The sequence below is a fragment of the Dryobates pubescens genome, chromosome 5 (genome assembly GCF_014839835.1).
Source record: "Dryobates pubescens isolate bDryPub1 chromosome 5, bDryPub1.pri, whole genome shotgun sequence".
Classification (NCBI taxonomy): Eukaryota; Metazoa; Chordata; class Aves; order Piciformes; family Picidae; genus Dryobates; species Dryobates pubescens.
In genome coordinates, this window is record NC_071616.1 from 31,379,570 (window position 1) to 31,451,658 (window position 72,089).

The 72,089-nt window shown below is 39.0% G+C and overlaps 2 protein-coding genes across 2 annotated transcripts; one reads left to right on the forward strand and one right to left on the reverse strand.

The window, feature by feature from the left end:
- Positions 1 to 258: 258 nt before the first annotated feature.
- GPR65 (G protein-coupled receptor 65) lies at positions 259 to 4,318 on the reverse strand. The gene is made up of 2 exons (XM_009904844.2): positions 4,266 to 4,318; positions 259 to 1,408 (listed from the first exon to the last, which is right to left on the reverse strand). The coding sequence occupies exon 2, from the start codon at positions 1,309 to 1,311 to the stop codon at positions 259 to 261; it is 1,053 nt and encodes a 350-aa protein (XP_009903146.2). The 5' UTR covers positions 1,312 to 1,408; positions 4,266 to 4,318.
- Positions 4,319 to 10,650: 6,332 nt separating this feature from the next.
- On the forward strand, positions 10,651 to 42,496 carry GALC (galactosylceramidase). Its single transcript, XM_054161941.1, has 17 exons — positions 10,651 to 10,883; positions 11,811 to 11,879; positions 13,320 to 13,383; positions 16,200 to 16,313; positions 17,652 to 17,791; positions 18,955 to 18,993; positions 26,430 to 26,560; positions 29,632 to 29,787; positions 31,502 to 31,626; positions 32,831 to 32,958; positions 33,415 to 33,504; positions 34,807 to 34,896; positions 35,236 to 35,380; positions 35,866 to 36,046; positions 38,775 to 38,938; positions 40,697 to 40,773; positions 41,332 to 42,496. Exons 1-17 carry the CDS (start codon positions 10,716 to 10,718, stop codon positions 41,473 to 41,475), a joined length of 2,025 nt encoding a protein of 674 aa, XP_054017916.1. The 5' UTR covers positions 10,651 to 10,715; the 3' UTR covers positions 41,476 to 42,496.
- Positions 42,497 to 72,089: the final 29,593 nt, after the last annotated feature.

The following is a 72,089-nucleotide window of genomic DNA, read 5'->3' on the forward strand; positions in this document are numbered from 1 at the left end:
AGTTCTGTGGTGAAACCTGTGTGTCATGGTCATCTTTCTTGACTGTGTGTGTGTTTGTTGACATTCATTTATTATGTACCATGCCTGATTTAAAGATATGTGTTGATGCTCCATTGATTTTGTTAACCCTCTAATAACTTCTTAGATCCAGCTACTGGTTTCACTTCAAGTAGTGTCTGTGACTTGCCAGGTATTTCCTAGGTGCAGGTTGGGAAAGAATTTTTCCCTTTCTTTCTCTCCCCTTTAGGATACCCAATTTTATTGTACTGCTTGCTCAGGCCTTTTGACAGTTACCACTTCACAGGAAGTTCTGTAGGTGATTAGTGCACTGCTCTTTGTAGCAGAACTGTACAGACAAAGGTCTTTTGTTTGGTCTCCCTCATACTTTTGTAGGCACAAGCAACACCTGAGTAAATTCAGTATGTCTGTTCGTGTAGTTTCACTCACAAAGCAGTAAAGAATGGGATCAGCAATGCAATTCAAACTTGTTAAGGCCTGTGTGATTCTGTAAACCTTATACATCAGCAGCAAAATCTGTGGGTCTTTGGTGTAAGGTTCTTTGATGCTGCGAATAAGCAATACAATGTGATAAGGAGTGAAGCAAACAATGAAAGTAACTATGATATTCAGAATAAGTTTCTTCACTTTTTTCTTTTCTTCATCTACTGTGGCTTGATTACATCTCACTACTTGGTAGATTTTATGGTAGCAAAACACAATGATTATCAAAGGAAGCAGGTACCCTGAGCATATGCGCAATAAATTCATCTGTGACTGCCACTGTTCCAGGGGGTATTTATCATAGCATAATGTATGATTAGTGAAATTGCAAGGATCATTGAACACTTCGTTGTTCACCAGTATGGCTGAATTTAAGACACTTTCCAAAAGCCAGACAAGTATGCTGACAAACAATGAAATTCTTCTTGTGCGCAAGTGCTGGAGCTTCAGGGGGTGAACTAATGCCAAGTACCTGTCAACAGAGATGCAAGCAAGGAACGCGGTGCTGGTGTAGAAATTCATATACATAAGGAATGCAGAAATCTGACAAAGCAAGGCAGAGAACCTCCAGTTGTCACCGTTCCAGGCATAGTCTATCCACAGAGGCAGAATCAGAGAGTACAGAAGGTCAGCCAGGGATAGGCTGAAGATGTAGACTGCTAACTCATTCTTTTTTCTCACCTGAATGCAAGATGCATAGAGGGATATGCAGTTGATGGGAATACTGATGATCATCACAGTGCTGTACACAAATGGAAACAAATACTTATCCAAGGTGTGATCATCATGGCACTTAGCAGTGTTGTTCATTGTCCACCCCGAGTATTATCTTTGGGCTAATTCCAGTCTGGATGCAATGAAAACCCTCTGTAGTCTGATGAATGGTCATCTGTTAGTTCTTCAGGACCTGGTTGGTAAAATTCCAGCCTTCTGTTACCAAAAGGAAAAACATCAGCTATAATAACATTTTGAGTTTGAAGTTATTTTGTTGGTGGTTTTGTTGGGGTTTTTTTTTGTGTCTTCTTGACTTTTAAATTTTTTTTTTAGAAGAAAGAAACTCTGTTTGTAGGAGGTCAAAGGTTTTAAACACTCCTGAAATTAGCAGTGCATGGGAAAATGAACCCAAATGTCTAAGGTGGCCAAGGTCAGTTACATGCAAGCTTTTGGAGCAGAATTAGGATAAGTAGTCAAGACACTTCCAGAGAGGTAAGGTCCTGCAATCCCAGGTCTCTCTTGTGGGAGAGTTGAAGGAGATCAGAAAGTGCACCACAAATAACAAGTGCACCTTTCATTATTCTGGTGGGCAGAATACCCTTTGGCCATAAGAATACAGCAGATTTCTTACCCCAACCAACCTCCTCTCCTCTAATGCAGAGACAAGGATAGAAAGACAAGGATTCAGGTACCACTAGATACTGGAATCTGCTCAGGAGAGGAGGATGTGTGGCTGGTATATCTCCTTATTGTGAAGCACTCTCTTCTCCTCACATCCTCGTGTTTCCCCACTTCCCCTCCCTTCCTTATATGTGATCCCCCAGGAATTTGTCATCAACTGTGCTATGCTACCAAAGTTTACTGCATGGTAAACTTTTACACTCATGTGAAATCTAGCAGGCTGTGGGGTTCCTGCATGTATAGGAGAATCTGCCAGGGTGTCACTCTAGACTCATATGAGGTAAAGAGTCTCTCAGCATAACTTTTAATTTACACTTCTTTCCTCTAAGAATTGCAGTTGCCGTGCATGAGTTTATAAACCCATTAGCAATTAAGCTTATATTAGATATTGCCAGGGCTGTCAGTGTCAACAGCTTCAACATGAAAATACCAGTAAAATGGCAGCCCTGACTAAAGCAGTATGACTGAAGGACTTGCATGCATGAACCTTAGAAGCATTTAGGAAAGATAACCTTTAAGTAACAAAGGGTGTACAACCATAGCTATGAGACAGCTTGTACTCACTGATTAAATCACAGCTCTGACACTGAGTAATTCTTCAAAGATCTAATTGTTAAAGTCAGGAAATACGAGAATGAGGAATATTTGTTGTAGTCCAATCTACTGCCAAATATACTGCCTCAGAGACTGCCTGTGATAACTCATCTGTGGTTTAAGTGCAGACTGCCAGCAGAGGTGAAGAGGTTGTAGAACAAGTAGGACAGAAATGTCTACAACTGTTCCCATGTAGGAAATAGCTCAAACTGAGGACAACTTGGGTGCAGGGATTTTCCCATCTGGTAGTCAAATTCATTCTGCCTTTATGGGTTTCATGTGTGTACACATGTAAGTTTGTGGGTTTATCAGAGAAGTTCAAGTAGGTTTATTGGCCTAACCCATAATAAACCCCAAACACTTTCGTTTTACCAGACACTGTTTTATTTGATCAAGTTGGTTAACTTCTCACAGTTAGGGCTACATTCATCCACAAGCTTAAAAGACAAGGAAGATACTTGAGAAGGACTTGCCAGTTTGGTTCATTGAGCAGCTTTACTTACTTGATGACTAATTACAATAACCACAGTGTCTCTAAGACACATGTAAGATGTTTGCTTTTCAGCATTGTTTAATAAAACCACATAGTAAATAGGGCATCACAAGCTTATTAGTGTAAGTAAGTACCACAAACTAAAAATCTAGCTCTAGAAATTTGATCGCGGGGTTTTGCTGACCCAGTTCTCACCAAACTCGAAGCGAGCGTAACTGATCAAATAAGTTAAAAGATAAAATACATACCTCCTTTGTCTAATCACATTTTAGCATCTTTTTTCTTATGACAGGTCTTTTCATGTCTAACAGGGAAACTGTGCCCTTTGAGCAGCATGTGTGTAATGTAGCAAGTGTACGAGGCAGTGTTTACTAGTCCTGTGACTGAGAAACTGGAATTCCTTCTCCCTCCCCCGCAAACTCCTTCTCCATTGTTAAGTCAACTTGTTATATTACAGACTTATCATCCTTACAAGGTCACGACTTGTCTCTATGTTACTCACAACAGTTCCTCTCTCAGTTACCTTTATCAACACCTTCATATCTACTCACAGGCAAACATGCCTATTTCTTTATACCACCCACCTTCCTTTTTTCAGCTTTCTCTTTTTAGCTTATTGTTTCTAAAAGCTTTGTTCTGTTAATTGCATTAATCATAGGGTTAAACACTTGTCTTTACATTGCACTTACCTGATGTAATTATGCCTTCTTTGGGGAAGACCTTGCCTTTCTACCACCTGCCTTAAGGAACTAATAATATATTACTGGCTAATGGCAGGCTGGGGCACTGAAGATGGGATTCAAAGCAGGGTTGACATCACATGAAATTTGCCACCTTGGCAATTTATTTCTGTCCTTCATGTTCACAGGTCACCACACCCCATGGTTTTATTTTCAACCAATACCATCAATATATTCTATGAACAAAGCCCTGGAGGCTGTATAAAATTCCCCAGGGAATCCATGTCCCAGTTTTGATGACACATTAATGCTACATACATGAGGACATGCTTTCAATGAGACTAAGAAGTGTGTCATTCTGGCATGTAATGATGGCCTTTAATGAAGTTTGTCAAAGAGCCAGCAAATGAAGCATATCACAATGCATGGTGCAGTTTCTTGCACGGAAACATGGAAGCAGAAAGCACTGTTTTGCCCTGATTACAACACATTTCATTAGATATATTGGGGCCTTATCTCAGGGGAAATGGTCCATATCATACTTCCTTGCTTAGTTATTTTCTGATAATTAAGACTATGCAGTGAAAAATTATTTGCCTTACCTGAATGCATGATCTGAAGCATTCCCAGATTTTCTCTTGGCTATTGAGTGAACCTCTTGGTTTTGCCCAGGAAGATGGTAGTGGAGTACAGCTATCCTAAAACACAGTGTTTGATAATTTTTCTAACTGATTGTTATTTTTTTTCTTTATTGAGAATTTTCTGTTTAGCTGTATAGCCTAATGCTTTGACTTTCATAGTCCAAACCCACTGTGACTAATTCTGTGCACTTGTGACTTATTTTATAGACTCCTTTTGGGATTGGATGTGTTTTGTGTGAAAAAAATAATAATTCTACAGTTTTGGGGTTGTTTTGGCCACGTTATTCAGTGATTACTATTGTCATCATCTCTGCTTGCTACTGAGAATCTGCTGCAGAACAACTCTAAAAGGTCAGTCAGACGTAAAATTAATAGACAAACGGATGAGTAAATGCTATGCTTCAAGTAAAGTATGCAAACAACCCCATAAAGAAAACTTGTGAAATTACTGGAGAAAAGTACTTCTTACACATTGTGCAATCTTGCAGATCTTTTTTAGTTCTTTTTCAGATTCAAAGAGCTTTAAGCAGTCTCTCAATTTACGACATTCTGAAATTAACAAAGTATAACAAAGTTAGTTATACTTTCATAAGTACAAATACTCTAAGCTGTAAATGACTCTCTAAGGGAAGAATGGAAGAATATTTTTCAGATAAATTAATTCTACTATAGTTAGGGAAATTAGGAAAGATTACTAGGACTGTAAGGATTTTGTGTTATTAACAGAACATTTTAGTCATCAATTAAAATGAATCCATTAGCTAATAAACACCAGTTTAATTTTGGAAGTACCTGCAACTGATACATATCACCTTTTATTTCAAATTCAAGCTCATAAAAGGGCAAGTTGCTGTAAGTAACATTCAATATAAATTGGGAAGTTTTTGAAAGTACTTTGCTTTTTAGCTAAGTTTCATGTAATAAAAACAATGTTGTATGAGCTAGTGTAGTAGCTTCTGTACTTGTGCTGTAGATCAGCCCTAAGATGGAAGGACAGAGAATTTTCTTGATTGCTTTTTTTCTCTCGGAGCAATTTCAACAAAGTAGGTTGCTTTGTGTTCTCAAAATAAGTTAAAGTGCCAAGCTGATTTCCTCAGTACAAGGATCTTTTACAGGTAGATTTTTTCCCCCTCATAAGCAGATCTCAAAACTTCTGAAAAACTTCACCATTTAGGAGAGTTGAAATATGCCTTTCAGTATCATTTTTACTTAAAATGAGCAGCATTTTCCCTTGTGCAACACTAAATTTCACTTGCAGGACTCAGTGAGTTGCTCTAGAGACAAATTGGTTTAAAAGACCTCAGGCTTTTTGTGATACATTTTATGGACTGTTTAACAGCACATAAAAATTCTGCTAACATGAGCGAACAGAAAGAAAAGCTTTAGTTTTTCAGGATGTAGGCCATGCAGGCAAGTAGTATTTTGCTATACTGTTACATGCATCGTATTTCCTTCTATGCATACGGAAAGATTCTGTACAAAACAATTTTAATGTACATGATACTTGGTATTCTAGGAAGCTATTTTTAGCACAGCTTCTTTTTCTGCCAAGTTTTAAGCATTGTTCATATTGATTTAAATAGTTAGTGCCTCGTTAGTGCCAAAAGATACTAAAGAACAGTAACAGAGAGGCTTCTGGGACCCCCTGTGATGACTGAGGCATTTGTTGCAGTGAAGATAAGACAGTTCAGAATCCTGAAAACTCGATCCCAAATACTGTTTCTCTCCATCCGTCCCCCCTCTCCTAAACAACAGGTATTTTCATCATGGAAACATCACCACAACAGTAAATCAAGCTGGCATGTCTTTCCTAATTTTATCTTTTGATGCAATTTGTCCTTTTGTCTCATGTTTCACTTGTGCTGGTTGTGAAATACTCCCTTCTCCCAAGCAATCTTTTCCATCCCCTTTTGTGTCCTTTCTTTTTGTTGTATGATGTCAGCATCACACTAAGGCTGCCTGGTTGCAATCTGTACCAGAACGTAAATTGTGCATCTGACTTTGATTTAGAACACTTACCTAGGCAGCATGTGTCCCCATGTAGCAGTTTTGCAGTGATACCATTGGTAGTGTAACCAGTGTCTGCTTCTGAGAAAAGCTTCTTCATCAGATAAAGCAACAGGAAGCTGCTCTGCAGCAGCAATGAGGCAACAGCTCATAAGTTTCATTTCTTCTTCTTTTTTTTTTTCTTCTCCCCACCCACCCTCTTTTAAAAAAAAAAAAAAAAAAAAAATCTAAACTTACTCACTGGAAAAAAGGCAACATAGTTGCCCACCTGGAGTACTGTGTCCAGTTCTGGAGCCCCTATTACAAGAGGGATATGGACATGCTGGAACGTGTCCAGAGAAGGGCCACGAGGATGATCAGAAGGCTGGAGCACCTCTCCTGTGAGGACAGACTGAAAGAGTTGGGGCTGTTCAGTCTGGAGAAGAGAAGGCTCCGAGGTGACCTTATTGTGGCCTTCCAGTATCTGAAGGGGGCCTACAAGAAGGCTGGGGAGGGACTTCTCAGGATATAAGGTAGTGATAGGACTAGGGGGAATGGAATGAAGCTGGAGGTGTGGAGATTCGGGCTGGAAGTGAGGAGGAAGTTCTTCCCCATGAGAGTGGTGAAGCCCTGGAATGGGCTGTCCAGGGAGGTGGTTGAGGCCCCATCCTTGGAGGTGTTTAAGACCAGGCTGGATGAGGCTCTGGCCAGCCTGATCTAGTGTGGGGTGTCCCTGCCCATGGCAGGGGGGTTGGAACTAGATGATCCTTGTGGTCCCTTCCAACCCTGACTGATACTATGGTACTATGATAGTTACCTAGAAATATGTACAAAGGATGGTACTAGCATTGGTCCAGGCATACTTTCAGTAAGTTTATAAAAGTTGTATTGAAAATATTGCCTAATTGCACCTGTGGAGTACACGCCAAACCTCATATCTCGGACACAATACATTCTCCAGAGGAATCCACTGACAGAAATAAAATACTGTGGTGTGTATATGTAATTGTTTGTTTACTCATATACGTTCAGAACATATGGTCTTGTTTTGACTGAAGGACTTGTCACTTGCCTTTCAGAACAAATTTATCACAGAATCAAATAAGAATCTACCTAAGGAGAGCCCATAGAACAAAAATTTAACACAATGACTTTAGGAATTTGTGCAAAAAGGATTATTATCAGAATTTGTATTACTGTTTTTTTCCCCCATTTGCCTACTCATGGAAGGAAGTTTGTGACCAGTTTTAATTAACAAATAATAGCAGAATTTTGTAACAGGTTGTATATGTATATATTTTATATAAATGGAATCTAATGCTGGATGTGGCTTTTGCAGGAGTGATTCTTTTAACAGATAATTCAGTTCCTTTTTCCTTTCATTTCTCTTTTTTCTCCAGTCAGAGCATGACTTTCTCATCCACTGTTTTTCTACAGATGTGCTGATTATATGAAGCCTAAATTAATCATGCCATAAATGTAGTCATTCCTTAACTTGCATCATATCTCCCTCCAGTCTGGTGAAAGGGAGGTTTTCTAGCTACTTGGTCAGGACGAATTTATAAAATAAGTTCCAGTCAAATCTTTATTTTCACTGAGAGAAAAGTCACTAGAAAACAAAGACATCATCACTTTTCACCTGACTTTTCACAGTGAGATGGTTCTGCTTTTCTATTGAGGGTTCCTGTTCTTCACTGAAGAAAAAGTGATTCTTATCATTAGAAATGTATCAACTATATTTTCAAAGTTCTCCATTGCAACAATTCAGAATGGGACTGAGAGATGCAAGGAAGCAAAGAGCAGAGGTGATGCATTTTATACATTCTGGAAGTAAAGCTATATGCAAAAAACAACTCTTGTCTGGGCCCATGTGGAATAATTTAATTTCTGACACATAGTTTTCCAGTGTTCTTTCGTTTATTTATTCATTTATTTAAGATCTGGACATACATGATATCTCAATCAGTCATCTGAGAATAACAAATGTTTGAGTCACCTGAAGTTGAAGTACTATCAAAGAAGAACCACTGAAATAGAAAAGCATTAACAATGGAAAAGTTGCTTCTCTATAAAAGAACCAATTAATAAGTGCTCAATAATTTTATTGGCTATATTTGGGCTTACAAATGATCATGTGTCCTTCAGTCATGGACAAAGGTGGAAAGAAAACAAAACCGGTAAAAAGCAGTTTCCTAATGGAAAATAAATGTCTTTAGAGTCTCACCAAAATATCCTTGCCATCAAAACAGACTCTAAGAATGTTTCTCTATATGAACAGAAAAGGAGAGGCAATCAGCATACAACAAGATGGAAATAGGAGTTTTAAAAGCTGACACTTTTTGGCTCCCATGAATGATTATGAAACTTTATTCCACATCTGAAACTTTCTATCTGGGATAAATTTATGCATTAATTTAAGAAATTATTAAACTTAACTGATTAATAATTCATTAAGGTTTTGCAAAGCTTTCAGGTGTGCAAAGTTGTGCAGTCTGTTGGAACAAATGTGATTTAGGACTATGAGCATAATTCTACCTCTGCTACTGACTCATTGTAGCCTTGAGGAAGTCACTGTCCCTCTGCATGTAATAATGACATCTTATAGCTCACTTGGGTGTGAGCAGGTTCATTAATTAATGCTTGATATTGCTGTAAAGTGCAAAATGTTTTGTGAGTGTTTGGTATTGTTATTAAAATAAACAGGAAACGACAGTCAGCTAATGTCATCACTGAGACATTATATCCCTCAATGACATTGACAAGGGAGGCAGTGGCTCGAATAACAGCATTCTTTATGGACAGAAACACCCAAACCCTAGGCTTTTCCAAAGCTCTAACACACTGCCCACATGACATCAGCCACTTGCTGGAGCGTGTCCAGAGAAGGGCAACAAAGTTGGTGAGGGGCTTGGAACACAAGCCCTATGAGGAGAGACTGAGGGAGCTGGGGTGGCTTAGCCTGGAGGAGACTCAGGGGTGACCTTATTGCTTTCTACAACTACCTTAAGGGAGGTTGTAGACAGGCGGAGGTTGGTCTCTTCTCTCAGGCAACCAGCACCAGAACAAGAGGACAGAGTCTAAAGCTGTGCCAGGGGAGGTTTAGGCTGGAGGTTAGGAAGAAGTTCTACACAGAGAGAGTGATTGCCCATTGGAATGGGCTGCCCGAGGAGGTGGTGGAGTCACCATCACTGGAGGTGTTCAGGAAGAGACTTGATAATGTGCTTGGTTGCATGGTTTAGTTGATTAGGTGATGTTGGATGATAGATTGGTCTATTCTATTCTATTCTATTCTACATCTCCCATGTCTTATTCTTCCTTTAAGTGCATGTTGAGGTCAGCAGCCAGCCAGTTCTCCTGTAAGCATTTTTATAGGACAATCAAGCTGATTGACAATCTCCTGATTACTTTTCCTCTGAGCCCAGTGCTTTCATGAGCTGGTGTTTGAGTAACACCAGGGCTATCCTGACGGAAACTTTCAACATTTGGCACAACTCCCACCTCAGCTGGTTGTATTCTTGTGCAGCTGCCGTACTGTGTGCCGTGATGGCTCTAAAGAGAAAGGCTGGTTCTATCCTGCTAGTGCCACAAGTCAAAACCAATGTTCACGCTCTCTCTCCAGGGGCTTGCTGAGACAGCTGTGGCTCTAACTGGGGCAAACTAAAAGTCCCAAGGAAACCCCTGAAGCTACCAGCATTCAGCTCCTGAGTAAGGCCTCTTGGTGCCTGGCCCTGTACCCCAGAACACACCCTGCTTTTCCTGTGCAAGAATTCAAAGGTCTTTCTGACAAGGTGCTGGAATTTTCTACTTCAAAGTGCCGCTATTTGCGTAGTTTAAGAAGGATTTGGTAGAATCCCGAGAGCGCAGCAAACCCAGGAAACTGGCTGCTGTGTCCTGGTGAGAGCCTGGAAATGCGCATCCCTCTCAGGAAAATGCCGTGCCTTGCCAGAGGCCCCGAAAAGAAGACCAGTGTGATTCAGCTCTCACCGCCTGGCTACCCTGGAGGCTCTCAGCGCAATTTCCTTGTGCCTCCTCGCAGAAACCCTGTACCGTAGTGACGCCCACACCCCGCCTCGCCCCACAACCCGTCAGCTTTCCCACAACTAAGATGGCTCCACGATAGCGTCTCTCGCTTCAGTGCCCACTTCCAGCATGGCGGTACCGCTCCTACTAGCCGGAACTTGCCTCACCCGTTCTCAAAATAGCAACTGCTAGCTGCAGCGTAAGCAGGGGTTGGCCGTAAAGGCTGAAAGCCTCCCTCTCCTGTCGCCTTTCCCTTTAGCAAAATGGCGGCGAAGGGCGCTCCTGCCCCGCCTCCAAGGTGACTGCCAGGTTGTGCGGTCATGTACTAGGCGGAGCCGGGTAGGGGTGAGTCGCGGTAGGGACGGGGCTGCGCGCGGGTGCTTGCGGCAGCGCGGAGCTGGTGGGATGGGGTGCGCGGCTCTGCTGTGGGGCTGGCTTCTGCTTGGCTGCAGCTGGGGCCCCGGGCCCCTTGGGGTTGGTGCCGCTGCAATCTCAACGGCCACCTATGTGCTTGACGATGCCGGTGGGCTGAGCAGACAGTTCGACGGGATTGGGGCTGTCAGCGGCGGCGGGGTGAGCGGCGCCGGCGAGCGTGGGGGCTCCTTCGATGCTATGATACTAATGCGCTCTTCGGGGTGGCGGTTCAAACGGACACTTGGCTGGGGGATTCCGTCAGTGGGAGTGTTTGGTGGGTTCAGTGCAGGCCCTTGAGGCTTTGGCGGGGCCTGGGCCGGAGGGTGTCCCTGAGGGAGGTCGGAAGGGCTGTGTGGTGTCGCTGAGACGAGCCATGAGAGGTGGGAGAGAGAACTTCTGAGGGCAGCCGTGTGAGCAGGTGGGCGAGCAGGCGGGAATGAAGTTCTGCTGGGGAGTCCTGGAAGCTCTCAGGAGAGTAGAGCAGGCAGGGGGGCCGGCTTCGAGAGTTGGCTGTGCAGTGGCTTTTTCCTTAGGGTACCCGCCGCATCCTCGGTGCTGTTGGAGAAGGGCAATGCCAGGGTGGTTTGTTTTTTTTCCCCTTGTAGCAGATCATTCTAATGCTGGACAAGGCAACAGCCAGTCGTATGCTTTCCTGTGGTTCAGCAAGCAGAGCTGTGAGATTCAGAGAGTTGTTAGCCACGCGTGGACCTGCTGAGTTGCCACCCGCCTGTGTCTCGTGAGCTCCCGTTAGTGTACGGCGAGCCAGAGCAATAGTGGGAAGTAGAGAGCTGTGAGGGAGCTGTGTTTTGCTTGTGCTACATCTGAAAAATGCCTTTGTTTTTCTGTTCTCTGGACTCGGTGGTAAATTACAGCTAACCAGAGTACAGATCAATTGCAAACTGCAAAACCAGAAATGCACGATTGAAACGTCAGAAAAGAGTTTTTGTTGGGGCTTAGCTGAGTTTCTGGTGCTGTAAATATTTTTGTAGGTTTGTGAGCTGTGTGAGTCCTAGGCTAATGAACTGCAAGGTACTTAAATGTTTGAAAGTTAGTTTTTAATATTTGGGTGTTTTCTTTCCATTTTAGGCCACATCTAGACTCCTGGTGAACTACCAAGAACCTTATCGCTCGCAGATTTTAGATTATCTCTTCAAGGTAAAGTCAGTTTCACTAATACAAAGAATACATAGAATACAATAACGTCTAGTTTCATGCAGAGTTCCTTAACCATATAGTGTTGGAACTCCTATGCTATATTCAGTACTACTTTAAATTAGAAAATACCCATCTTGGAAAGCACCGAGTTCAATGCTGATTTTTATCAGAACCTTATGTTTTAGCTGTTGTTTTTGACAATCAGTATGTTGCTAAGTACCCTTCTCTTCAGTATATTATGAAAATTCCTTACATGTTTTCAACATATTTCAATCATCCACGTGGACTTAATGAAGGTTAAATTGTTTTTGTGTTTAAAATGAGGGGTTTAGTTGTCTGTAGTGATTGCAGGAAGTGGGGTTTTGAAACTTTTCTTGTTTTGTTTCTTTGTTATTTGGAGTACAGACAGATTGACATAATGTGAAAATGGCTATACAGACTACATCATTTCTATAGCTTATGTGTTCCAAACTAGTCTCAAATACAGGTGCAATTACTCTAGAAGGCATGTGCACATTATTGGTTCGTAAGCTGCTTTGGCTGGCAAGTGTTACCTGTGTAGTTATCCAACTTAATATATGGTAAGATTATTTCACCAAATAGTCATACCTTATTTTGCTTTTGGCACTGTACATTACACTGCTGGAAGAGGATGTCATGTCCCTTTCAAGTAGTGCAATCCAGATGCCTGGAGGGGAATAATTTACTGTGTAGTTTAATGAATTGGTTTTAAAGGGTCGAGTAAGAAATGTATGTGACTGGGGTCCCAAACACTTTGTTTTTGGGAGACTGAAGCCATGTGTTAGGAATATGAGTTTTCTGAAGGAGTCAGTAGACATGCAAGACATGCAGTGGACATGTGGGTCTGGGAGATCATGATTTTCCAATAATTTTTATGCATTTTTTCATTAAAACCTCTTAAGCTGTTATGAGGCACCCGGATATACTTTGCCTCATTCACCTTGTCTTCTAATGTCATTCAGTTTGTGTGATGGGATGGGAAAACCAATGCATTAAATGTCTAAAAGCAGAAATGACAAGAAGAGAAATGGTAAACTTGCAATATTTTCTTATTTAAAAAAATGCAAAGCTTGTAAGCCAAGAAAGCTACTGTCTATGCAGCATTTTTTTCTGTTTTCTTTAAATCATACTGCATTCTCTTATCTCAAAACTTTTTTTTTTAAGATGCCAAAATTATAATTGAGTAGTTCCATGGAGAAATATCCTTAAGGGTGTAAGGGTCAGCAAAACTGACTAAAGATAAGCGTGCAATTTATCTTGCTCAGTTTGGTTTTGAAGCAGAATTTTGCATTGGATCTATAATTTGCATATAACAAAAAAACAAAGTGTTGAATTTTCAGTATCCTCAAAATTGTACACTTACTGCATTCTTCTTAACAGCAGAATCCTGTTTGTTTTTCTGTCTGTCTTTATTTCTAGCCAAATTTTGGTGCATCTTTACATATCCTCAAAGTAGAGATTGGAGGTGATGGACAATCAACAGGTATGGATTTTGCCTGAGCAGCGTTTAACTTTTCATTGCAGTGATGCTGTAAGTAGCGTGTCCTGCATGTGTCACTGTAGCTGAAGCATGGAGATGCATTCTGTAGTTGTACTGAAGTTGCAGAAAAACATAAAAAATGTCAGCTAAGTGGTAGAGGAGAAATCTATATTAACACTATGGAGACAGTTTGTGCTATCATATGGTTAATAAGCTGCATTCTAGAGCAAATGAGTTTTATCCCCCTCTAAGATTAAAGTGGGAAGATTAGTATCATAGGATTGTTTTGGTTGAAAAAGACGTTTATGATCATTGACTAAAACCATTATCTAACTACCATGTCACCACTAAAACATATCCCTTAGCACTACATCTCTGCCTCTCTTAAAATGCTCTGGGGATGAGGATTCAGCCACCTTTCTGGGAAGCCTATTCCAGTGTTTGGTAACCCTTTCAGTAAAACGTTTCTTTCAATATCCAATCTAAACCTCTCTTGCTGGAACTTGAGGCCAATTCCTTCTATTCTGTCAGTTGTTACTAGGGGGAAAAGATCAACATGTGCCTTACTGCAACCTTTCAGGAAGTCTATACAGAGCAATTAAGTCTCCCCTCAGCCTCCTTTTCTCCAGATTAAACCACCCCAGCAACCTCAGCTGCTCCTCATAAGATGTATTATCCAGAGCTTTCACTTCACCAGTTTGTTGCCCTTGGTGATCCTGAGGCTCTTTTCCAGCCTGAATGTTTCTGTGATTCCTCTGGACCTGCTCCAACACCTCAAATGTCTTTCTTCTAGTGAGGGTGCCAAAACTGTGTGGCCTCACCAGTGCTGAGTACAGCAGGACAGTCACGTCCCTGGTCCTGTTTGTCACACTGTTCCTGATACAGTCCAGGATCCTGCTGGTCTTCTTGGCCACCTGGACACACTGCTGGCTCATATTCAAGCAGCTATCAGCCAGCACCCCCATCTCTGATAGGCAGCTTTCCAGCTACTCTTCCCTGAAGATGTATCATTTCATGGGGTTGTTGTGACCCAGGTGCAGGACTAGCCAATTGGCCTTGTTGAACCTTATACATTTGCCTGCAGCTCATTGATCCAGCCTGTCCAGACCTCTCTGTAGAGCCTTCCTAACGTCAAGCAGATCAGCACTCTCTCCCAGCTTAGTGTCATCTGCAGACTTACCTTGTCCAGATCATTGATAAGGATGTTAAAGCTGAAAGATACTAAGGGTTAGTAGCTTTCTGAATTGCAGAGCACTTACCTAACATCATTTTTGCAATGCAAGCTGTAAAACTTGTAAATGACTAGGTAGGTTATGTCTTAAAAGTATGGAAATGCAAAAACAGATGGTCAGAAGGAACTACTTTTTTGTCTTTCTTTGTCTGGCCACAATTGCAAATGAAAATGTTTTGGCATCATTTTCCTAGCCTACTGTATTTACATATGAGAGGCACAGTTTAGTGACTGCTTGTGATTGGAAGCAGTAACTACACTACAGTTTGCATTGCCTTTTTTTCTTTTCTTTTCCATAAATAAGTTAACCACATCAAGAATAAACTTAAAGCAGACTCAGATACTAAACAGAAAGCATAACATCTGTCTTTGTGAAATCTTATGAACTTTTCTTTTGGAGTTATATATTGGTATAACATAATACTGGTTTTCATTCTTATGGTTTACTTTCCTTAAGAAAAATTAATGTTGAAAATTATTATACTGGATTTAAGAGCCCAGTATTTGGTCACTGGATTGCTGGTTAGAGGCAAATGGAGTTGCCTTCATGTATGCACAGACCTCCTCTCAAAGGCTTGCTGCTGGCTAAGGAGAATGTTACATACTGGCATTGTGACTTTCCAGATTCTAGGAGAGCAATACGATGCACATGTCTTAACACACACTACACTGCAGCTCTTACTCTTGTTAGAAGTATGATCAGGAGCCTGTTTGAACTGGGATCAGGAGTCTTAATTTCGGAATGTAATTGCTATTCTAAGTTTCTGACAAATAGAAATTCTAAATAACTAAGTGTTAGTAAGGTAAAAAAACCAAACCCCACCACCAAACCCCACAAATAACTGTATTTTCTGTAATGAAATGCACTGTTTCAGCAGGTTCATTGGAAAAAAAAAAAAGTCTCATCATAAGAGATCTCTGGAACAGTTAGGCATATAGTTTACCATAAGTAATTATTGCAGTTGCATGCACAAGTTATTAATTTTTGAGTATGATGACTTTGCATGCAACACTTCCCCTTCCCTCCCCCCCTGCTTCTTTTCTCACCTTTGCCTGAGGGAATTTAGCGCATAGCATTTCACTCCAAAAGCTTCAGCAGTTGCAGAACATCATGGAAATTACAAATTAGATCTTTACTACAAATAAATAAATAAAACTTTCCTGTCACTGAAAACCTTTGACAGTTTTTCTTTTCTATCCCTAGATTTGTCTTCTACAAAAGAAACATAGTAGAACCTTCTTTTGCTTTCTTTTTGTTTAGATATCACCTGCTTCTACAATCTTTAATTTTTTTCTACTTCTGGTCTTAATTCTGTAACTCTCCTAGTGGTTGTTGAGCCAAGATAATGAGTATAGACTTTGTATTGTCTTAGCTAGGGATATAAAATGCCCAACAATTAATATGCTAAGAATAAAGGTGGCATGTTTTCCCCCCCCACCTCCTGCTTTGCTTTGACATATATACCAAAGAATATGTGAACCATGTTGGAGGTATGTGCTTGCATACTATGGCAGTGAACAATACAGAAGACATTACAATGTATGACACAGAAGATAATTGTGAGGTACCTGTCTCTTTCCTTCCTAGATGGTACTGAACCCTCCCATATGCACTATGAAAATGATGAGAACTACTTCCGGGGCTATGAATGGTGGCTGATGAAAGAAGCTAAGAAGAGGAACCCCAAAATTAAAATGATTGGTAAGCTGCTTCAAATATTAGAATTTGAGTGCTTTCTTCCCTCTCAGCTAAATTACATATTTAACCCTTAATTAGCAAAATTATTTTAATGGGCACATGCTTTGATGTTACCTTAGACAAATTAAAATCTCTAACATTTAGTAAGCTTGCCTTGATGCTTCACTTGAGCTTGGTGTGTTTTACTTAGTTACCCAAAGGAGTAGCGCAACAAGCAGCATAGGATAAGAAGTGACTCTAAAGCATTTGGTTGTTTCAAGTAACATTAATGCTTAGGCTATATCACAGTAATAATAAATGATTTGTTTTGAGAACTGAGTTTCTGAATAATGGAGTAAAAGTTTTGGTTTATAAAATTTACAGATTTATGCTTTTTTTTACATGTTAAATTCCATTATAGGTTCTTATTACAAACCCATGACCTCTTCCCCACTACAGTGGATCTTATCTTCTGGATTTGTCTTATGTGTGTAGTTGTGCTGTGAGAGGACTTGCCTGTCTCTGTTTTGATTGTGGGTTCTGTGCATATTGTTACAGTACAAATATGTAACTCTAGATTGTAATGGATATGCTTTATAAAATGTATTTCACGTGAAACAAGGTAAGAAATCTATTAATTAATAGGTCTAATCTCCCCTCTTTCAAGGATCAGGCTCCAAGGCTAGTGCAGGATATGCTAGCTGGGCACTGTGACAAACAGTAAGCTTACCATCTGTGACTAATTGTGATTATTAAAAACTTCCCTCCTCCCTCAGATCAATTTTCCAACAAAGGAAGGAGGATTTGCTTTGGAATTAGCCTATGGTGTCTTGTAGAAAGTCAGATGAAAACTCAGCAGAATCTGTTTAGGCTAATTTGTTGTTCATATTTGCTACAAGGTGTAGTAAACTGCTGACACTTGGAAATGCTTTTTCTTGATCCTAATCTTTCTTCCTTTATTACAATCAGATTGTCACTTCTGAAATTCATATTCAGGAGATTAATGATTTTTGGTGTTCAGTATTGATCCTTTGTCTATAACTTTGCCAATTTTTATCCTAAAAGCTTTGGAATTTTAAACCTATTAGAGCTAATGTCATACAATTGAAAGTTATATATAGTCAGTTTTCTAGCTTAACACCCCCCTCCCCCCCCCCCATATACTAATGTTTGAGCAGCATTTATAGTTGGGCATACTTGCCAGTTATGTAGGTTATGTTTTATTTTCTTTACTGGAACTATGTGAGTTTGAAGTGCTTGTTGACTCCTTTCTTTTAGGTAGATGAAATTACAACTTGCTGTTGAAGCTTACTGAGTATGGTAGACCAGCCACTTACTCATTTGTTTTTAACTTCTTTCCAGGGTTACCGTGGACATTTCCAGGGTGGATAGGGAAGGGTGAAAACTGGCCCTATGACTATCCAGATGTCACTGCTTACTATATTGTTTCTTGGATCTTGGGAGCTAAACAGTATCATGATTTGGACATTGATTATATTGGGGTCAGTAAAGCAAAAAGTTCTCTGTATTTTATCTGTCGTCATTACTAAAGTCTTTGTCTTGTCTCTGTTGGTTATTTGAAGAGAGTCATAGGAAGAGATACTGTTTTGTAATGGCAGTTTTGGCTTTTTGTGTTGCTAGGGAAAGACAGAAGTTATGTTAGCTTTACAGTCTTTGTGCAATAATGGCCCTTAGAACAGAACCAGTGTAAAATGCTTTCCAGTTCTAGAACAAATCCCATCTGCAAGAAACTGTCTGCTTGTAGATGGTTGGGTAATCTACACCTACAGAGCAATACTTTTGCCTTTACCCTGAGTCACAGGGTTCATGTTCTGCTTAGAAAAGAAATTAAAGATGTTTCTGGTTGTGTTTTATCGCTCAGTGTTGCGTTGAGCTTAAAGACTCTTTCCATAGAAGATAAATGTCCAGAGCAATGTTTTCCACCTAAACATAAGGAACAACTTTCCTTTAAGGGTGATAGAGCACTGGAACAAGCTGCCCAGAGAGGATGTGTAGTCTTCTCTGGAGACTTTCAAAACCTGCTTGGACACGTTCCTGTGCAACCTGATCTGGGCAAAATTGCTTTAGCAGGCAGATTGGACTAGATAATCCCCAGAGGTCCCTTCTAACCCCTACTATTCTGTGAGGTTGTTTTGTGTCTGTTTACTTAAACTATGTTGAATATCTCTGTGTGTTCAAGCATGGATATTGTGTTGTGTAAATTTTAAGTCTTTAAGTGTCATTGAAATTGTAGGCAGTTGTTCAATATGTTTATTCTAGCTTTCCTATGACAGTGCACATTCGTTAGGACCGTGCCTTGAAGCCACAATGTTCTTAATGTTTTCTAAGCTGTAGATCTATTGGTGGTAATGTCATGTGTAACACTGCTACCATTGTAGAGCTCAAACAGCTCTAGAGTTCTTTTCAGCAAGGCGGCACTCAGTATACCTTAGAGACTGATAGACAAGTAGCTATTTTGAACCTTCATACATTGTTTTCCCCTGAAGAGCTGGTAACAAAACCAACCAGAGCATTCATTGTAGCAAAACAAAACCATGCAGTTCATTAATGGATTGTATAATCTTACATACACAGAAGTAAAATTTTTCCTTATGTGTTGTCACATTCTGACTTTTCTAAATGACTCTTTACTTTTCCTTTATAGATATGGAATGAAAGGGCATTTAATAGCAAATATATTAAGGTATGTATTTTTTTTTTTTTTAAAATTTCTCTACAGTGATATGTTTCTTTTATAATATGTAAAAAAAATAGTTAGCTTTTCTGAACTTGCCTAGAAGAGGGACCTTAATCCTACACTTCCCTTACTGAACTCTTGTAGTTGCAGGTGTGGCAATCTAACAGGATCAGATCTTTAGATTGTTTGTTTTTCTGTGTGTGTGTTTGAAACTGTTATTTTGAACTTTGTGAGTATATGCTAAATGTTTGAGACCTTTGTGTTTTAATGGAAGCTCCAGTTGATGCTACTGAAATCATGCAAATTTGTCATCTTTGTGCTGGCGTGGATATAGCTGTAAATTCCAAAATCCAGAAGTACTTAAGATCCTGTAACAAAGTTCCAGTGAATGTAATGCACTTAAATTATTGCTATAAAGCTTGAGGTTCTTATTTGATGGAAAATATGTTTTTCAGTGGTGCAAAATTCAGGCCTTCCTGTTCTAAAAATATTTGGAAGAACACAGTATTTCACATAACAAACCTTCTATTCTCCAGTATCTCTCATTGCTGTCTGCCCTTCCTGCTCCTCTGCCCTTCTTGGAAAATGCACATCTTTTCATTATTTTACATCAAAGTAGAATCTTAAGTACAAGCTTCTGTTTTGTTCATTTCTTTGTAGCTGCTTTGAGGCTAAGAAACAGTAGCATTTCCAATTTTAAAAAGCAGGGAAGACTTAAATTGAGTGTATCGAAAAACAGAACTCAGCAGGAATTGGCTTCCATTTTCTTAAAATAAGAAAGTGTCTATTTGAAACATCTCACTTCTTACAGCTTGTGTACACTGAAGGAGGTTAGTCACATCATTTGTCTTTGGCAACTTGGGTATTTATTTTGTTCAATGATTAGTTCTAATAAACAATACAGGTAGCTTGACATTAATTAAAATAAAACCCCCTCTTTTTCATAAGGCTGCAATATATAAAATTCTGCCTATTCCTGAAGACTGAGAATGCTCTCCTATAAAAGATCTACATTAAAAGTTAGATTTCCTAGAATGCAGAATTAGATGAATACCCTTCCAGCTGGTTCCTATGATTTGTGCAGTGCTTTGAGAAAGAAGCAGGAAGCACCGTCATAAAGATCTGTTGTGGTCATATACTTTGTACCATGGAAGAGGAATACTTTATATCCAGCTTTATGGGTTTGTTGTTAGCAAATGTTAATCAGCCATGCGTTTTAAACTGATTAACTGTGTCCTCTGCCACCATGGTAGTTTTCAAGTCTTACCATGCCTTAGACCAAATCTTGTATACTTCACTACTAGTTTCATTAGAGGTATTTTTCTAGTCTCATTTTTGTAGGCTTCTAGACTGTTCCTTTTGGACACAGGTTTAGTACTAAACTTTTCAACTGAGTTACAAAATACCTTCCAGAGGAAACACAAATACAATGAAGTATGACACCGGCTATCATGGCATCTGTGTCAGGCTGTCTCGTTTCTTCAGACAAGTTGAGTAACAAAACTCGTGACCAATGTGTAGATGCTTCAGATTTTGCTAGTGAAGCTAAATTCCTGTCTAAACTTGTTCAGTGAGTGTGCTTAGAATCCTCATAAAATATCTCATTCCAGTGTGTTCAGTACAAACCATACGTAACTTTCCTTAAAGCTATGGAGAAATGGAAAACTCACTAAGAAGTCTAGTAGCCTTCTAGGGGAGGAGGGGAAAATGTGTTGATGTACTTCAAATAGAAATCTCTAGTTCTTCTGCAAGTGTGTTAGAGAAGCAAAACCAAACAGAAATCAAAACACTTGTTTGCAGGCTGAAATAAAACAATGTAAGTAAGGTGGAAGATACATAGTAAATGTTTGTCATGTTGTTTGTTTGTTTGTGTGTGAATTTTTTCCATTGGATATTGGTTTTTTTTAGCCTCAAGTGTTGTTTCATTGCTGACTAGATATTACAGTGCTTGGAATCCCTACAGGAGTGAACCCTGTGTAAAAATAATCATCAGAGAGAAGGCAGATCTTGCTATAAATTCTATTTTCCTATATCACTGATTGGCTCTTCCTTAAAAACTGGTTTCCTGGCATTCAATATGTCTTGTAAGAAATAGAAATCTTCTGTTTTTCTCAGTCCTGTGCCATGTCACCTAGAGGCTTTGTCATCTTTGTCTTCCTAACGTGTGGAGAACAAACATGGAGACTAAATTGTCAAGTGTAGGCATGGCATTCTACTTGCTAGCTTTTTATTTGCTGTTGAATTGAGACAGTTTTTGGCTTCTAGAGCTAAATGCTTACTTTAAAATTAGAACTTAGTCAGCCAAATATTTGCCAAGAAATGTCAGTCTTCAAAGCCTCCACTGTATATAGAGCGATATAAGGCTTTTTATGTAACACTGTTCATTCTCTTAGTCTGTATTGTTACATGGCATCTATCAGCACTAATCTAGCTAGATAGAAAGTTTTAAATTGCAAGGACCTTACTGTAAGTATTTCTACCATTAGGAATTTATGCTTCAAAGGCTTCAAGCAGCTGAACTTAATTGCTACTTTTTTTTTTTTCTTAAGTCTATATCATTTAGATCTAAGCTTTTATTGTCACCAACACTTCCGCTTTGCTTTGTGTCCTTATTTGACTACAAGTCAAAAGAGAAATGCTCCCTATTCTCCTTGACATTGCTGGATGGCTATTACAGGAAATTCTTTAAGGATTTATGGCTGCTGATCTTGAAATGGTTGGAAAAAACTTTCTTGTGCACATGCACAAATAGCACATAGTGCATCATTCCTTTATATCCATGACCAAAACCAGGATTTTTTTGACTGTGGACTGATGTCTTTTTTCAGATGCAACTGTATGTGGAAGCTGCTGGAAGGACTTAATTTTTTTTTTTCATTGAGCATTCGGATAAAATAGGCTTTTGTAACAGCCACGTATAAGTCTGATTCATTCTTAACTGTTAGAGCTGGGTATGTTTGGTCTAAGAAGTTCCATGAGAAGTTTATAATCCTTGTCAGTAAAACAGTAAGGAGAAGCTGGAAAGAGAGAATGGCATGTTGGAGTTCAAACTTGACTGCACTCAATTTTGTTGTAAATATGCAATTTCAGTTTTCTGTATTACATTCCTGAAAATTAGTGAGACACATGAGAGCCAAGTAGTGAGTAAACCTAAATATCAGGTGCTTAGAACATCAAGGGTTTTTTAGTTCAGCCTATGAAAAGAATGCTTAGGTGCTCTTCACTTGAAAAGGCAAAATTTTCTGTTCTTTTCTATTTTCTGCTTTCTCAATATACTTTTTTTTTTTTTTTTTTTTGGTTCAGGTTAACTTTTACTTCTAATTATTTAGGTAGGTATATCCACTTCCATACTCCAGCCACTCATAATTTTTAGATCATCCTAATGTCACTGACTTCATGATGACACCATTACTCATATGTAATGAGTTACATGCAGTTGATGGAGTTAGTATGTCGTGAGTGTTCAAGTGGAGTACATGTATACACATAGGGTGTCAAGGATTGAGAAGCCCGTTTTTTGTGCAATAAATGTTAAAAACACTTAGCATTAACTTAGTCTTTAGTTGCCCTTATGACTCTTCTTTGAGAAGTGAGGACTTCTCTTATCCTTCTTGGTTTGAAGGCATGCTTCCACCAACTACTTCTTCAGTTCTTAAATTGTTTTCAGCCTTAAATTTTCATATTGCCTGCTTGATGAAGGCTGTACTTTAAGTGGTGTTATCTATTACTAAGGTACTTCGACAATCTTTGGACAGACTGGGTCTAAGGAACATTGGCATCATCGCTGCAGATGGAGATTGGAACATTTCAAAGGAGATGATAGTTGATCCCTATCTTAATGATGCTATTGAGGTAGTCGGGTAAGTGTGGGAGGAGGGAGGAGTTTTACATATTGCTTATTGCTTCATTTCTGTAAGTCTTCATTTTGAGAAGTTGCATGCTCTTATTTTATACTTTGTAGCCATTCACAGGGTTGTTTTTTTCTCATCATTGTGTACAGTGGTGACTGATTACTCTTTACTGTCCTCCTCTCTTCCTTCAGTTCAGCACATGCATAAAGTAACCTTACCACTCCTCCATCATTTCTTTAGGAGCTGTTTTTTAGACTTCTTACCTTGGCACTAGGAATGATAGGAGACTTCTAGCTGATCTGCACATGTATCTTCAAAGTCAGAAAAACCTTAGGGCTGAATTCTTGGTCTGCAGTTAGTTTTAATTTCAGGAATACTTGAACTTTCACACTGAAACTTACCGCACTGGGACTTCCCCTGTTACATATCCTTGAGATTTTTCTGGTTGTGTCCTAAGACTGGGAGTATTAGAAGCACACACACAGACAAGAAAGTACAAGTAAAAATGAGCATCCAGTGTTTTGTGGGCTTTTGTTTGTTTTTTTCTTTATTTGTTGTTTTTTAGTTTGTTGTATTAAAAGAAACCCAAACATTAATAAAATCTGTTTCAATTTTAGCAGTGAGGGATGCCCACTATTGTTCTAGAAAATGATGACTTGTTGATTTGTCTGCACTCTTGCTCCACAGTATGCTTTCTTAGTACCTTGCTTCTGTCAGCTGGCTTGATACTTATTCTGCTGCTCTTGCTTTCTTGGGAATCTCTGATTTCTCAAAACTATATAAAGGTGTTTTAATAATTACAGCATGTTGCTAGTGGAAATGACTGATAAGTATATGAATTCTTAGCTTGTGTTGCATCTGTTGACTTGCTAACCACTGTTAACCTTACTGTTACTAGTGTACATTTAGAATCTTTGAATGTTTTGTGTTGTCAGAGATCTTTAAAGATCATCTAGTCCAACACTTCGGGAGTGAGTTAAGCTACCAGCTCCAAACCATAACACACAGCCATCTTCAAATAAATTGGGTTGCTCAGAGCCACATCTAACCTGACCTTGAGAATATCTCCAGGAATGGGAGACATACAATCTCTCTGAGCAACTTGTTACCAATGTTTCACAACCCTCTTTGTGAAACCTTGTTCCTTATCTAGTTGAAATCTTCCCTCTTTTCAGTTTAAAACCATTGAGTTTGATATGCTCGTAGTTGTTTAAATTAATGCTTGGTTCAAAGGTCAGTTAAGCAGGGATTTTGTAAATGCTTTTTATGTCTTGAGCTTGTAAACACTAATCACCTGCAAGTGTCTGCCTGAGAAATGACAGCTATGATGAGTAACTTACTCAGTTTAAAAACTTAAGTTTCTTAGGTTAAGAAAGACTTGCACCTCAGCAAGTTACAGTGCATTGGGAAGTGTTTTTAGTTATGATTTGCTGTGCAATGAAACTTGCAGAGTGAAGCTTCTGAAGTTTCTGTGCTAAGTGTGTGCAGCTCTTAATTTTTTAAGAGCCAGACAGAACCAAGGCCATAGCTTTTTGTTTGTAGCCTTTAGGACTATAGGCATGTTCTAATTGTTCTTTGAGATGGAAGTTCTTTATCAGAAATTTTTCTTGAATGCCATACAGATTTCTTCCTTGACTCCCCCACCCCTGCTCATTACAAAACTCATAGAGGTAGCAGAATATTTCCTGTGAAGTAGTCTTGTTATCTATCAAGAAATTAAGGTTAGTGCAAAATGAGAACATCATGCTTCTCTGCCAGTGCTGACTCTAAGGCACAGACTGTCAAAGAGTTCTTGCTGACCTAGGAAAAGATAGTATTTTAGTGTCTGTCCTTCAGAATGGTCAAAAAGTTGTTAGAAGCTCAAGTCTTTTAGATAATGGTCTCTAGCTGTTGCAAAATCTGCTAGTCAGTCCTTTTTCCTAAACAGTCTTAAATTATTTTCTGAGAAACACTTTTCTGTACATTGCTCTGTAATCTCTTCTTGAGTGTAACCCTTTGTCTGACTTGTTGCTGCTTCTGCTTTAGAATAGAAACCTGAAGCTAAATTTTAAATTGTTTTATTTAGAAATTATCAAGCTAATTGAAGTGGCATCCATCCATCAAAAGTAACCAACCTTTTCCTTTCTTTGTTTCCTTTAATTTTCTTTTTACCTTTTCATTCTTTATTTTTGCATCAGGTAATTTTTACCTTTATGCCGTGAAGCTTTCCAGTGAAGCTTTATCCTCTGTACATGACATCCATTGAGTTTTACCCTGCTTAAACAGATAGTCATCTTGTGGAAAGCAATTGTGTTTGTCAGGCATGATTTGCCCTTGGTAAATTCATGGTGCTGCTCTCAGTCATCCTCCTATCCTTCTTGTGCTTGAAAATGGCTTCCTGGAAGACTTGCTCTATAACCTTTCTGGGGACTGAGGCTAGAGTGATGGCCCTGTAGTTTTTCAGATCGTCCTTTCTGAAGATAGGCATTAAAACTATTTTTCTCTAGGTGTCAGGAACCTCCCCTGATTGCAAATACTTTAGCCTTTGTGTGTATGTTATGTGCACAAACCAAGTACTGCCTTATTCTAATGCAAGAAGTAGCAGGAAAATACAAATACAGAAGTAATACTAACATTGTTTTCAAGGTACTTTGGGGCAGGAAGTCTTGGTGTTTCAGGCTACTGTCAGACTGCACATATGCTACTTCAGTTTCTGATCTGTGGAAAAAAATAATCTTGCAGCAATGTTTCCTGCTGATAGTGTTCCCTGTTAGAAAAGATTATATATAGGAGAATTATACAGAATGATTTGAAGGTAGTTGGGCATTTCATACTATTTGAACTTACAAGTACAGCAAACACTGTTTAGTGTACTCTGGACTTCAAGAATCTACATGTTAGACTGTCTTGTGTGACATTTCAGATTTGTTTCACTGCATCTTGAGGCCTTAAAATGTCTCTAGGCAAGTGTACAGTGGTTGCAGTTTTAAAATTGAAATAAAATGCAGTTGAGTAATAAAGTGTGTATGTGTCTGGAGTTTTTCTCATTTCGTGTGTTGGTTATGTTTAGGAAGAGCTGGTCTCATTTGTGTTGCTTCACTCTTATACAGTTGATTAGTATGGGTAATAGGAGCAATCATCTTAATGAGATGTTTACTGTACTTTAACAAGGTTTATGAGTTACAATTCAGTTGTTCTTGTCCTCTGTCGTCCTTGTAGCCTAACCTTTAGCACTGTAACATCTAAATGGCTAATCTGCAAGTGTGGTGTCTTGCATGAAATGTGGTAGGCTTTGTCTTTATCTGCAGTCTTACAAGAACCAAACACTTTTAAAATTTCCTTTTGTTATGTACTTTGTGATTTGGCATGGTAGAGGAAGGTGGTGTTCTTCTTGGAAGCTGCTTTGTGCTTGACAATCTATTACATTCTGCTTTGTGTAACAGTTGCTGTCCAAGTTGCAAAACCACAAATTGGAACGTGATTTGTTTTTGAAATATGTTCAAATAGTGCTGAAGAAGATGCTGCCTATCCCAGTATAAATTTTTGACAATTCAAAAAACACTTTTTTATTTCTCTCTTCTCTCTGTTCTTTGCTCTCCTTTTTCCCCCAAGCTGTTGAGGTACACATTGGATAAGCACGGTCTGCAGCAGGTGAGGATCATAGCCAGCGATAGACTGTGGGAGCCCATTTCCTTTGTCTTGCTGCTTGACTCTGAGCTCCATGGAGTGGTCGATGTCATTGGGTAGGGGGTTCTCTCTGTTTTTCTTTCTAGATGATTTGTTCATAGTTTGCCTTCATCTTGGCTGTGCTAGTTACAAATAATCAAAACTTTACCTCTCAATATGTTTACAATGAATGGATTGATACTATATTTCTCACTAACTAACAAATCACATGGGCTGCAACCCTTTATTTGAATCATGAGACTCTTGTCATGTGAAAGATTCCTGTTGCCTGTGGTTGCACCCTTTTGAGGGTTGTTTTGGTCTTGTCTTGGTATGCAAAAAAAGTACTCGAGAGTTTTGTATACAGCTTTATATCACTGACTTCCACTGGTCTGTTTCACTGACTTCCACTGGTCCATTACAGACGGGATGTGATCTAGAAATGAATTTAGGCTATGCTTATTTTTAAGTTAAGACAGTGTCTTAGTTCCCATTTCATTTTGATAGGTAGGCTGTATTTGGAAAGCGTGAAACCAGCTGACTTGTTTTTCTAGTCTGGTGTTTCATCATATGATGCTAATATTTTTCAGTGGTAGACTAAATTTGAGATTGTTTGCTTGTCTCCTCAATGGAAATGTCTGTAAGACTTGCTCATGAACTTTTAATTTTACAGTCACTCTGGATTTAAACTGTCTGACCCATAGGAGGTGTTGGAATGAAGGTTTTCCCTCTAAATGCAAACCGGCTGTCAGTGTTCCTGTATCAATCCTTCCTGAACAACAATAAGTATCCTGACAGGTTTTTGCAAGTGGAGTCTTGGATCATGTGTAGATCACCAAGTGAAAGCAACTGTGATCTTGCTCTGACCAGGTGTAAATTAAAGTTGCCCTGACCCCCTGTGGTAGTTTCAGTGAGCATGCTTCCTTTCTGGTTTTGACAGCTGCAAATATGCACACAGAGTCAGTTCCTGATGCTCAGCTGCTTTTACACTACCTCAGTAAGTTGTAGTTGCTTAAATCATTGCAAGTGTAAGGTTTATGTTCTTACTCTGATTCAGTCTTAACAGGGACATGAAATTCTCCTCTTATTATGGATAATCAGTTGGCTACTAGACATTTAGTGGTGCTTATCATAGAAAGATAGGTGTTTTTTCGTGGGATTTTAATGAGGATACTCAAGTCTTTCCAAATTACAATGGTCTTTGTGTGGACCACTTATTTCCTGAGACTACAGTCACCCTTTTTTGGAGGTTTCACTTACAGGGAAGTAAAAAGATTGTTTGCACTGCCAAAGGAGCAGAGCATACTGTTCTGTACACAGCTACTCTGTCCTTTGCTGCACATCTTGTGTTAGTTGTTGAGGCTGTAGAGTAGCACAAATGTCTAAAAGAGGGCTGGAGCATGATTTAGTGTTCTCTTCAAATATAAATTGCATAGAGTTCAATAAATCCAGCACACACCAGGTGTGAAAGCCTTCACTATAATCACATAGCAACTGTTTATTTAGTGCATTTGGGTAGGTCTTTTTAAAGTACACATTGCAGTGTGTACTTTTTAAATTGGTGTACTTGTTGGAGTAAAAAAGTTTTGTTATGGAAAGGAGTTAGACACTCAGTCGTGTCCTACCTTTTAAGGACTAATGTAGCTATTAATGAACATAAAACTCATTAGTTGACTGTGGTGTAGGTGCAAAGAATATACAGCTATTCATTATCAGTAATGGAAGTTGCATCTAAGAGCAGAGAAAAAGGATTAATTTCTTAATTGGTGGTGAAGCAGTTTTACTGGATTGTGTATCAGTGGGACAAAATGAGAAGGTTAAAACTGTGTGAGCTTTAAGTGGAGCAGAGCTGCCAATAAAGAAGTGTGCCTCGTGAATCTCTTTTCCCTCTAATTTTGTTTATCATCCCTATTTTTTTCCACTTTATTTCCATAGCTTTAGTGTTAAATTATCTTTCTTCCCTCTTATGCCAATAAGGGTGACCCTCATTCATAGTGCAGGAAATTGGAAATCTATAGGTCTTGTTCCTGTGTAATCTTAAGTAAAGCTTTCTGTAACACCCCCCTCCTTTTTTTTTTTCTTCCTCTCTTTGTATAGTTGAGTTTGTATTTGCCAGGGATGTTGACTTTTAAGAAACAGCTCTTCAAGGTGTGGAGTGTAGAAAGACAAATTACTCCTTTTTTGATTTGTCCATGCAAGCTGCACACTTTATGCCCCTATGAAAACCTCTACTTGGTATTATAGTAATACTTGTATTTTCAAGCCAAAGGTGGAATATACAGTAATCTGTACACAGAGAAGAATGTAGCTAAAATCTCTACTATCCTGTTATGTTATCATGTGAAGCTATGTGTAAAGGACTGCAGTACTTGGGAAATGGCCAGTAGTGAGGTAGGGGTTGGTCGATACCTTCTCCCAAGGAACAAGCCATAGAGGGAAAAAAAGGAAACAGCCTCAAGTTTTGGCAGGGTTGGATGTTAAGAAGAATTTCTTTCTTGAAAGGGTTGTCAAGTCGTGGAACAGGCTGCCCAAGAAAGTGGTGGAATCCCCATCCCTGGAGGGAATGAAAAGCTGTCTAGATGTGGTACTGAGGGATGTAGTTTAGTGGTGACCTGGCAGTGCTGCGTTAACAGTTGGGCCTCATGAGCTTAAAGGCCTTTTCAACCAAAATGATTCTGTTATTCTATGTTGAGGTCCTAAGACATTCTGCAGTGAAGTTCTCAGAATAATACATAGTACTGTATTTTACTGTTGATTTACTAGTTATCTACAGTTTTGTTTAAGATAGTTCAAAGTAGAATATATTCCTCTGTTCAGCACATTACAGTTCTGAAAACATTCACACTGAATTCTAGGATAAAGCTTAGCTTTAGAAGTTACGAAAGTTGCACAACGTAAATCTGAGTTTACTTACATGCTGGCACGTGTCAAAAGATACAATCTTCTACTGATGCAAATACAATAAGCTACAGAATTTTACCTCTCTTTGTCATTTAATTCTCTTTTATTCCGTTAGTATTATTCTAAAGAAAGGTTGTGAGGTTTATTTTGTTTCTATTTTGGAGGAGGTAAAAAATTGCAGTAGTATGTACTTCCAGGCTTAGATATTTATGTGCTAAGTGCTCTTTCTTTTTAAAATGTCATGTAGGGCTCACTATCCTGGAACAAAAACTGTGCCAAATGCCTTATTAACTAAGAAGAAACTGTGGTCTTCAGAAGATTACAGTACATTCAATGATGAAGTAGGTGCAGGCTGCTGGGCTCGGATCCTGAACCAAAACTACGTGAATGGAAACATGACCTCGTAAGTGCTCTGCACTGCTCGCTTTTACAACTTCCTATGTAAGAACTGTTTAAAGTACTATGGAACACATACATCTGCTGTATTAAGATAGTATGTAAACTGAAACTCTTTGCACTGTCAATCTGTATTAAAATATATTAGGGTATGTTCTTACCTCTTTCCATGGTGGTAGTCCCATGAGTTTAAATGTATTCTTGAGTTGGTGTTCAACAGCACCCAGTGCCTGAGTTCAGATGCCTTTGATGACATTTGTCAAAAAGAGAGTATTTTTAACAGGAAGTAACAACAGAAAAGACCTTGGAGGAAAATGAAAATAAAGCTGTGTTAATCTGTATTTTTTTTAAGGTCTTAATCAGGTTTTTTGTCTTCAGTTAAAAGCAGTAGGTATGGATGTAATTATGTAGTTTTTGCATGCAACTTCTTTCTTGATCCCATTCTAAAACATGTTGCAATCTTTTAATATGTTTGCTGTTTCCTGCATGTTTGCTTTCCATACTTAAAGCAGGAATAAAGCTGTTCTATTTACTGTGAAGTTATACAGTTTGCAGTTTTAGAAGAGAGTAGAAAGCATACTATGATGTTTCCAGTGCACTGACTACTAATTTGAAGAATCAATAAAAGAAGTCCTATTAAAGAAAACGTAGGCATCAAGCAACACTTTTCAAAGTTTTTAGTTTTTATGTAACTGAATTTTGGAAAAATACAGAGAAATCTTTTGTCTGAAATTCTTGAAACAGACCACAGCATGAAGCATATAAATACTGCCAAAGGGAATTTTCTAGAGCTACCTAGTTTCTATGAATTTTCTGTTTCCTCTGCAAGCTGAAATTCAGATATGGTTATTTCCTATATGTATTCCTGTCTGTTCTGGCTGCCTCTTGACTTTGATGTGCTTTAATATCTGACTTTGGGGGTCTTTCTTTTCCCATTGTTTTTCATTTTTACAAGCCCTTTGTAATTATATATGCCCCATTTGCTTAGCAGCCACATCTATATATTGTATGCAGAAGCTGTTGTAGTTTCAAGTCTGTATCCAATATTGAAGTTGTGTTGGCTTTTATATTGAAAACAGCCTAACTGATGAAAGGCAGCTTGTCTTTCTGCTAACCTTGTTTCCTTTTGAAATCGAGTTCCTTGCATTTCTTTGCTAAGTTTGAAAATCTGGAGAACAAATTTAATGTGAGCAAGTGTTTACAGCTTGAGATGTGTTTTATTTTATAAGCACCTTTTTGTAGGATTTCAGGATATCTTTTGAAATGCAAATACATTGTGATAAATCTATGGCACTGACTTCAGAAGGATGCCTTTGCATTCACGTATATGCAGTAGCGGAATAGCGTGCCAGCTTTTACTTTTTACATAACTGCTTTATTAAGCTCTACTTCCATACTAAGGGCAAATAGGTCCCAAGTTTAAAGGCCCAGCAAAAAATTTCCAGTGCAGACCAAATCAAAAGATCTAAGCAATTAATCATGTTAGTGTCCTGATAACTTCTTGAAATAGCAACAGCTCCTGGAGGATAGCTGGTTGCAATTGTTTTCTATTCATAATTTTTAAAGATAAAAGAAGGAATTATTTTTTAAACTTTATTTCCCCCTGCCACCCCCTTAAATTTCCTTTCACTGTATGCTGGAGAAAACAGAGAAATTCTTGTATGAAATTTATGTAATGTCATCCATATGAATGGAGCAAACAAACCTTTTTTTCCTTCCAGAACTATTGCATGGAATTTGGTGGCTAGTTACTATGAAGAGTTGCCCTTTGGTCGGTGTGGGTTAATGACAGCACAAGAGCCATGGAGTGGCCACTACAAAGTTGAAGCTCCTGTTTGGATTACAGGTAAAAAGTTTTCCGATCTAACAAAGCATAACTGTATTTTCCAAGGCCTTTATTTGTTCAGTGGCTTGTATATGCATTATTTTTAGTACCAAATTAAAGTAGATTCATGGAGAATTTAGTGAATACTTCAAAGAAGAGGAAGAAAAAGAAAATAACTTCTCTCAATAGAAATGGGAAAGATCTAATGGCAAGGGGAATCTTAATACTTGGCCATTGGATACAGCAGAAATTAATAAACTGCTGCCTTTTATAACTGTTACTATTAAAATACTTTGATCTGAAGTGCCCATAAAGGTTAGTGTGCTTTTCTAGTTCCTTTTCCTTTTTTAATCCTTAAGTAGTCGCTTAATACCTCTCAATTTGAGAAAACGGAACAAAGAACCTCTGTATTATTGTCTTGCTTGAGATACTTGGCTTGTGCAAGTCAGCACTTCCTCATGCTTGAGGGAAGGGTGGGTGTGTATACATTGTGCCTACAGGCACGTGGATTCACTGGCTGCTTTGTGATCCTGTAATATTTTGCTCTCTTTGTCACAGTTCAGTAGAGCAAGTAGCTGCTATAATGCCCTAAAGGAGGAACAAGATGTTATTCTGCTAGTTTGCTGTATGTGTAAAAGCATTGGGGGAAAAAAAAAATAAAAAAAATAAAATTTGCCATGCTGTTACATGAACAGTTCAGGACACCTGAGCAGTTCTTGTTTCCACATTGCTCAAGATTTTCATGATCTAGGTAGTAGTTCTCTCCCTTATATGCTGAAAATGTTAGTAAGTTAGTTAATTTGTTGTGGAGATGCTCATCTATGCTTTCTCTAGCTCAACTGTTTGTTTAAAACAGAAAAAGAAACAAAGAAAACCAAACTTTGCCCCGCCCCCTGCAAGGTGTGGAAAAATCTAAGCTGTGATGAATATTCATGTTGCATGTACATTTTTGACTTAGTTGTGTAATTATTCTTTTCTTTCTAACTAACCACTATCATTTCCATTGTTTCATTGCCACAGAGCTGATGTTTTCAGTTGTGGCTTAGTATAATCTTTCAATCTTTATTCTTGTATAGGTAAAACTTGTTTTGGAAGTTCCATTACTTCCTTCCAAAAATGAAGTTCTTATTGTGTAAGCATGTATGAAAGAAATTTAAATCAGTATACAAATGGGATTATTTCTGAAGACAATTATTCTGATTTTTTTTTTTCTGTTTTGTCTAAGCACATACAACACAGTTTACTCAGCCAGGCTGGTCATACTTGCAAGTGGATGGACACTTAAAAGGAGGTGGCAGTTTTGTGGCTCTGACAGATGGCCTAGGAAACCTTACCATCATCATTGAAACTATGGTGTGTGTATAAGCAGTTCCAATGAACAAGAAAAGATAAAGGAAGTGTTTTTTTATGAAGAGCCTGTTCTAATTTATACAGTTTTGATATCTGTGAATATGTTTTTTGATGCTTGTCTCTTTGTTAGTGAGACAGCCAGAGATTTCTTTTCTGTCTAAACTTTGAATAGTTAATTGAATCTTTTTTCGAGACCAATGTATGTGTCATCTTTATATCACAAATTAGCTTTAATTAGATGACGTATGGGGGGGAAATTGAATCATGGGTATTTTAAAGCAGAATTCAAAATGTTAACCTAATATAGTTGCAGTTATCATTACGATAACAGTGAAATAAATAGCTGCAAATTGATCTATGTTGCTTTTGTAGTTTCAGTTTATGCTGTATGTTTTCATGAACATTGCTATAATACATTCCAGTAAAGTGTTCTCTTTCACGTATTTTGTTTTTCTTCAGACTCATAATCACTCTCAGTGTATCAGACCTCCACTGCCTCATTTCAGTGTGACACCTCAGAGAGCAACTTTCTACCTCAAAGGGTCATTTGTAAGTAGATCTTGATTACATTTCATCAGTCTTATAAAATGGATGCTATTTATAATCAAATACATGTGAGACAGTATCACAGGTCAGCAATAAATGGGAGCTCTTTACCTCCAATACTAGAGGTTTTTACCTAGCAAACTTTTAAGCATTTTAGTTCTGCTTTAACCATGAGATGTCATAACTGAACTCATATAAAGACTAACTCTAGTCTAATCATTTATATATTGAAGAAGAAATTCCACAGCAATGCAACTGGATTTTTCTTAAGCATTTATTCTAAGCATGGGTATTCTGACATACTGATACAGTTTGGCCATCATGACCATGACATTCCTAGTTGTTATCAGCTCCTTTCCAGGACAGTAACTGCACTTGACCATATACTGTAAGATACGTTGTTCCATCTTTTCAACAGAGATTCTGAAAATCTCCCAGTTGTTTGTTCTTTCTTTTCTTTTTAATGTAAAAATTTGATCTCAATTTCCCTCTGAAATGTGAACAATGCTTTCACAGTGAAAACTGAATTGAATCTTTGTTAGTTAGTTTAATTTCTTCTAAGAAGTTAAGAGTGTTTACTTATTTGGAATTCGATTTTGGTGGCATTAGTCTGTTTTCATCAGTGCTCCTGTTCATAAAATTAACTGCTTAGAAAAGTAGTTGAGTGTTATTTGTGATGTACAGCTCCCTCTGGGGGGAGTGTCAGAGAACTTACTCAAACCAAACTGTGACTTGTTTTGTTACTCACCTGAGAAACAAAATGAAAAATTGTGGGGGCTGGATATGACTAAAATCTGTAAGTAATGTAGTGGATATGCCACAGTATTGCACAAGTTTGTTGATCTGTAAGTGAAGTACTTTGCTCAAAATCGAATAGCAAAGAAATAGCAGCTGAACTGAAGGTCTCTTTAAAGCAAATAAGCAAAATTAGCAGCAGATTATTTCAATCTAGTTACTCTTAGGCAGAGAGCTTGTATTGAAGGGATAGAGTTATTGGTAATAGGTAAACTGAAGACTGTATGTGTGATTACAGTGTTTTCTCTCTTAATGAGTAATTTTAGGTCCTGTTAATGGCTTATTGATGTATAAGCTATAAAAAGGTAATCACGTGTAGTAGCTGAATAGATGGCATCTAATGTGATCAATAGCTGTAAAATAACAAAAATTAGGCACCTGTAGAGGACTGATATTTCTCCAGGTATTAAAGTATTTTTCAGTTTGGTGGGGGTCTTTTTGTGTGCTTCATTGTTTGGTTGTAGTTTGTTTGGGTTCTTTGTTGTTGTTTAATACTGTGTTTCATTGTAGTATAAGGTGGAAACCCTTCAAGTGTGGCATTCACGACTTGGTTTTGAATCTGGAAATTCTAGTCTTTTCCAGCAGCTCCACCCTATAAAGGTAAGTAGATGAGTTTTAATTAGTCTCTCTGCAATTTCAGGTCTGTCTTCTTCCTTTGCTGAAACTCCTGGACTTCCATGACTGAAGTGTGTAACTAAGGAATGTTTTATTAATTGTTCAACTACACTTTTACTAGCTTATATGTATATAAGCTTAGATGATGGTAAAGAAGAGTTTGGGAGAAAGGGGTCTTCAGAATAGCTTGGAGATACTCAATGTTGAGGCAAGACATTGGTTTTGCCTTAAATGAGGACTTTACAGAATCTCTAATTCAGGAACTTGGGGATTTTGTTAGTTAGCTGTTACATCTTTTACAGCTTGAGCTTTCTTTAATTCTAGGTGTGGAGGGGAAGTTTTTCTTTAGATCTAAATGTGGATGAAGTCTACACTTTAACCACACTCAAGACAGGGCAGAAATGTGGTTGCCCAGAGCCTCCACCACCTCAGCCCTTTCCTTCAAATTACAAAGATGATTTCAATATTCGTAAGTTGTATTTCTCTTATTGAAAAAAACAATTTACACACAGATGCAGTCTTAAAGTAGAAAGGCAATAACAATCATGTTAGTCATCTAATGTAAGAGGCATGAAGTGGTCTGAATGTGTGTTTTATTTTTGTTTATAGCTATTGATCCAACAATTTACACTTGTGTACTTCACTTGCCATAAGGTATATGTAATTCCGTATGTTGACATGGATGTCTTACTGCAAATGATATTACTCATAGTGAACTAGTTTTTGGAAGGAAGATAGGGAAGAAAGTAATGTACTTTGTTCATGTGTTTAAAAATAACTGTCTGCTTAAACCTAACACTAAAATCACCTTCCAGCTCCCAAAACTTCAGTTTTGGAGACTGTACTTTGATAGAGTAATTCAAAGCCCCAGAGAATATTTTCTAAGGAAATTTCTGAACACAGGAGAGCAATCAGAAGAATAATGTGTCAATATGTATTTTATTTTCTGAACAGGTAATCCACCTTTCAGTGAAGCCCCCAATTTTGCAGATCAGACAGGTGTATTTGAATACTTCGTGAATGCTTCAGACCCTGGAGATCATGTGTTCACACTCCGCCAGGTGGTGATTCAGAGACCCATCACTTGGGCTTCTGATGCAGACCAGACCATCAGTATCATAGGAAATTTTAAGTGGTATGTATATAGCATTTTTCCAGATGTCACCAGAAAATAGTCTCCTACTGCTGTGAGTGATTGTCAGTTAATCTGTTTCAGACTTTGTTTTTCTTGGACAGAGGGCTTTTGCATTCAAAGTATCTGCAAGCTTAAAGGAACTTCCAAAGTCATGGAGCCCTGCCACAGGGCTATGGCCAGCTCTAAGATACCAACTGTGGTTTTGACTAAATGAGTCTTTTGGAGCGTCCACCACATTTCTTGGTATCTTGGCCCACTGCTGCACTGTTTGGGGATTCTTTAATTTTTCCCCCACCCTGATGTCCTGTTGGGCATATTTGTTCAAGCTGATTTTTCAGAATAGTGGATTCAGGTTGGTGTACTTATAAAGAATGACCAACTCAAAACGTGCACTAAGTTTCAGAATGTTTTTAAATGGGACAAAATATTAAAATTGATTCAGTTGAATTACTTAACATTTTGAGCTGCTTTCCTTGATTGTTGAAGATTTGATCAGTCTCCTATCAATGAAATAGTCTGGGAGTTAATTCAGTTATTTGTTGCAGACTGCCACCTTCTGAGCAGTTCTAGGATTGTATGGATTTGATTGAGTAGCTAGCATAACAGTTTTATTTCCGGGTAAATGTAACTGAGATTTACTGATTTGATAAGAGTATGTTATGATTGCAGTTCTTTCTGGGAGTTAAAATAATGGTAATTTGGAATCAAGCAGAATATTTTAGTATAATATTTATTTAAAATTAATAAGCATTTGGGAAAGAGGCTGTTAACTGTTACAGTAATAAGTAGTAATCATGAACTTCAACCTTTTTTGTCTGTTTGGAAGTTTGGCTTAAATTCTTTTGATATGTTCTTTCAAATAGCTATTCTGTCAATGTTTTTTCACTTGGAGATCGATCATTGAGCCCCTAAATGCTTTTTCAGAACATGCTACGTGTTTGTAATTTCTGTCCTGGATGAGTGATTGAATCACTTTGCTCTGAAGCCTGGAAGAATACCACCATCTTGTGGCTGGAGTTTGTTCTTCAGTTTTTCTCCCTGTATCAGCTTTTCCTCACAGTATCTCACGTTGAGTGATTTCTTAAGTTACCCAGGATATATTCTTAAATTCCTAAAAACCTCCTATTTTTTTTCTTCCATAATTTTAATCTTGTTTTCAGAACCAGCTTGCTTCCTAAATATTCAGCTGATTGTGAAAAGGTGCAGATCAGTAATATGAGTGCCAATAATTTTGAATTTCAGGCCTTCTGATTTTAAAGCTCATTTTGGCCTGGGCAGATGTTTTCAAGTATCAGTGCATGCTATTGAAATACAGAACCAATCTTGCACTGAATTCCTCTGTGGAATGATACTTGACGTCAGTCATTGATGGCAATGTATTAGGATTAACTTTCAGGATTACTTAGCTGGTTTTAGTTTGGATTTTAGTCCTGTGCTTGTGAAAGCTTTTTTGTTTCTATTCTTGAATTTCTTAGTATCACAGTATCACAGTAACTAAGGTTGGAAGAGACCCCAAGGATCATCAAGTCCAACCTCTGATAGCTTTATTGAACCTAGCTGTATCCTGGAAATATTACCGTTGATTCATTCTGTATTACTTCCAAATCTCTTTATAATGGCTTAAGCAAGGTGTGGATGGAGGTCTCCTGTTAATACACAGGGTGGCAAAAAAGAAATCATGTTTATGTAATGAATATGTATCCAAAAATCGAATGCATCTAATAGCATTACATTAGAGTGGAGGCCCAGGTGGTTCTTACTATTGTGTTAAGAGCTGCCAAAAAATATTCTTTACCATTTAATTACCAGGTGAGCTGATGTCTCTTCACATTGTAGTTCCAGATACCTAGTTACTTTTGAAATATGCAACCTAGTGGCTGTATCTTTATTGCAAGTCCTTTCAGACCTAGCATGTAGATTTTTTTTTTTTATTTTTAAAAAAAAACTTGAATGCACATTAGTATAAATAAAGAAGGCTTTTAATTTTTAGTGTTAAGAGGTTTGTAGCACTGTTTCAGGGCAGGGAAGATTGTGTACATTTTTAATGTGCCATGTTCTGGTATTCCTTTGCTTTATTCCCTCTTTACAGCTGTCATTATATGTATAACTTGGTAGTTTAGTGTTGAGGTGATGTATCACCTCAGGAAAATCAAATTCAGCCAATTTGAACATTTTGTTTTAAAAAGAGTTTTGTTTTGGCTTTTGGGTGAGAAGTCTGCATTACTTAAAACTTGGCCTGAATTAAAAGTCCTGGAGAAAGGAAGATCAGCTTTTAGCAGATGTGGTGCTATGACCTTGCACCTTGGATTTGATTTACTTGTCTAAAAGCAACTTTTCATTGCACAGACCTGAAAGAAGTATTTCTGTGAAAATATACCCCTTCTGTGTGGCTTGTGTTGTTATGGGGTTGGTTTGGTTTTCTGTGGTGGTGGTGTTGGTTTTAATTTTTTAAAAAATTTGTTTGGTTTGGTCTGGGGGTGGCATTTTTTGACTTTTTAAAAAGTTATTTATTTATTTATATTTTTGTAATTGGTGTCTTGAGAAAAATTCCTCTTCCTAAGAAAACCTATGGACTCACAGGTGGAAAACAAGCAGTCTAGACAAGTTGTGTGTCTTGTACCTGTAAAGGTTGCAGTACTACATAGGGAGTTTTCTCCTAAGTCTTCTACTTAATACCTGCTCAGAAAATAATTTTCTTGCTTGTTAAAACACTAAACTTTTCTTACAGGGTAAACATGACAGTCACATGTGACATCTACATAGAAAAAGCACGTGATGGAGGCGTGTTTATTGCAGGAAGGGTCAATAACGGTGGGATATATGTTCGACGTGCCCAAGGAGTTTTCTTCTGGGTTTTTGCAGATGGCACCTACAGAGTCACTAGTGACCTAGGTAAGCAGTTCTTTGCCACCGTGAATGCTGTTATATGGACATATAATTTCCATAACCTTGATAAAAATGACTTGACATTCAGATTCTGTAGTTCAGTTGTCATCACTACAAATTTAATCCACTGTGCTCTACTGACGGCCACGTTTTGTATGTAAAGACAGTGTCTGAAGGTTGCTGGCTGGTATCCAGCTTTATGGATTTATTATTTTTTCTGTTGACAAAACTTATCTTACATTAGCAAAAGCAAATTATTTTCCTTTTAGTAAATACTCTGGTGCAGTTGATATTATACCAGAGTATTTATGAAAAGGTTTGATCTATATTTTTATACTACACCTAAAAAGGAATTCCTGCTTGAAATACAGTAGCTTGTCTTGTAGAGCAGTGCAAGTCCATGTAGATACATCTGGCTTAGGTGATGATGAGTGGCCTGCTTCCACAAATTATACATTCCACTCTTAGTCTGTCCTAGTGAAGTGAGAGCATATTCTGCTTGTGATGCTAATGTTTGTGTTCATCTGAAGAGCACTTGACAAGTGTTTGAAAGAGTGCATGCCGCAATACTTTATCAGTAGTTAGAAGCTGTTTTTAATTTGCTTTGAAATAGTGGCAAGTTTGTTGTTTAAATGTATTTCCCTACACTTCATGAGTATAAATTAATATTTGAAATAGTTTCTGGTGAGTCAAATACAACTTCCAGATCTACAGTATATCTGATATGAAAACAGCCTAGAATGACTCGTTCCACACAGTACTGGATCTTAAAAGTAGTCTCATTGTTTATTTGGTAGTTGTAGCTTCTCAGATTCCCTAATTTTTTGGGGTGTTGGTGTTTGTCTGTTTTTGTTTTGGGTTTGTTCAGTTTTTAGCATGGATGGGTGGTATAAAAAGACTTCACATTTACTTTCTCTAAACATACTGGTGCTCCTTAAGGAAACTTCACACTGTCCAGCTTTATAACAACTTAAGTTTCAGCTGTATGTAAAAACATACTTGTGTTTAGGATTGACTCCAGTATTTATTTTAATTAGCTATAGCAGCATTATCTGATTAGTTTCTCAGGCTGTCAAAAATAATTTCTCCCAGATGCAATGAGAGGATTTTGTTTACCCGATTCCAGGTTTTCAACCTATTTCATAATTTCAGTCTAAGACACCTGTTACACAATATGATAACTCTTTCCTGTACAACTATTTTCAATAATCTTTGTATTTTTCTCAAAAATAGTTTGCTAAATTAACTTTCATCTAAGACTGTCTACTGAATAGTTGAAGGTTCTACTTGTAGTACTTAGTTTTTCTTTTCAGGTCTTCCATACAGGTGTTAGTCATATTGAATTTTTCCTTAGCTTAAATTTTGACTAGATCTAAGCAATGTGATGATGTGGCAACTCAAACCCTCTGATTTAAAGAAGCTCCTTGATATAAAGGAGGAGATCTGTAGAACAAGCAGAGCAGAAGCTAGTGTCACACTTGATAAACCCACACTCTCAGTAGAGGGATTCTGTGTCTCAGGCCAAATTCCCAAAAGTGTTGGAGATTTCAGTGGAAAACCAGTCCTGTCAGAACAGGCAAATGTGCTGGTGATGTGAAGTCCAGATGTGCATGTTAAGCCTGCCATGCTATAGTTAAAATTGGTGAGACGTCAGTCCTGAACATTTTTGAAAAACAGGTATTAGTTTCTTTTTGCTGGCTTGTTATTTCTCAGTTTCAGCAAAAGGGTGAAGTAAAATTTCCTAACCTTAAGCATATTTTGCAGCTGGAGAAGAAGTATTAATGAAAGGACTTTCTGGTGTCCGGGATAATGCGTGGCACACGCTTACTCTCAACATTCAGGTAAGGACACAGAACTAGAGAGGGTATAAAAAAAACTAATTGGGAAGATGAGCTGAAAGCTGGAGATAGGAGGGCTGAGAGGCAAATGTTTAATTTAGCCTAATGAAAAGATCATGACCTGACTTTCTGTTCTGAAGATTGTCAGTAAACTACTAAACTAGCCTTGTTACTAATCTGTCTCTCGCCAATTCCCTTTTCATACTGAGGACTTGTATGTGGAGCTAGTTAAGGACTGGGGAGCTCAGGTGAGCTGCCATCCTTCTATCCTGTACTAAAGATGCATGGGCATAGTGTTGTTGTAAAACCTTTCAGATTCTACAATGAGTTTACAAAGCTAAGAGTTAGAGGAAGGTGAGTCTTTTACATATTAACTGTAAAGGCAATGGATCTGTTTCAGAGAGCTGATAAGACACTATGCAGTATTTAAAAGCTCCTCTGCATGGAAAATACGTAGTTGAACGTTGACATCTTCCTGCCGTGTTGTTTATCCCACATGAGCAGACTCGGTGTCAACACAATCAATGGATACAAAGCTAATTCTTTCTTTGGTTTTGACAGGGCACTTCTGCCTCAGGACAGTTAAATGGTTATCCACTCTGGGAGAATGTCACCATTTCTAAACCAAGTAATGGCTGGGCTGCTATTGGAACTCGCTCCTTCGAGTTTGCACAGTTTGACAACTTTCATGTTGAAGCTAGCTGAGGTGGCTTTTGTGTTCGGTGAACCCAGTCCTTGTATTACTTTGAAGAAGAGCCAGTTCAGACTTGGAGGACAACTCAGTGCTATGCTGACATTGATCTGTTGTCACAGAATCTGAATTCTGTCCTTATTATTTGTTAAAGGTTTACTTGACTAAGTATCAACATGACTGTAACTTTATCCCCTGTGATGCTTTTGCTCTTTGATTTTTTTTGGGATAAATTTTTGCTCAAGGTAATGATGAAAACAAACACATGGATTTTAAATCTAGTTTAATAACAATAAGTTAACTTTCCAGCTCACTTTTAACATAAGATAACTTTAGAGGTTAACAGAAGACAAAGGCATCTCAATCTGTGTTTTTGTCACTACATGACTGTGTCCATTCCTTTCACTCTGAAAGAAAAAGTTAAATGCCAGTAAGCCTTGAGCCAGTGGCTCCATACTTCTATATGCCTATCCTTCAAATTTCATTTGGATGAAACACCTACTTTTTCTGTAGTGAAAAAGAGATCTCATTTTTCTGCTGCAGTCTGAGGCTGGACCTTACAAGTACTCCAAGTGCACTTGATTACTTTTTCCAATTTTAGTTAACAGCCTTAAAGTAGATCATATTTTCCGTGGAATGGAAATGGGTTTTAGGGTTGATCAGGCAGTGCAGGATGTGCTTTACTCCTAGACTACCTCCTCTTTCCAATGAAAACATTGAAATGGATTAAAAGATAGCATAACTTGCAGCTTGTTAGTTGTACCTGTGTGTAGGTGTGGGGTTTGGTTGGCTGTTTTTTGTCCTTTTTTGTGTGTTGTATGTTTTCTTCTTCCCCTCCCCTCCATGGTGCAAAGAATCAAAACTTTGCCTCATTGATGCTAGCAAGCACACTGCTTACTTTCACATCAGGTCACATGTGGAAATACTGTCCTTTGTTCATAGAAACTTGGGCAATGATCTCTCACTTTGGATGGATCTGAAACTTAGAGCAGAAAATAATTAAAGCATATATGCTGTATGTATGTGTGTGTGTATATACACACACGCATTTATATATTCCTGTAGCACAGAGGACATACGGATATTATCACATCTTGGTGTAAAAGAAAATGAGTAAGAAAATAGTCTTTGCCCCTAAGAGATTGGATCTATTCATAACGTAAGTGACAGCAGGCAGACTCAGAATTGTTTAGCGTGCTAGGCAGTGATGTTGACAACACTAGTGTCTGTTTCTAAATTTTCTTAGGTGTCATACAGTTCAGAGAGTATTGCAGATCCTTGGGTTTCTAACAAGTTACTGTGCTACAAAATGGGAGTATCATGAGGTACTGAATGAGATTTTCATCACACACATTCCAAGTCCTGCAGTTTGCTTCTGAATTTCTCTTGTTTGCTGTTGTTGAACGAAGATGTCTGTTGCCGTAACAAAACATGCCTCCTGTGTCCATCTACTTTTCATGCTCACATTCTATTTAACTGACAAGTAAGAAGTTCCAGAGAGTTGATAGGGCACTAATAGCTCTATCTTGTCTTGAGTAACTGATTTGCAATATACTTTGATTTTTCTGGATTACTACTCTGATCCACTTTGTTTTGAAGGCTGGTTCCTGTGCATGTTAATTTCAGTCTTCAGAGTTGTCATTTGGTAAAGAGTTAATGTAATATGAATCATTTTATGTGAAGGTTTGTCTCCCAAATAAGCTTTTGGAGAAGAGATTTCAGAAGTCCGTCTCTAATAAGTAAGAATGCTGTAACTGTTATACTGCTATTGCTATTGATTGGTTATGAGTCATTCATACATGCAAGTTTGGTACATGCTAGTAACTTTGGAAAATGGTTCAAACAACAAAATGCAAAACTCTTGTAGAAGGCTTCCAAATACTAAGTAACTATTTACTTGACTGAGTGAAAAATGACAGCCATTTTTTCCACTTTGGTTCCATTTGATGGTTGAAGTTTGGATTCAAATCTATTCATTACTTGCTTGGTTTCAGAAGGGATGTCACTGGTAACTCTTAAGTCCTCATTTTCAAGTAATATAAGAGATGTAGCTCACAGAATAAAATTATTTTAGCTGTGATGGTTTCCCTACTTCTTGGAGACTTCTTGGTAGCTTATGTGTCTGCAAGCAGTGTTTGTGTAAGAGATCAACAATGATTCAGTTAAGTCCAAAGGAACTGTCCAGTTTTTTTTACTGTTTAATGCACTAATGTAAAACACTGAATATTGCATACTAAGCACATTTATATTTTATCACTGGAAGTGTTGATTTTTATTTTTTTTCTAATCTTAATTTATAATGTTAGCGGATTAAACTGTTATGAACAGAGTAAGTGATTTAATGGTGATAAAATGTTATACATCTTTATATGTCTGTAATTCTTCACCCTCCAGCAGGCTGCAATATGTTTGGCAATAACAAGCTGTCAAGTCTTTTACAGAGGGGTGGATTTATATTGTTGATTATAAATTATATACTAATAATTCCAAATGGACAAATAAAACACTTAAACCCCCTGTATTTGTGCAGAGCGCTTCTGTAAGTGGGTCTTGCTTTTCTCCAGTAAGAAAGCTGATATTTTTTCCATTGTGGTTCTTGATAAATATGCTTTGCATTAGCTTAACTGGGTTGAAATGGGTTTTATGACACTCTGAATAGCCAAACGGTCCTCATTAATAAATACCTCAAAATTCAAATGCTTTAAGACTTGTGCTGTGGATAAAACATTTTGATATGGCTGTTTGGTTGTTGGGGGGGTTTTGGAGTTGTTGTTTTTGTAGTGCTCAATATACTTTTTGCTACATTTTTGATTGGGGGGTTTAAAAAAATTACTGTTTTTAATTTATTTTTAAGGACTTAAAATTTTTATTCTGTTCAACTGCTCAACAGGGGAGGAAAAATTCCACAGAGGTAGTCATATTTTCCAGGCCATTGTGCCAGCAGATAGGAATTACCCTGAAAATATTGTTGTCCAGTAGCCAGGTATGTGCTATCACCTACACAAACACTGAATCAGAATTAGTTGTCCCTTCTCTGCCACCCCATCTTTGGGGTTAAACATGAGCAATTCTTGGGATTTTCAAATCCCTGCAAAACAGAACGCCTTTGCTTTAAAATGATGAAAAAGTATTACTTTATGCTGCTGGTGATGGTTCCTTTTGCAGCTGGCTCCTGATTTCACTTTATTAAATTTCTAGTTCAAGATTTGATTTGGAGTGGTAGTGATTTGCTCTTTCCTTATTGAATCACTTTTATTGCATGATGGCAGGAGGTTGGTTATGTTTTCATTGGCTTATCTGAAATTTCTATCCAGAATCTGTTTCCTGGAGGGTGTACATACGAAAATAGCCACTGCTGCTGTCTGACAGTTTCAGCACCATGATCAAAGAGGGACAATGCTTGGAGACCTTATTATCCTCACATAAATGTTTTGGTTTCTTTCTCTAAAAAACTCCCTTGTATGTACTGCCCAGAGAGATTGTCAAGTCTCCTTCTCTGGAGAGAAGGTCCCAATGGACCTCAAAAGATCATCCAGTCCAATCCTGCTGCCAAAGCAGGATCACCTAGGTCAAACAGGAATGCTTCCAGGTGAGTTTTGAATATCTTCAGAGAAGGAGACTCCACAACCTCTCTCAGCAGCTTGTTCCAGTGCTCTGTCACCCTCGCAGTGGAAAAAGTTTTTTCCTTATGTTCATATGGAACGTCCTGTGCTCCAGCTTGCATCTACTGCACCTTGTCCTAGCACTGGCCATCACTGAGAGGTGCCTGTCTCTGTCCTCTTGACACCCTTCACTTATAAACATAGAGGTCACCCTTTAGTCTCCTCAAAGCTAAAGCCCCAACTCCCTTAGCCTTTTGTCATAAGGAAAATGTTCCACTCTCTTAATGTCTATGGCTCTGCACGGGACTCTTTCAAGCAATTCTTTTTCCTCCTTGAACTGATAGGCCCAGAACTGGACACAGTAATTAAGGTGTGGGAGGGCAGACTAGAGTGTGAGGAGAACCTCTCTTGATCTACTAGACACACCCCTTCTAATACACTCCAGGATGCCATTTGCCTTGGCCACAAAGGCACATTGCTGGCTCATGTTCATGCTGCGGCCCACCAGGATCCCCTAGGTCCCTTTCCCCTGTGCTGCTTTCCAACAAGTCAGTCTCCAGCCTATGCTGGTCCATGGGGTTGTTTTCGTAGTGCAAGACTCTACGCTCACCCTTCTTGTATTATGTTAAATTTCTCCCTGCCCAACTCTCCAACCTGTCCAGGTCTCACTGACTGGCAGCACAGCCTTTGGGTGAGTCAGCCACTCCTCCCACTTTTGTCTTCAGCACAACTTGCTGACAGTGTCACTGATGAGTATACTGAATAGTACTGGTCCCAGTACCGATGCCTGAGGGTGTCCACTAGAAACAGGCTGCCAACTGGACTGTTCAGTTGATCACAGCTCCCTGACTTCTTTCCTTCCACCAGTTCATAATCCATGTCACTACCTGATCATCCAGACCACACTTCCTCAGTTTAGCTGCAAGGGTTCTGTGGGAGGCATCCACAGCTCTACCATCATCTATCTACCTGGTTATGTCCTCATAAAAGGCTGTCAGGTTGGTAGAATATGCCTTCCCTTTGGAAAAAACACACTGACTGCTCACAATGACCTTCTTACACTTGGAGACAGCACTGAGTGGTAAGTTGCTCCACCACCTTTCTGGGGATGGAAGTGAAGCTGGCTGGTCAATAGTTACCTAGCTCTTCCTTCTTGCCCTTTTTGAAGACTGGAGTGACATCTGCTTTTGTCCAGTCCTCAGGCACCTCTCCTGTTCCCCAAGGCTTACCCAAGATGATGGAGAGTGACCTAACAGTGACTTCTGCAAGCTCCCTCAGACCTCTGGGTGCATCCCATCAGGACCCATGGATTTATGGGAGTCCAGATTGCTTAACTGATCCCTAACAAAGTTGTCATCAATCAAGGCAAATTCCTGCTTTGTTCTGGCTTGCTATGGGGCTTCTGAGGAAAATCTCCAGCAGCAGGGACAGAGACAAGGCATTCAGTAGCTCTGTCTTCTTTTTGTTCTCTGTGGCACCCACCTCGCTCAGCAAGTGGGACTACATTGCCTCTAGTGTTAGTTTTGTCTGCATTGTATTTGGAGAAGCCCTTTCTATGGCCCTTGAACTCTCTTGCAAGGTTTAATTCCAAGGAGGCTTCTGACAACAGTCTTGTATTTCTCCTAAGTAGCCAGCTCCTCCTTCCATGATCCATAGAATCTTTTCTTCCACTTGAGTTTGTCCAGCAGTACCCTGTTTCACCATGTGGGTCTTCTGGCTCCCTTTCTTGATTTCCTACCTGTTAGGATGGTCTGATCCTGAGCTTGGAAGAAGAGGTTCTTGTTACTGCCGCCCTCCTTCCAAGGTTTTGAGAAGCTTGGTGCACAACAGCCAGTCTGAGACTGGAGCAGCATTGTAACCTCTTAGCTTAATTATAGAGAGTTAAATCATTTGGAAGAGGACACGGCAATGATGAACAGCAAATCCTATGAATGAAGTGCATATTCTTTTCTGATGTGATTGCTCCTGTAGCAGCAGCAGTAAATTACAGTGTTTATTAGGTAGATATTATACAGGTTTTGTGCTGAGCTGAGGTTTACACTAGTGTCTCAGTGCAGAGATCTATAAACCTGCACTTTCAAGCACAATGTTTCTGGCATAAGCTGCTTCTTTACTTTTCAGTGTAAGATAGCTGCTTAACATTTTTTTTTCCTTGCTGCTCAGCTGACAGTTTATCCTAAGAAAAATATTTTGCCATCATTATGGGAAATTCACTTAATGCAGCAAGGCTTCTGTACCAGAAGGAGGAGAGTTAGAATGCCATTATCGTTCAGCACACCTCCTTGCCAAATGAGAAATTTTCCCTGTTACACAGTTTTGGGGCCTGCCTTAGTTGAGTGCTGAAACAAAAGGTTCCAATTCTCTTCTGTAGGTGGCTATTCAGCTATTGGTTTAAAATAAACAGCATCATTAGTTTGATTTTTATTATCCATGTAAGGGGTGGAGGGAGATAGTCCAGCTATTCTTCCTGCTTCATGCTAAAAGAAAGGTTGATACTGCAGAATGTTTGTTGAGTGACATTATTTATTTGTGAGAAGGCTTCCACCTTGAGAGACAAGATGTTTTGGTTAGATGAGTGCTTTTGCATAGGAATAGAATAGAATTAACCAGGTTGGAAAAAACTTTGAGATCAAGTCCAACCCATCACCCAACACCATCTAATCAACTGAACCACGGCACCAAGTGCCCCACCAAGTCTCTTCCTAAACACCTCCGGTGATGGTGACTCCACCACCTCCCTGGGTAGCCCATTCCAATGGCAAATCACTGTTTCTGTGAAGAACTTCTTCCTAATATCCAGCCTAAACCTCCCCTGGTGCAGCTTGAAACTGTGTCCTCTTGTTCTGGTGCTGGTTGCCTGGGAGAAGAGACCAACCTCTACCTGGCTACAACCTCCCTTCAGGTAGTTGTAGACATCAATAAGGGTCTCTCCTGAGCCTCCTCTTCTCCAGGCTAAGCAACCCCAGCTCCCTCAGCCTCTTCTCATAAGGCTTGTGCTCCAAACCCCTCTCCAGCTTTGTTGCCCTTCCCTGGACACATTCCAGCAAGTCAACATCTTTCCTAAAGTGAGGGGCCCAGAACTGGACACAGTACTCAAGGTGTGGATCAACTATGACTGCCTAATTACCAAGCCAATGGGAGTTTCTGTCATGATGTTACTGAAGCTGTGTGAGAGGCTTCTTTCAGTGTCATAATGCCAAAGATGTAAATAACAAAGACCCCACCCTCACAAATATAAATATAATCTATAAAGTCTTTGGTTTCATTCTCCATACCCTTTTACACTTTTTAAATGGTGAATATTCTCAGATGTCTGTCTCCCTTCCTACTCAAATACTTACCAGGCTGAAACTGCAAAGATCTTTGTCTTTTGTAAAATTCAATCTTTTGAGCTCTGTATTGTGGCTTGCCCTTTTTGGTTTTTTTTTTGAGTGCTGAATGTGATTATTGTCACTTCACTGGATTTTGCCAGTCTACAGTTAATGAATCTGAGTAGTTTTCCAATGGAACTTGATTTTTGTAATAAATTGAATTTGTATAAACTGTGTTCTGCAAGGAGGCATCAGGAGGATCCTGTAGGCAACTAAACTTTCTTTGAGTGTTTTAGCTGCCAAATCACAATTCATCTTGCCTATATTTTGTCTTCCTTACCTTTATCATCTCACACACTGCCCAGAGCCTTATTGGGTGGCTATCAGAATAACACTCTTAATGGTAGCAGTATGGATTGAAGATGGTTTTCTTGTATATTACATGGTGAATTTGTAATAGTAGATGCCAAGCTTCTTTACCTTCTTTGTAGAACTCAACCTCCTAAAAGTCAGGTTTTTTATTATATCAGGCATTGGAATGTTAATAGTCTGAATTTATTTCCTTTCTTTTCTTTTGCACCACATTTTTATTTATCATTTCTCCTTTTCCCACCAAGATGTTCACATTTGACACTCCCACCAAAGTCTGATGGACAAAGGGTACTAGTGTGCTTTTATAATACCAAAACCTGATCACAGCAGTTTTGTGTTTAGCAACATCCCTGATGAGCATATACTGCATCCTCAGGTGCCTCTGAAGACTTCTGCTGGGGTAGTTATTCATGTTAGGTCATTTCAGAAGGCAGTTTCTCTGCAAAAGTTGCCAGTTTCTATTAAGGTAATGTTCTGATTATAAGTGTGGTGATATTTACTTCCTTCCCTGTGAGGTTTCAGCCTTGCATTGCCTGAATGAAATGTCTCTCTGCGCCTGCTTGCATCTCAGTTCTTTAATCCTGCAAGGAGCTTGTTACCATGCTCTCTCTACTGCAGATGAAAGGGAATGATGTACATTTCTGGTGAGCTGGAGTTTCTCTGTTTAGGTTTATCTCTGTTGAGGACAGTGCTTTGAGAGCAGAATATAATGAAATTACTTGGGAAGCCGTGTTGACTTTTCAAAATGTACTGTTCTGTTTTTCAGTGATTATGGAGTACTGTGTGTAGTCTTGGAGTATTTTCAGAATGTTTAAATTCACTACAATTACCAGAGCTTTATGTGCGTGCTGGATGGAGATCTGGAGTGCATCATTCAGAGGACAGAAAACTGCAACTGTTGTTCAGAATGCCTGTGCAACCTGGAATGAATATGAGCAGTCTGAAGATTTAAAGAATTCTTAGGTCTCACAGTATGATTTTGGTCCCTAACAAGTGTCCCAGGATACACTCCATGCCTCAGTTTCCACTTTAGAAGATGGACATAGTGGCACTGAGCACTCTTGCTTAATGGACCTCGAATAGAGCTGCTGCTTTAATTTTCTTCCTACAAAGACTGAAAGTGTTAGCAGGGAAAATCACTAATTAAAAGCTTAGTGCCACCTCCTGTCAAAAGTGTAAGGGGGAAAATAGTGCTCTGAGAGCAAGCCACTGCTGATGTGCCTTTGCTTGACAGTTGCCACCTCTGCATTAGTGATGGTGGGGGACTTGCAGTGATGACTTCATTTTCTTTTAAATCTGCCTCTGAATCTCTTGCCTTTTTTATTCTTCATGTTAGACACTCTGCTTTTAATAACAATCACACCATGGGTGAGAGTCTCTTCACAGAGTTTTGGAAGGGACTCCCTTGATTCCATGTACCAGCAGTATGGTTTCTCTGTCCAACAGGCTCACATGAGAGGAAAAAACCAAGCAAAAGTGATGGAGTCAGTGAGCTGAAACACAGGGACATCACCATCTGTCAATGCCTGAAAGGAAATCTCCTTTACCAGAGAAGGTAAAGCAACTTGTGGTGCTTCATGGAGCTGCCTTCCTAGTGGAACCAGTAGAATGGAGCTGAGTAGGATAGATTGGAATTGGCATTATTTGGTATAGAAATGCATAAAGGAGTGATGTAAAGCTTACATAGGGTCTCCTTGCAGTTGTATTAGGCCCTGTCTACTTGTCATGACTTAAAAAGGTAGGAGAAACTATAAATAGCCTGACTTCATAGTATGCCCTCAGAAATGCTCATTTCCAGGCTTTCTCCTTTCTTTTCATTGAAGAAAAAAATGGTGTAAGTCATATCTAGTACAAGAGCAGAAGGTATGAGAGGGGAAACAAGGCCAAGTACACCTGTTTATATCTGTAGTCATCTTTTCTCAATGTTGTATTTCTGAAGCTAATGAACGTTGCTCACATTATTGCTTTAATATAGCTACTTCTTTTCTTCTGAAGACCTAATTCCCTGTGAAAAGTCTCTTGGTTCTAACCAAAACCAGATAAGCAGGAATGCTGTTCCAGCTCACTGAGTGTGACTGACATGGTATTTGAAACCAGCACTCAGCCCAGACAGTCAGGAGGGGTAGCTCATACTTCAGGCTACAAAAAAACCCACCTCATTACAGAAAGTCTGATCTGTACTCAGGAAAAAATCTATAGTGGGATCACAAAGATTGGTTTCCGAATGAAAAATTGAGGTTTGACATGAACCTCAGGACTTTTTATCTTCTGTGACAAGTTCATAAAGAAATTGGACCTTGCAGTCTGTGCTCGAGGCACTAGATGGCAGTGGAAGTACAACTAAGAAAGTAGGTGTCTTGGTGGGTTTGAGGCTAGACCGTCTGACTCATGAAAACAAGGAACGAAGGCAGCTTTACTCGAGAAGAAAGATAAGGCTGAAACTATGGATGGCCTTCTGTGCACAAAACCCAAGGCTTCTCTTACAAGGGATACTAATTTGTCTTTCAATAATTTTGCATCTGCTCTAAGCAGATTAACCTATAAGAAACCTAAATGTTTTGTAAAGCATCTGTTACCTACAGTGGTTTGTCTGGATAAAAGTGATAGAACCAAGAAAAAGCCCCAGATGTCCAGTTGATGCCAGTGGCATAGTTTTGCATTCATCTTAGTAACCTTTAACTCATGTGTTCGAGCTAGAAAAGGATCTGCAATGGTTTAGTACAAAATGAGTTTGCTCTTCACTGATGATTGTACTGCTACAGCCCATATCCTAGAAGCGCTTAACATGCCACAGCTCTGATATTGGAAGATCTCCCCTATGTGCATACATGTGTGCTGCTACATGCAGCTGTATGTGATGTGCTCTACTGAGACTGTACAGGAGAGATCTGCATGTGCACAGATACAGTCACAGGATGAAGCCCTGGATTAGATGTGATGCGAGAATGAGAAAGGTAGGTATATAGGAACTTCTTACAGCATACAGCTGAAAGATGATTTCCTGTTGCTTGAGGTTTTCTGAGGTGTGAGACTTGTATTTTCTGCTTTAATTTTAAAATATCAAATTGACAGCTTGGGTAGCTGTAAGGGACAGATGCTCTGGAGAAAGCAGCAGTGTGTTTGTAATCCAGTTTACCCTCAAACAAAGCAGTTATTTGCTATAAAAGGTCTGGAGACAAGAAAAGACAGCAACCTTGTAAACATGTGAAGGGAGAACACAAAGAGTGTGTTGGAAACTGGAACCATCTGACTTTGGGGTGATTGAGAGATATATGAAAATGAAAGGCTCAGCAGTGTGAAAGCAGAAAGGGAGGATAGGTTTGGCTGTTACCAAGAATCTCAGAATGGTGTAACCAGAAATATGGGAGAGGTAAATGAGTGGTGATTACCAGGAAAGCAATGCCAGGTTTTCAAAAGCTTTATGAGCTATAGGTTAGTATCCAGCTATTTGCCTTCATTCTGGATTAAGCCCTAGACTTCTTAAGGTGATATCTTTCCGTGTCCCTCACAGGCCACCAACGGCAGGCAGCTCAATGCTGAGCACAAGCATGTGCCATCTCAGCTTAGGCTCTCTGCAAAGGAAATCCTAAGTTATGGATTCACAGCTAGTGTTTTTTTTTCCCCTGTGCCCTTTGCATTGCCCTAGAATTCAGATGTGTGTAGGGACTGGGAAACAGAATGACATTGTCAAATTTAAGACAAAGAAACAAGATCCTGGCATGATAAGGTACTGCTATGCCTTGCCTCATGGAAAGCAAAACACAGGTCCTGTGTTGTTTGGGTCACAGCTGTTTTCCTTGCAGTTTGCTCTGACAGAACTTGATCTTTGGAAGATCTCAAGTTTTCATTTAGCCCTTCTTTGCTGTAACTTTAGCTTCTTGTGTAACAGGGAGAGAGAAACCTTTCCTTGAGGTGCTAAGGGATAAAAATGTAATCACTAAACCTTGATAGATTTTTCCCTTTCACTCACAGTGCTTGAAGGCAAATTGCTGACCAAAACCGTGTTTGGATAAGCAAAGGATATAACGGGGAAGAGAGATTTTAAGATACTGTATGGCCTGTAGAGGACAGTGGTTACTTACATGCATCTTTGGAACAGGTGAGTTATATAGCCCTGTCTTGTAGAGCAAGGAAACCCCAGGCTGACTGTGTTTTGTGCAGTCAGTGTAGAGATGTATCTTGCTAATCTGTAAGCAATGTCTTGAGTCACTTTGAAAAGTTTCTTGTGGATTATTTGGGGAGTAAATTTACTGAAGACAGAGCCTTTAGCTTGTGAGAGATACAGAAGAACCCTGATGAGCTGCTGTTGCAAATCTACACTTGCCGGTTCCTGGCAAGAGCTCCTGTTTCTGGCTTCCCTATCTGTAATGATACTGAGTCCATGTGCAGTGCTGGGTGGGTGTTTGAACTGCTTCTTGCTGCAACGCATAGCACAGGGCAGTAAAGTTAATAAGGAAGAGTTCTAGTACCAGAGATGAACTATAATCTGATGCCTTAGAGAGCCATATGTAATGCTTTGCAGGGCACATTCTTCTGAGAGCTGTAATGTGTAAAATGCCACATCAAATGAAGGACCGGCTTGTGCCAGTCTCTAGACTAAGGGAGTGAGGCAGAATACCTGGGAATAGATGGCTGAGGAACAACCCTCTTGGTTATAAGATGTTTTAAGTGAGGGAATGGATCTAACTCCCAGAGGAAGTGAAATATGGAACTTAGTGACCTTCTGCTGGAGCTGTGGGTACTTAGCCCTTTCACAGATCAGATCTGTGAAGGTTTCTAGTTAGGTTTCATTCATGCAGTTTGTCCTAACAACTCGGTGAAAAGACAGGAAGACTACTCAGATGATTATGGAAGTTTAGGAGTGAGGATTTCACCTTGAATCTACTTGATGAATCTGGCTGGTCCTCTTGTCTTGGATTCAACAAAAAGCACCAGAGCAAGTGACTTCAAGCTTGACTTCAGTGCTTTCTATGCATATTTCATGGCTTATAGTAGATATATTAAGGCCTTCCTAATGCTGGTATTAAAATTATATATTACCATTCCAGAGCAGATTAAGAAGAGGAAAGAAGAGTTAGCATTTCAGAGCAACACGCAGCCTGGCAGCCATGTTGGTGAGTCTGGATTTGGAAGGAAAAAAAAAATATTCAGACCCTTGTTCTCTCTGAGTCTTGGAAATTAAACTGGCAGTCCATTTTCCCCTAATGTCGAAGTTGTTTGCGATTTTGGAGGGCTACATTGAGGGCTCACTCTGGGCTCAGTCTCATTTTATAGAGGTTTACAATTGCTGTCAAATGAGTTATGATAGTTGAGCTGAGCTGTTGCAAAAACATGTATATTCTTAGCTTGCAACAAATTTTAGTAATTTAATGATGCTTAAGACAGCTCCAGTACAGAGAAGACACCCTATTAAAAACAGTAAATCAAATTCTGCAGGCATGATAGCTGAACTGGAGTTTGAGCTATTCCATTGTCTTTACAGTCTGCTTCTTTTCTGATGTGTGTATGCACAGACATTTAAAGTATTTGCATATATAGTTTTGTAATTCAGTGCTCACAGCCACAATACATTTGATAGGCAGCAGCAAGACCTTTTTAGATCTTTGCAACACTGTACCAGCCATCAGCCAGAACACTAATTTTGCTTTGTGAAATCCTCCTCAGTACCTTCCTTCTTGTCCAAACCGAGTCTCTTCATAAATCACGTTTTGAAGCATCTTGTAGAAAGACTACATACCCGAATAATGACAGCATCGATTTCCCATCTACCTGATGGGGTCTGATAGGGGAAGGGAGAAAACCTTTTTTTCTGATTCTGCACTGAATAATTATAGCACTATCCAGATCCCAATACAGTGAATAAGAGCAAAATCACAGCCAAGCCACTGTAAGATGAGAAGGTGTCCTGAGATGTGCACAACCCAAAGTTCTACTTTCTGTTATGGATTACGAATGTTAAACACCAATTCCAGGTTGCTCTGATAGAGGAGATTTAACTCGTGTGCTCTCTGGATAAGTAGTACCTGTATTATCTCTTGCTTCAGAACATGCTCAGTAGCTGCTTCCTACAGTTTCTTGTATTCTCTTTGCATCTCAGACTACAGGTACACAAAGTCCTTCCATATTTTGCCTTTCAACAGCATGAGGTCACACTGCTTAAAATTCCAGAGGCCTGTCTTTCACATTCCAAGAGCCCCTAGGAAGTCAAGAAATGCCAAAGAAATGTTGGATTATTTATGTATTTATTAGATCTATGCTACATTTCTGAGAAGACCTTGTGGCATTTGATCACTGCATCCTTAGAAGACACAACATGAGATAACAGTTCTGTAAATATATGAGAAGTATTCTGACGTTTCCCACAGCACAATAAATTTGCATTGTTCTTGAGACATTATTGTGCTGAGAAAGCACTTCCCTCTTCACAGTTTCCTTTGCCAAATGACTTCCTTAGATCTCTGCTTCCTTTTTGTTCCTTTTTAAAGGATCCATAAGAAAATATTTAGTACAAGAAGGACCAGGCTGGTCTTAGCCATTACATATTTCACCCATTTTTTCTCTGAATCAGTTCCAAGTCACTACTGCTCTTTCAAAACATGCAAAGAGAAGAATCTCATAAGGATGATGCTTAAGCCTTTTGGTAGGCTCCAGGTAAATATTTAACCTGTAATGATTTACATTTCCCATTGATGCTGTTTGATTAGGCATACTCCGTCAGTCAGCTTTGGATAGAGTCAGCACTGTCTATCCCATTGCACTTGAATCAAATGGTGTAGACAGCAGCTTTCTCTTAAAACTGGATGTTCCACCTATGGGTGTGACAAGCACTGTGTTTTCATGCCCTGCTCTGATTCCTCTGGAAATCACACAGCTTCAACTGCCTTTGAAATAGAAATTATTTGCAGGGATGAGATAACTCAACCCTGGTATCAGTGGGTCCTAGGGACTCCCCTCTTCCCCTCCCACCCCTCATCCTCACTACTTTTGTGTGACCCCATTTTTGATTCTTGGCTGTATTTTTACAGTTCAGCCGAATTTGGCATATGTAAGACCTGTCAATTCACATGGGAAAGACGAACACATTCTCTCTGTTAGTGACCTTAGTTATGGTCTGGCCTGGTAAATGAAATAGAAAAAACCTGTAGCTTTTATGGTCTACACTAAGCTTTCAGATCAGTTTGACAAGGCAGGGGACTGCACAGAAACAGAAATATGTGGTATGCATAAAAAAACCCCCCACCATCCACAGCTTTGCAATGAGCAGAAAGATGAGTTGTACATAGCATGCTCATGCTGGACTTGAGAAGATTTGCCATTGTTGGCTATTTTTGCTTTAATGAAAAGCTAATACGTGATAGTTTTTATCCTGGCAGGGGAGACTGCTTTCTAAATCTTATCTGCATTCAGTAAACATCTCAATATGTGGCCTATCATCCCTAAAGGGACAAAAGGTTTTGCTGATGCCTCGATTCAAACCAGTAGTTTATAGGCATTCAAATGCTTCAAACGTTGTTCTGAAACTACTGAGCCATGTCTTCTCAGATCCAGTGTCTGCTGCAATGTGATAGTTAAAGCTGTTAAACTGGTAATACTGATTCTAATAACTTCTTTTTAGCACTAATCTGTCAATAGGCCTTGTTTTCTCTATGCATTTGTTCTTCAATCTGTTTACGTGAACAGCTTTCATTCTGTTATTCACAAGTTATTCTCTGACTGTGTTATTCTCCAACTGTGTTATTCTCCTTCTGGAAAGTGTGGACAGCTGGGTGGACAAGATGGTGGTTTTTTGATCAGCCAATGACTACATTTTTATACCTAACAAGAAAGGTGAATCAAAGGCCTTTCAAAATGGTCCCATGCATACTACTGGCTTGTGGCCTTTGTGATGGCATGTTTATTCTCCACAATCGCTTGTGTGCACAAATACATCACTCATGGCTACTTGTTAAAACCATAGGAAAAGCTGACATCATGCTAGAAGTGAACAAGTATCCACTAATGCATTACTGGTTGTTTGTATTATCTTTAAGGCTTCTGGTCGTCTCTTGATTTTTGCAGGCCAGACAGGGATGCAAGAACAGATTGCCCAGATGATTCTGTAATAAACATGGTGTAAGTAACATCTAGGGCAGCAAGAAAGAGAAGGGGGATTATAGGTTACTTCTAAGTTATTACGTTCAGGTAGGTCTGCAGCTCGATGACTTACTTAGATGGAAAAACATTCACCTGGATATGCATGAAGTCTTCTTTAATATATCAATTTAGGACTAAGCCAAAGAATTCTAAGGTCAGTTATTTGTATTTTTCAGTACTAGACAATAAATAAAGTGGTTTCCAATGCCATTGGATAACCATTTTGCTATGAAGGTGGAGTGCTATAGAATCTGCAAGGAGGTAATAATTTTTGGCAATACAGGTCTACAGTCAACTGGGAAAAGAGTTTATTACTGACAGAATTTTTATTATGCTGGCTGTAAGTTTATTAAGTACTATACTGCATAATTTCTGTCAGCATATTGTATCATTTTCTGAGCCATATAATAATATTGCTTTGAACTTCTGCAGTGTCTTCCATTTCTGTACCTTCCTAAAAAGTTATATCCTTTTTAATTGCCAAGGCATCTCAGAGAGGCAAAGAAATATTCTCCTTCTTCTCTTGGGGTAATCAGTATTACTTTTAGCAGTGAAAGTGAAGTGAAATAAAAGGTTCAAAATCAAGCTAAAAGTTTGCCAGGGTTTGGCATACAAAGGGAAGGACATCTTGTGATTTACCTATTAGACTGACAGGTCTCAAAGCAGCTGGTGTTGGCTACATGCTTCTGGCACAACACTGTTAGTAAATCTCTTTTGCATGTGATTGTGTTTCCTGCTCATAATCTTTGTCCTGGTTTTTGGAGGAACCAGTTATTTGGGAGCAATATGTTTTCTGGAATGTGCAGAAAAGGGGGTGAAGGGGTCTGGGTTTTTGGACCACTATGGTAATTACTAAGAAGACCCCTCCCAAATTAATGATGTATATTTACAGGAGTAGCATTTTTTCCCTAGACAGTGGTTGTAAGGCTTCCCCTGTATAGTAGAGTACTGTCATAGTTCCTTCCATGACAGCTGATGGAGTCAACTGAGGGTGAAAACAGGTATTTTATTACCCCAGCACATGTCCAGAGCACGAACACTCAGAGACCCTGAGCACATTGGTCTTCATAATCTGGTCAGGACTTTGACAGAAAAGCTCTCAGGGAAACCCAGGGTGGTATAGGCCACTCACTGGCCCATGCATCAGCCAGTGAGTGATGTTAGGGTGCATGGTGCCTTCTCAATAACTGCCTTTTAGATGTGGTATGAGATAAGACTTATTATTTGCAGGATTTATTTAGGCAGTGTCAGGCTTTGCCACACTGAGGCTGTGAGACCTGTCACCTGTAATAATGCGCACTGTGCTCTGCCTACCTACACTGGTTCTTGGTTACTTGTAAGATGTCTTCTGCATCACTGTCCCTCTGTGGTGATGTTTCAGTGGTGAGTGTAGTAAGTGGGACCTATTTAATACAGAATACTGGGAATACAACTGTGATAAGCACTAACTGCTCTGTGGTGCTTTGTTCTGAACTACAGAAAAAACCCACTGACTTCAGGATGAAACAATCTCATTTGCTCTTCATGGTGGAGCAGGTGACTCAGCACAGAGGGGGGGAAAAAACTAATGCCCCTTTCTGCATCCTTCTTATCCTGTTGCCATAGCAGCTGCTAGTAAGGTTTCTGCAGAAGAGGGCTAGGTGTTTCCAGCCAGGAGCAGCAGATCTTTCAGTCAGTGCCTTGACTCTCCTGTATGAGTGTCACAGCACCCTATCTGGAATTCACAAATACAGCCAAGGGTGCACAGACTCTTTTCCTGCCTCTCCTAAGCAAGTGCTGCTGCTGCCTGTGGACCTTTCTACTTCTGCTACAGAGACAAGAAATAAAAGAGGATTAGTCTCTATCTTCTGTTTACCACAGGAGTCTTTAAACCATGCCCCCCTGTAGATACAACTCCCAGAAAACATGCATCCCTTTCTTCCTCCATCTAACTCTCTTCAGCCTTTGTAACGGGCTGAAGGCTGTAAACATGTCAGTGCAACCTGTTTTATGCAGGCACAACTTGCTCTAAGCAGGTCAGAGGACTGCTGTCTTTCTTATAAGAGGGCCACTACCATCCTTGTGTCTATTATTTCATCAGGGCTGTGAAGATGACCTGCAGGTTTCTTTTGCATAGCTTTATCTGAGAGCAGAAACAACCCTAAATGTTTTATCAAAGAAAAAAACCAAAACATTTTCCCTAAATTTCTTTTCTATCTCTGTCAGTGATGGGAATGTTTGGTTTAGGTTTTCTGTTTGGCTGGAGATTTTCTTGGAGAGCTACAAAAGAGATTGGCAAGGCTCAAACAGTCCTAAAACAATCCTAACTGAATAAGTAAACTGGTTCTCTATTGATAATTTCTTCATTTGCAGGATTCGGACTTCCAAGACAGCTTTTCAAGAGTGTTGTTGACCCCCACCTTTTTCATCCATGCATCAGCCACCAACTGCTGGTCTGCTCTGTGATTTCAGTGTGGTAGCAAACTCTTGAGTTCTTTGGAAAATTATGTCAAAACTGGTCTATGAGCTATTGATGTGTTTAATCAAAAAGAGAAGTTGAACATCAACAACTAAAGCAGACTGGAGGAAGAGCTTTGGGCTGATCAGCCTCTCAGAATGAGTCCATATAAGAGCTGCAGCAACCGTATTACATCAGAGTGATGCCTTGTGTGTTTGTCTTTAACCTGCCTTTTTTACCCATTTATCTATTTTTATTCTAAGGACTGTTACAAAACCTGCATGAAAATTACTTTTTACTTTTGATAGGTCTTACAAAAGCAATATAAATAAAGAACAAAAAGGCAGTGGAACCTGGTGTTTATCCATAAAAACAAAGAATAGAAGCAAATGCCAGAGAGCTATTCCAGTTATCAGTCCTGCTTTTCACAGAAGGCAGAATTCACCAGCCTAGCAAAGGGGGAAATAGTCTTAGCAGGTCACTGGTGGAATAAGTGAATGAAGGAGACTGAACAGAGCCTTGAGGATGAAACACCTACACTAATGAGAAATAGGTTAAGTAATGCTCTGCTTTTCAATTATGTTAGAGAATACATAGAATACATAGAATAAACCAGGTTGGAAGAGACCTTCAAGATCATCGCGTCCAACCCATCAACCAATCAACCAATCAACCCATCAACCAATCCAACTCCGCTGTAGGTGCCGAAGCCTGCTCATTAGCTGAGGCTATAAAATGCCACATTTATTGTGTCATTATTCTTTCAAATATTTGCCTGATGGGCTTGTGAGACGTTTAGCTCTCGCTGCCTGGAATTCCCACTGGTTCTACCAAAGGAAGCGTCTCTGCCTGACTCTACACTTGGAAATGTCAAATCCTCACCTGTTAGCCTTCCCTCTATTAAAACAGCTCTTAGTACTAACCTTTTTCACCTAGTCCTTGTGAAAAGAAAAGTCATGTCCTATTCGCCCCCCTGCTGACCATCAAAGCTGAGCTGACTCTGTAGATTCATTTCTAGATAGCCCTCCAGGTCAATCTGTCCTAGTATCTTACTCCTCACTGAACTCTCCATCCACCTGAGGTTAATATCTGAGTCAGTTTTAATCTGCAAAATGAGCATGTGGCAGCTTGGCTGTGTTTCGGGGCCTGAACTATTGCTTTATTAATTTAACAGTAACTCTATTTGCTTTATATTTAGTACTTGTGTAAGTCAATTTCCATCAGTTTTTCAGCATTTTGTTACCCCAAACCATCTTTGAACTGTCAAATTTTGCTTTGCTTGTTGTAGGATATCGGGACATCCTGGAATGCAAACAACAGCAAGTCTCCTTACCAGTCTGTGCCTCTCTCCCTTTTACATGTGAGCACACTTTCTTTGGTGTCAAAGGGCTGTCTTCGGGGGGTATGTATTTGATGCAGTTCCTGAGATGTAAGGACATGGCTGTTGTTACTTTTTACAAGTGATTGATACAATTTTCTAAGAATTTCCACTCAAATGACAATCATAATGTGTTTCCATTACAATCTGTGAGATATGTACCTGCTGTACATGGTACAAGGCACTGTACCTTCAATATATTTTGAGTTCTATTAAAAACTGATAAGCAACTCCATAGTCAAGGTGCATTTGCTTCTTGCTGACATTTCACGTGTTGTGGGCTATAGATTAGCTGAATACTGTCCTTTCGCCTTTAACTGTTTAATTTTATTTGCTGAATAATAACTGAATTTGGACAACCCTATGAAGTAAGAATCACGGAGATGTAAATATTACAGTATGTCCTTCATGTGTCACCTGATGTTTTTCCTGGTCTGATCATTATCTAATGCAATAACAGAGAAACTCTATGATACAGTGCATGCGGCTGCTTGTGAATGTAAATTTTCAGCTATTTTATATATATATATCATATATATATATCTCATATATATATATATAATCTCCCACCAATGGATATTTGCATTTCACTGTCATGATTTAGGATTAATTTTATCTTTTTTTTTTTTTTCCTGTACTTGAAATCACTTTCAGGGCTGTGCAAAATGTGCTTTCTGAGTTTATTTTCGAAGTTTGATTTTGGTCTTTGCTTCTGGTATTAGTCAATCTGTTGCAGGGTCAGCCTGAAGGGGGTGGGAGTATAGGAAAGAAGTATGTTAGCAGATGATTTGTAATTTAATAAGAACAAAGAATGTAGTACAGTTTATACTATCAGCCAAACCCCTAACTTCTCTGCAGGGATTAACATACAGACCTTTTCAAACCTGCATGCTCATACATGCTCACAGTGAATTACTACTATTATTAAATCTAAGAAGGGGAGGGAAGCACTGGGGAGGAAACAACATTTCCCTGACTTCTCTGGATCTCTGCAAATAAAATAAGCTCGTAGGACAGACAGTACATGCCATGAGTGGTGCCAGAGATGTCGGTTTTAAAAACATTGCAAGCACTGTAATTATTGTCTCAGAAGCAGTGTTAGTACCCAGGGCAAAACATGTAAGCTGCTTTCACTTAGCTCACCTCTGAGCTAGTCATTGCCTTCTGGGAAAGGGTTTTGAATAGAGGAGGTCGTAACAGCCTTGCAAATTGAAGACAGGGATATCTTCAGGGATATCTGTATGCCTACTTTGGGTTCAGACAGTGGGTTCCCTTATTTCCAGAGTAGTGAGCCCACACACTGGGCTGTGCAGGCATCAAATGTTTTAGTGGGTTGTTCTTGCAGACAGATCTTGTATCATCCTTTGAAGTACTATTGGTCCTGTAATTGAGGTGGGTGATGCCTCAAGCCTGTCAGTGTTTAAGAGGCATTTGGACAACCCACATTAACTTTTGTTCCATCCCAAAGTGGTCAGGCATTTGGACTAAATGATTGTTGCAGGTCCATTTCAACATTCTATGTTATGCTGTGCTGTTCTATAGTTAAATATTTCACATTTTCCCTTCTTTTCAGAGTTCTTTTGTGTTTCTTCTTCAGATTAATACTTCTAGGAACATCTCTAGAGGGGTTTATTGCATATTCTTATACCTACTGATGGTATAAACAATTCTCACCCTTAAAACTTGAAGTCCAAGTAGCAAATTCAGTCTTGAGATCTGTTCCCTATCACCAGTTTGGAAGGCTTGGTCATTGCATCTACTGACTATTATTAGTGCAAATTGTGTGTTTGCAAAGAAGTATGTGGATGTAGTTGAAGAAAAGGGCAATGGGACTGAGCAACAGCTTAGAGAAAATGGGTTGTAAGAAGGGACACAGAGGTTGTAAGAGGGGACACAGTCTCAAGCTGCGCCAGGGGAAGTTTAGGCTCGAGGTGAGGAGAAGGTTCTTCATGGAGAGGGTCATTTGTCATTGGAATGGGCTGCCCAGGGAGGTGGTGGAGTCACCGTCCCTGGAGGTGTTCAAGAAGGGATTGGACGTGGCACTTGGTGCCATGGTCTAGTCATGAGGTCTGTGGTGACAGGTTGGACTCAATGATCTTTGAGGTCTCTTCCAACCTTAGTGATACTGTGATACTGTGTAAAAAATGTGAATGTGTGGCTGTTTGATCTTCTAATATATATAAGCATGTGCTGCAAAGAGGAGGGCAATAATTCATTTTCCATGCTTAGGGCAAAAGTAGTTATGGTTTTAAGCTGCAATTCTGCATCTCTCTGAGCATCCTCTACTGCCTTGTATTTCTTTCAAGTGACTGATTAGTCACCTGTTTACTATTCTCATAAAATGTGCTTCAGTCAAAACTATGCAGTGTGATTTCACCTGTGAATTCTATGAGACTCTCTAGACAGTGGTGCTGTGGTGAAGCTCTTATTTAAATGCAGGGGGTGCAAAAAACTGGAGTAGGATAGGCAGGGAGCCTGGAAGCAGAGGTGGAGAAGGACTGTAGATGTGGGAATCAGCAAGATGCTGATACAGAAGGCCAAATGTGAACCTGCAAAAGAAAACACCCTTCAGAAATCTTTTACCTCTGAAAGCCTGACTTCACATCTTTCTCTTTTGTTCTTCATCAGCTCTCTAATAACTATCCTATGGCTTAACTTGCATGACCCTAATAATGACATGTATACCCCATTCTGTGATCTGTAACAGGTCAGAAAACAGGTTATCTTCTCTGATAGTTAATAATGCAAATGTTGTCTGTGACTGAGGGTAATTTTATGTTTTTTAATCTGGACATCCTGCTTGGAAGGAGGAGTAATTTTTCAGCAGCAGGAAAACAGTGAAAAGGAAATCTTTTGTTGCTGTTTGACTGATTTTCACACTGACAAATGGAAACAATCAATGGAAATTACCAGCCCAGTAATGTCCATCTTCACTTTTTCCCATGTGAAAAATTCCCTAACATAGAATGAGATCAACTTTATTGGGAAGTTGAAATAGAACTCAGATGGTTGCACTGATAAGGTGGTCTTTCCCCTCATACCCCATCACATTTACAGTGTGTCATGAATGCAGAAGCTTTATGGTGCTGTTACTAAAGCACATCTACTTTGTACAGCTTTGAAGATTTGTAATCAGAGCTGTCTGGATAACTCTGGAACCAGTTTGAGTTTCTGAGAACCTTGGTGTGACAGGGTAAGTGTTGATTCATGTAGTCACATCTGTCATACCTAAAGTCTTAATTTTGAATATTTTCTCAGCGTCTTTTTTTTTTTTCCCCCTCCCCTTTACTCAAAAAGATGGAACTAATGTTTGGTGTGTATTTAATGTTCCCACTTCACATGCACCTGTTAAGATGTGGCAAAAAAAGAACTAAAGATGTATGATGGCTTCTTTTAGTAATGTAATCCTCTAAAATATATATAGTATCATCCATAACAATCATTCCATCTGCTGTGGTATGGAAAATACTTCCTTAGGTTGTATTTCCCTCATAATGATACAGATGCAGGTAGCTCTTTCTTGGCTAAGGCTTTTGCTCCCATTGAATTTCCTCTCAATCCCAGTTCCTGGATCAGTCCCCACATGGCTCGCATTCCTGCGTGTCTGGCACTGGCACATATGCTGTGTGACATGCCTGCATCTTGTTTACTGCTCTCTCCATTCTCATCCAAAGAATTGAAGGAGAGGGAGGACATCTGCTCTAAACTATGATTTCTTTTGCTTGATCTAAAAAGGAGGCTATATTTGTACTGATGCCAACAGGAACTGAAGACTCTTCCAGATGGGGAAGGATACCCAGGCAGACTTTATAGCATAAGGAGCTAGTCTTGGTTCCTTTGTCACACAGTGGGTACTTAAATGTTTTAATTCCCTGTTACCATTAAGTAGTTTTGATCTTATACAGTTATAGAGATGATGCAGCTCACCAAACTGATCCCTGTTGTTTTTATGCCAGAAATAACCTAAAGCTTGGTGTAATCTAATAGCCCATTGTCTGTAGGCCAGCACTTCATAGTGCAGTTATGGGTGAGGAAGAAGAGAGCATAGTCAAAGGGGCCTGAAAAGAAGGCCAGAGAACTGCATGGTGGTATTGGCTACATGACTGTGCTCTGCAGCTCGTGATTCAACTGGAGCCTTGTGCTGAGTGGTCAGGATCCAGTCTTAGTTGAAGTAGATCCAAGTTCTGTATACAGGAACTAGAGAAAGCAAATACAAGTTCCTCATATCTGTGTAGTCTTATAAATCCAGGTTTCACACGTAGCTGATAGGGGATTTGGAGCTTGAGTCTGGACAAATCCTGGGAAAAGAATCACTTTAGTCATACAAAATACCTTTGCAACCCTGCAGCTTCTCATGTGTGTGTCTTCCTGTTCTGTCCTGCCTCTTTGTTTTGGAAGGAGTTGGCTTTTTTCAGTCCATTGGTAAACAGAGCTGAAGACTGAAGCAGAGATGTTATTAGCAAGTTAGTACCCTCTGAAAATGAATAATCCACACAAACAACTTTGGTTACTGCTTGGACTCCCACAGCACATAATTTGGGGACTTACCTTGCAAATAGAAAGACCTTCCACAAACCTAAACCCAAATCTGTGCCAGGTCTGATAACTTTTATCAAGATTTGAAATACTTTGATTATCTTTTAGTGATTCATGTTTTCCTGTTTTGCGCTTAGTTCATGCTGATGTTCAGCCAAAGAACTGAAACTGCTGCAAATGGCAAAGGCAGTGAAAGAGAGAAGTCTCCTCCCTGGAGATCCAGAAACTGCCTCAAAGCCCAGAGTCTGGCATGAATAGCCATACATACTTGCATGAGGCCCTGCTGTGACATGAGAGCAGGCTGTGCAAAGAACTTCTGTGATGCGTTTCCTACAGTAAGAAGGATTGAAAGACGTTTTCATCAGGAGCTACATGGTGCTTCTCAGGCAGAGGTCTAAAAATTGAAGAATGTGTGTCTCTGCTTGTTGGAAAGGTTTAGCATGCTTTGTGCTTGTGAAGCCATGAGAAGCAGTACCTTGACTCTGTATGCTGCTATTCCATCCTTGCATTCTCCATTTAAATGAGAAAGCAACTGATAATCAAGTCCACTCATACAAAATACTAACAATCCCCACATAGATAATGAAAGAAAGTGAATGTCTGCTTTTGAATTCTGCCTAAAGTAGCCATGGAGGATCACTGACCATTTTGAGTATTCAGTTTACTCCTTTTCTTTCAGTGAAGTAGTCTTCGGCTGTTTTCTGTCTGGATGCATTGAGTCCAAATGAGAATGTGCTTATGATGATACACTTAAATAACACATTTATTTTAATGTAATTAACTTAGTTTAAAACCAACTTAATGTAACAGATGTGCAAACAAACCGTTCTGACATGTGCCTTAGTAAAATGAACGTGAGTTAAAAACATGTTTGTGATAAGAGAACACCTAAACACAGAGAGATGGTACTCCTTTACACTTGCACATGCATGCTGTACTGTGAAGCCATAACCATGTAAGATTTTTTTGGGGGAGTGTGTGTATGTAAAATTATCCTGTTGAGTTTCACCTCTGCTCCATCTAATTTCCCTGGTCTTCTGCAGCCTTCATTATTTTTCTAAGTTAAAGGAAACAATTTGCTTGCTAACAATACACTGGTTTAAATAGACCTTCAAGTATAGATTTTCCATAAACAAAAAAACCAGCCCGGCTTATCTGTTGGCTTTTAATTCTGAAATTTATTAGCTCTCTGCATCTATTGCAGATACAAGCACAGTCTTAATTGCTCCATTTTTATTCTAACAGAAAATACTGTAAATCTTAATGGTCGTGTTTCAAACATTAAGAGGCAATGTAGTAGCTGTAGGAGAAAAATATTCAAAATGCATTAAGTTAGTATGTGCTTAATAACATTTTCAAGCTGTTCGTTATAATTTATTTTGAGTTTGAAAGAGGAAATGTCACAAGAACTCTTAAATGAGACATCCAACTGGAACACTTTTTCCTCCTCAACCTTGAGATTTTCTTTAGAACATTTTCCCCACTACTCCTTCCCTTCTGAGATTTTCAGGACTGTGAAAACAATATTTTTTTACTTTAATTATAATGCTATTTGAGAATGTGTTCTGTTATTTTGGCTACATTACCAGCTCACACACTGTTTATTTATAGGTCTCTGAAAAACCATTTTAATAAGGTCAGATTTGCAATTTAAATTAACTTTAATATTTCTTGCAAACTCCAGCTCTGTTTGTTTATGCATGGGGTAAACATACTGGAAATTTATTGTTTAAAAAATACATTCCTTTGTTTTATTTTCAAATTGCTACATGTCAGGTAATAAACAGTCCTGACTTTATATATTTGCCTATCTGAAAAGGAAGAAAACCTTTTTTTTTTTTTTCCCCCCTTCTTTTATTTACAGGGGTGAACAAAAGAATGTGGGAGATAAAAGACTAAATTAATTATTCAAAGTGGAAATTTCATCTGGAGAAAAAAATTCAAACCAAACTATTTATTTTACAAATTAAGACCTTTTTCCTGTTGCATTCTGTGCCCCCCCCACCCCCCCCGGGGACTATTTAACTATTAGTTGTGGTTTTTTTTGTTACTAGTTTGGTTTTTTTTGGGTATAAACAAATGTCTACCTATGAGTATCTTATGACTCTTTACTGCAAATTTTCGTTCTTATGCTGGAATTGAATGTTAAAATTGGATATTTGGTCATCTAACTATATATATAATTTTTTCCCCCCTGTCTTTTTCTTAAAAGAAAAATAATAATTAGATGACCTCAACTTTTTCTTTCATCACAGAATTTTCTTTCATCATTATCTATATCACATGTTGATATTTTCATAGCCTACCTGAATTTTGAAGTCAAGAATTTTTAATTTTTTTTCCCCCCAGACTTTCATGACATTCACATGAATATACTCCACATAACACCTATGATGTGGTAGCTTGCCAACAGGAATATGAACACCATCTGATGAATTTCTGATGAGAAGCTCCTGAAACAGCATGAAATAAATGTTTCCATTTTTTTAACTACCTTTCTTGAGCAGGTAATATTTGGTATTGCCTAGTTTCTGTAAAACCTGTGTAACTGTCTCACTCTAGATCATAGGCATGATTTAGTTCCTACCACTTTGAGCTTCTGTAGTGGCTGCATCATCTCAGTAGTTTAATCTATTCTATTCTATTCTATTCTATTCTATTCTATTCTATTCTAATTCTTAAGAATAATACTTTTATGATATTTCAGTGTCTCTGCTGTCCAGACAGCTTTTGAATATCTTCAAGAGCAGTATTTCCTCTCTTCACAACCTGTACCATTCCTCAGTCACCCTTGCAGTAAAAAGCCAGCAACATTCCTTTAATTCAAAAAGCTATTTTATTTTCTGAGTGCTAGAAAAAAAGATAAAATGCACAATATTGTCTGGAAGTATAGTTTGCATGTAGAGAGACCTAGATGATCAGTTACAGTACATTGATGACTCTTACCCGATTTTCACCAGCTTATGAAGACTACCCTTAAGCCAAAAGCCATTGTTGCTGGAGAATCACTTCTTTCCATACATGAAGTATGTTGTGGGCAGATTTGAAGCGATGAGAGTATTAGTACCCTGGAAAGGACAGGCAGGCAGGCAGGTAGGTATGACAAATGCAGCTGTGATTGGAGGACTCCTGCCATTCCTGCAGTCTGTTGGATCCAGGGTAACTGTAGCTTCCCCAGCTCTTTCCTTCCTTGTACAGGCATATAAGGTCCTTGCTTTTGGGAAATTTGTTAGAGATCATCATAGAATAATGAATCACCAACCTTTGTCTATGTGCCCAGTAATTTCATTCTTAGGACACTGGCCTAAAATCTGAAGTTTGCATGGATCCATGCAGCTGACCTAACCCATGAATAGCTGAATGGTCTGGGGAAGGACACAGTTTTCCATCAAAAAATCAGGAACAAGAAAATATAAAACACAACTTTCTATCTAAAATAATTAAAAATCCACAGCTGCTGTCAATGTGTAATGAAATTTTTCAAAACTTTAGCTGTTTGTCAGAAAAGTATTGTTTTCTGATCAGTCTTAAATTCAAGCTGCCTTCCAGTTTCTTTCTGCTGTTGTGAGAGGGGAAATCAGATGAGTAGGAAAGATTTCCCAACAGACTGTCCAGGAGTCTGCCACATCCTTATTTCTTCCCTGGGGCTTCTGCTCTTAGAGAAATACCTTTCCCCATACTATATCTGGTATATCAGAGCTTGCTGCCATCTGCCTTTATATCTTCTTAATGGAGCATGGCAGTTCTGTTCCTGGCTGGGTCTACTAATATATTTCATAATTATCCATGCCATTTTTCTTTGCTGCTTCCTGTCTACCTGTGTATTGCTTCAGGCTACGGCACTGAAGTTTCCACCTGGTGGATTCTAACTGTTTGTTGTTGGTATCCTTGTAAGACTTTGCAGGTTGAAGAGAGAGGTTAATCTCATTTGAAATGTAGTATCTGTCAAAGCATTTAATATCCAGTTTAACAGCTTCACAACCTGGCTTTTTCAATGTGCACAAATAGAACAAATTAGTTAAGTTACACAAGATGTCGTGATGAAACATTACCCACTCTCCCCTCCACCCTTAGTAAAGCAGTGGGAAGTGGTAGTAATGTAAGCATCATTAAGAGGATAAAATTGGTTCAGACATTTTTACTGAACGTTTTTGCAATATGGAGAAATACAAAATGGTTGAAATTATTTCGTGATCTGGTTAGAAATCAAAACAAACCATGGCACAAAATTTCAACCCATGTCCAAACTCTTGAAACATCTTAGGATAAATATGTCCAGCTGGATTAGCCTATTTCCTGGAGCAGAGATAACCTTTAGAAAAATGTTCTCCCATTCTGATATTGTTTTTTTAATAAAAACATTTTTTCCCCCTCACTTCTGTTTCCCACAGTCTGACTTTAGGTATCTCTCTGTGCTGGCAAAAGAGAAAATTGAAGCTCACTGGGAATATCTTTGTTTTAGAGGATCTTCCTGGAAGACTCATACCTGGATATATGGGGACAATTGTGAATTTCTTTTTCAGGATTATTAGTTTAGGACCGAAACCTTCAGTGATTTTTGCTGCATCTCTTCTGCTTAAATTTTGATGCTTTAGTTATATCAAAACCTCCTATTACTTCTGAGGCTGTGGATGACACTAATCTGAACCTTGGCTTAAAATTTACATTTAATTGGAGGGTTGTGTTTTTGAACCAAAACACAGAGGAAAATTTCAAGAGTGTGTACCTTCTTTGACTCAAAAATGTGAACTACTGTCACATGGTAATGAGGATTCTGAATAGAATAGAATAAACGAGGTTGGAAGAGACCTTCAAGATCATCGCATCCACCCTATCATCCAACACCATCTAATCAACTAAACCATGGCACCAAGCACCCTGTCACGTCTCCTCCTAAACACCTCCAATGATGGCGACTCCACCACCTCCCTGGGCAGCACATTCCAATGGCCAATCACTCTCTCTATGAAGAATTTCTTCCTAACATCCAGTCTAAACCTCCCCTGGCACAGCATGAGGCTGTGTCCTCTTGTTCTGGTGCTGGTTGCCTGGGAGAAGAGACCAGCCCCCACCTGGCTACAACCTCCCTTCAGGTAGTTGTAGAGAGCAATAAGGTCTGCCCTGAGCCTCCTCTTCTCCAGGCTAAGCAATCCCAGCTCCCTCAGCCTCTCCTCATAGGGCTTGTGCTCCAAACCCCTCACCAACTTTGTTGCCTTTCTCTGGACACATTCCAGCACCTCAACATCTTTCCTAAAGTGAGGGGCCCAGATCTGGACGCAGTACTCAATGACTATGAGTGACTATGTACATCCTGCCTTTTTGCTTTTTGTGTCCTTTTTTTTTTTTTTTTAAAAGAAATTTTGCCCTCAGTAATGGCCACTGCTGAGAGCAAAGCGCTAATCTTGATAAACCAGTAAAGCCATTCACCTGTGCAAATGCTAATGCTCTGCTTCAATGAAGATTAGTGAAGATAATAATCCATCTGTTCGGTTATCTATTGCTGCTCATATTTTTACACCTCACTTCTCACACAGGGTTGGATGTAGGCTTTTAAATCTATTTGCTACTTGTTCTTCCCCTTTTCCACTAGTCAATCAGTGCTATTAGTTTGTCTGTTTACATTATTCTGCCTTACAAGATAGGAACATGAAGTGGGACTGATTTGCTGTGTAACAGCAGAGTTGTGTTCAAGAAAAAACATGCAGAAAAACTGTATTTGTTGTTTGATGAGTGTTGAGGTTTGTATCTTTTTTTTGTTTGTTAAGGATAGTAATGTGTGATAAGCAACAACAATGCTGTGTGTCATTGTGCTCTTGGTCTATATTTCATGAGTCTTCAATGATAAGAACTATTGTAATTAGTCTTAAACTGGGCATATTTTGCCTTCCTTTCCCAGAGACACTTTTTCATTTGCTATTCATTCACTTCTCATAGCACTGCAGCAGTGCACAATGATCAATCATTGCAACGCAACATATGCCAGCTCCAAAAGAATGTGAGCCAACAGCACTCACAATAAGTGAGTTTCTTAACGTAGCAAATGACTGATAAAAAGGGAAAGATAAATGAAGCCAGTAATTCATTCATTGTTTGTGCTTTCTGTTAGTGAGGCATATCAAGTTGCTGAGTACAATTTAAAATGAAACCCCTTACTATTTGTCATTAAAAAAATAATACCAGTTACATAAAATAAAGTGAAAGTAACCTTTAAAAATGAAGTGTAACCAAGCACTACGATTAAATGAGATCACTTTCATTTTAGGTTTGTTACTTTTGATCAGACCCTTATGTAATGAGAATTGAAATTAAATTAAAAATTCTCTGATGCAGCAGAAAATATAAATGTAAAACGTTGTTAATGCTCTTTCACTGCAGAGTGGCTATCGTGGCTGTCACTGGGGCTGCTGCTGGAATTGCTAAAAGGCAGATTAGATGAAGCATTGTTTCCAGAAGGACTATGCACACATGAATGAATTTTTGTCCATCCTGTGGTCAGGTCAGCCAATTTAGAATTCACATAAGTACTATGGGTTTGAATGTCTGACAGAACCACAGAATTTATTGGTTTCCTGTTTCAGCCTAGGTTGGTTATCATGAGAAAGGGCAGAGGGGAAAGCCGATGACAGGATAGGAAGTAGAAAAAATGGAATATGGCAGTACCTAGAGAAAGATGGGTGGGGAAGAGGGCAAAATGCTAAGAGATATTTCCACTACACTCTACAATCTGTTCCTGCAGATTCCTTTGTCTTATTATTCTGCTCTGACACAGAGTATAGCCTTTGTGTTAGTTTAAGGAATATACCATTGTTTGACTGTACAGATAAGAGATTTTGGGAACCTTATGTCATTTAGCAAATCC

Excerpts from the sequence above, each read along its gene's own strand:
- GPR65 (XM_009904844.2), bottom strand. The coding sequence starts at position 1,311 with ATGAACAACACTGCTAAGTGCCATGATGATCACACCTTGGATAAGTAT.
- GALC (XM_054161941.1), top strand. The coding sequence starts at position 10,716 with ATGGGGTGCGCGGCTCTGCTGTGGGGCTGGCTTCTGCTTGGCTGCAGC. Across the intron at positions 33,505-34,806 it reads TCTACCTCAAAGGGTCATTT|TATAAGGTGGAAACCCTTCA; the intron begins GTAAGTAGATCT and ends GTTTCATTGTAG. Across the intron at positions 40,774-41,331 it reads CGCTTACTCTCAACATTCAG|GGCACTTCTGCCTCAGGACA; the intron begins GTAAGGACACAG and ends TGGTTTTGACAG.